This window comes from Hemitrygon akajei, chromosome 3, assembly GCF_048418815.1.
Source record: "Hemitrygon akajei chromosome 3, sHemAka1.3, whole genome shotgun sequence".
Taxonomy (NCBI): domain Eukaryota; kingdom Metazoa; phylum Chordata; class Chondrichthyes; order Myliobatiformes; family Dasyatidae; genus Hemitrygon; species Hemitrygon akajei.
In genome coordinates, this window is record NC_133126.1 from 172,189,929 (window position 1) to 172,262,017 (window position 72,089).

At 42.7% G+C, this 72,089-nt stretch overlaps 2 protein-coding genes across 3 annotated transcripts in view; both read right to left on the bottom strand.

The window, feature by feature from the left end:
• Positions 1-16,061: 16,061 nt before the first annotated feature.
• mul2 (mitochondrial E3 ubiquitin protein ligase 2) lies at positions 16,062-59,891 on the bottom strand. 2 transcript variants are annotated; one of them, XM_073041340.1, is made up of 5 exons: positions 59,738-59,891; positions 53,913-54,064; positions 41,501-41,588; positions 23,564-23,684; positions 16,062-17,814 (listed from the first exon to the last, which is right to left on the bottom strand). In XM_073041340.1, exons 2-5 carry the CDS (start codon positions 54,027-54,029, stop codon positions 17,079-17,081), a joined length of 1,062 nt encoding a protein of 353 aa, XP_072897441.1. In that variant the 5' UTR covers positions 54,030-54,064; positions 59,738-59,891; the 3' UTR covers positions 16,062-17,078. The 2 variants fall into 2 exon arrangements, with proteins under 2 accessions (XP_072897441.1, XP_072897442.1); XM_073041341.1 differs by lacking the exon at positions 59,738-59,891 and adding an exon at positions 59,581-59,700.
• Positions 59,892-70,596: 10,705 nt separating this feature from the next.
• LOC140724366 (receptor-transporting protein 3-like) overlaps positions 70,597-72,089 on the bottom strand; it is an 8,986-nt gene continuing 7,493 nt past the window's right edge. The window contains exon 3 of the mRNA XM_073038814.1: positions 70,597-72,089. This exon is cut by the window's right edge and continues 213 nt beyond it. Within this exon, the coding sequence (XP_072894915.1) occupies positions 71,978-72,089 (112 nt within the window). The 3' untranslated portion in view covers positions 70,597-71,977.

Below are 72,089 nucleotides of genomic sequence, written 5' to 3' on the forward strand. Positions count from 1 at the left end.
TCATAAGTGGACAGAGTGAGCAGTTTTAACTTCCTGGGTGTCAAGATCTCTGAGAACCTAACCTGGTCCCAACATATTGATGCAGCTACAAAGAAGGCAAGACAGCGATTATACTTCATTAGGAGTTTGAAGAGATTTGGTATGTCAACAAATACACTCAAAAACTTCTATAGTTGTACCATGGAGAGCATTCTGACAGGCTGCATCACTGCCTGGTATGGAGGTGCTACTGTACAGGACCAAAAGAAGCTGCAGAGGGTCGTGAATTGAGTCGGCTCCAACTTGGGTAAGTACCTACAAAGTACCCATGACATCTTCAAGGAGCAGTGTCTCAGAAAGTCAGCATCCATTACTAAGGACCCTCAGCACCCAGGACATGCCCTTTTCTGTTACCATCAGGTAGGAGGTACAGAAGCCTGAAGGCACACATTCAGCGATTCAGGAACAGGTTCTTCCCCTCTGCCATCTGATTCCTAAATGGACATTGAACCCATGACCACCAGCTCACTTTTTAAATATATATTATTTCTGTTTTTGCATAATTTTTAATTTATTCAATACTGTAATTGATTTACTTATTTATTTTTACCTTTTTCTATATTATGTATTGCATTCAACTGCTGCTGCTAAGTTAACAAATTTCGTGACACATGCCGGCGATAGTAGACCTGATTCTGGTTCTGGCAATGAACAGGTAAGGAATGGTGGGATATAAACCATGCAAATACAGACAGAATAAGTTTGAATTGGTATCATGGTCAGCACCAACATCATATATAGCCCAAAGGGTTTGTTTCAGTGTTGGACTATGTTATATTAAAGTCTTTGTAACCATATATGACCTAAATAAAAGGAAAAGAAGAACGGGCAGAGAAAGCACTACAGGCTAAAACTGTTTAGTTCAGCTATCTCCTTTAGACAGTGTGCCTAATATATGATATCACATGTGATTCAACTGTTAGAGCAAACTCAAACAGCATCGTAAGGCTTTTCAGCCTTTCTGTTTGGCACCGGTGCCACTAATAGATTCACTGCCACATTTGCGAAGTAAACAAAGCAATATTCTTGGTGTTGGAAGTGTGCAGTAATGAGATAGGTGGTTTGCAACAGCACATTGGTTGGATTAGTGTGTCAGGGACCAGTCGCTGCTGATGGAGGAACATAAAGCCAGGCACCATGACTGTCAGCATGTTGATTGGTTGAACGAATTCAATACCAATACAGATCACCATGCAGCTTATCTTCAGTGCCTGGGATACTTGAATAGTGTTTGTAATATAACATCAATTTAAAATACAATATAAATGTGAATAGCAGTCACTATATTCATATATCACTAGCTATTTTTGTGTTGACTCAACAATGATATACAGTATACATATTTTGAGGATTTTCTTACCCTTGAATTTGTTAAAAACAATTTGTGTGTAAACAGCTGCAGGCAGATATATTGAAGTCCAAAAAGCCCCAATCTAATGCAAAATTGTTTTAACAATAAGAGTGCACATTCCATTTCAGCTCTGAATGTCAGTTATTGAACATTAAATATATATTGAATTCCTGAAATTGTGATTCTGTGTTTCTAGATGGGGCTCTGTGTTGAGCAATTGTAACACAGGCATCCTGTCTAATTCATTTGGTCTTGTGCTTTCAGAGGTATTTCCTCTACAGCTTTAGGAAAAAAAAGTAGTTATTTCTGTTAGCTAATGGTACATGGTCTATGGGTACAGTTTTATGATTTTGAGCAAGACTTTGGGGAAAATGCAGACCTTTTTAATGCAGCAATGTGGGAATGAATCGCAACTTGCTGCCTATGTTGTGGGAGAAAATCTATGATTTTAAAGGGAAGGAATTTGATGGGAGAGCTATGGTTTTAGAAGGAAGAAATAGTGGTGACTGGATCGCTCTACAGTGATCTAGTATAGACTTGATGTAATGAATGACCTCTTTCTGTTCTGTTATGCCCACTATGAGTCAGTAGTCTTTCATGAAGCCATAATATTGACTTTGCTAGCTCTGTTTAAATTCACAGTCAATGATGACCTCATGCCACTGACCAAGATATTAGGAGTAAAGGAATTCAGGAAGATCATGGATGCCAAGGGAAAGTGAATGAACATCCTTTTGCTGGAGGTAACTATTGCCTGTTCTCACACCAATCTTTGGACTCAGTTCTCTGCCAAGACTAAAGCATTTGTGATCTTATTATCTTGGTGTGGGTTCAGTGTGGGTCCACAATAAGTGGAGATACAAAATACTGTAGATGTTGAAATCTGGAGCAACAATCTGCTGGAAGTACTCAGTGGGTTGAGAAGCAGTTTGTTTGTTTCCGCAGTGTAAGGGCTGTGGAATTGTCACAAGATTGTGATCTTCTCTACAAAGAATACCATGTCAGAGCACAAAGAAACCATTGGGTTCAGCACTTCCATATATGTGCAAACATTCAAAGCTTGGCAGAACTTACATGGAGTAATGACTGCATTTCTATGCTCATATAAGTGCTTGTACTCAATTTCCTTTAAGAAGCTAAAGTTTTATGTGCAGAAGTACTCATTCCTGAAAATGAAGCAATTTTCTTCATGCATAAATTATTTTGATGCCCTGGAGGGCAAGCAGACAATCTATTATATCTGCATGAATTTTAAATATTAAATTACACCATTTAAAGAAGAGTATAGAGTTATCCCTGTTGTCCTGGTTAGCGTTTTCCCTTAGACTAAAACAGATTCTTTAATTATTCATGCCAGATGCTGTTTATTTGGCCTTGTTGTGTACAAAGTGCCTGCTGCATTCTAATACATAGAAGTGACTAATCTTCAAAGTAATTTATTATACATGAATTACTTTGAAGTCTCATATAAATAACATTTGTTGTCTCTTCTTTGAGAAAATATACAATCTTGATGATCAACCTTCGAACATTTGAGTTTGACATGGAGTTAGAGTTGTTTTCTGAACAGCTTGTTAAGATGAATAATTCCTGAAGGTTACAGAATTCTGAGGAAAGGAGACAGAAAAAAATGTATTGCTTTATAAGACCTTAAGATTTAGGAGTAGAATTGGACCATTTGACCCATTGAGTCTGTTCCGCCAGCCCATCATGTTTGATTTATTACCACTCTCAACCCTATTCTCCCACCTTTCCTCTTTGATGTTCTTACCTGTCAAGAACCTATCAAACTCTACCTTAAATATACCTATTGACTTGGCCACAACAGCCATCTGTAGCAATGAATTCCATAAAAAGTTATGTAAGGTTCAGAAAGTTATGTCACTGGCAAATTACAATAATAAATACATGTTATTGCATGAACAGAGAAGTTACAATTAAATATACACTTTTAGATGTTATGACACTATTCGTGTTATAAGGCATATAGTCTTCATTAAGGAGAGTGAGCACAGAAACTAGCCCTTCGATAGACTGGGGGCTCTTCTCTCTGCCTTGTTAAGGCTGTAAGACTGCCCTCAGCTGTTGTATTTTGTGTCTGCAAACTTTGCAGTGATTTGCTTCACTAATATGATCAACTGAAAACCGAGGCTTGGGGCCTACTCTGGGGATTCGGATCTAAGGACTCAATTTGGCTTGGAATGCAGCTGTTGTTGCTCTGTTCTATTGTTCGCATGATTTGTTCTGTTTCTCTCTTTCTCTGTGCGCATGGGAGTTGGTCTTTTTTTAAAAATTAGGTTCTTTTAGATTCCTTGCTTTGCCACTGCCAATAAGAAAACAAATCTCAAGGTTGTATAATTTATACATTCTTTGATAATAAATGTTCTTTGAATATTTCACCCTGACTGCTAGGCCAACATCATGTCTTCTTTTAGCCATCCTAATTTCTTTCTTAAGTGTTCTTTTTCATTTCTCATATTCCATAAGTACCTCAATTGGTCCTACCTGCCTATACCTGCTATACACCCTTTTGTTTCTTAACCAGGTCTTCAATATCTCATGAAAACCAATGTTCCCTAAACCAGTTATCTTTACCTTTTATTCTTAAAGGCACATACTGGCTTTGTACTCTCAAAATTTCACCTTTTGAAGGCCTCCCATTTACCAAGTACACCTTTGTCAGAAAAGAGCCTGTCCCCATCCACACTTGCCAGATCATTTTTGATACTATCAAAATGGCCTTCCTCAAATTTAGAATCTCAATCTATGGACCAGTCCCATCTTCTTCTATGTTTACTTTGAAACTAATGGCATTACAATCACTAGATGCAAAGTGCTCCCCTACACAAACTTCTTTCACTTGCCCTGTCTCACTCCTTAAAAGCAGATCAAGTATCGCACACTCTCTCATTGGGACTTCAACATACTGATTAAGGAAACTTTCCTGAACACATTTGACTAACTCTTTTCCATCTAGTCCTTTTACTGTATGGGAATCCTAGTCAATATGTGGAATGTTAAAATTACCTACCATAACAACCTTATGTTATTTGCAACTGTCTGTGATCTCTGTGATCTCAACAAATTTTCATGCAAACATTTCCGAAACTTGATTGGACCAGTTTAGGAATAAAGATGACCTTTTTGCTTGTTATTCAGAATCCTACATGAATGGAATTGAGGTAATGCTATCCAACCTGCCAATGGACAAGCAGTTTGAATATACAGCCAGCACAAATTGAAAATGTTTACATGATGAAGAAAAGGGCTGCCTCATTTGAGGGTGGTAATGTATGCTCCTGTGGGGCTGAGTCACACTACCTGGTGTAGGAAGCACTAGACCAAACATTGGCCTGTGGAATGGAATCACCTGAAGACATCGAAACTGGAAGGAAAATGGAAACAGTTCCATTCCCTAATAATATTACTTTGTTGTTGTATGCAAAACTGTTGCAGGAAGTAGTACATCTTCCTTCTTTACGGTAGTTAAGATAGGTTAATAAGAGCATATTACTAGAATTTGTGATTTAAAATCAGAAATACAAGAGTGTCAGGGGGTAGAAGTGAGTGTCGTTACTATTATTAAGGAGAAAGTGCTCGGGAAGCTGAAAAATCTGAAGGTAGGTATGTCACCTGGACCAGATGGACTACACCTCATGGTTCTGAAAGAGGTAGCTGAAGAGATCGTGGAGACAATAATAATGATCTTTCAATAATCACTAAATTCTGGAATGGTTCCTAAGGATTAGAAAATTGCAAATGTCACAGTACTCATTATGAAGAAAGGAAATTATTGGCTGGTTAGCTTGACTCCAGTGGTTGGAAAATTGTTGGAGTCTAATATTAAGGGTGAGGTTTTGGGGTATTTGGAGGCACATGATAAATTAGGCCAAAGTTAGCATGGTTTTCTCAAGGGGAAATATAGCCAGACAAATCTGTTGTCAGGAAACAACAGGCGGGAAAGACAAAAAAGAGTCAGTGGATGCTGATTATTTGGATTTTCAGAAGGCCTATGACAAGGTGCCGCACATGAGGCTGGTTAAAAAATAAGAGCACATAGTACTATGGGTAAGTTACTAGAATGGATTGGATGACTGGCAGGAGGCAAAAGGTGGGAATAAAGGGGACTTTTTGTGGTTGGCTGCCAGTGATTAGTTGTGTGCTGCAGGGGTTGGTGTTGGGGCCTCTTCTTTTCATGTTGTATGTCCATAATTTGGATGCAAGAACTGATGGCTTTGTGGCCAAGTTTGCAGACGGTACAAAGATAGGTGAAAGGGCAGGTACTATTAAGGAAGCAGGGAGACTGCAGAAGGATTTAGACAGATTTAAATTATTTAATAAATGGGGAGAAAATTCAAACATCGAAGGTGCAGAGGGACTTAGGAGTCCTTGCACAGAACTCCGTAATGTGGAAAGGTAGGCATATGCAAAGTTAGCATTCATTTTCAGAGATCTAGAATACAAAAACAAGAACGTGATGCTGAGGCTTTATAAGGCACTGGCAAGGCCTCACCTTGAGTATTGTGTAGAGTTTTGGGCACCTCATTTTAGAAGAGATATGCTGGCATTGGAGAGGGTCCAGGTGACATTCACAAGGATGATTGCAGGAATGAAAGGGTTATCATTCGAGGAACGTTTGCTGGCTCTGGGTCTGTACTCACTGGTATTTAGAAGGATGAGAGGGATCTCATTGAAACCTTTCAAATGTTGAAAGGCCTAGACAGAGTAGATGCAGAAAGTATGTTTCCCATGGTGGGAGAGTCTAGAACAAGAGGGCACAGCCTCAGGAAAGAGGGCCATCCATTCAAAACTGAGATATGGAGACATTTCTTTAGCCAGATGATGAATTTGTGGAATTTGTTGCCACGTGCAGCTGTGGAGCAGGTCACTGGGTGTATTTAAAGCAGAGATTGATAGGTTCTTGATTGGACATGGCATCAAAGGTTATGGGAAGAAGGCCGAGAATTGGGCTTGAGGAGGAGAAAAAAAGAATCAGCCATGATTGAATGGCAGAGCAGACTCAATGGGTCAAATGGCCTAATTCTGCTCCTATGTTTTATGGTCTTATATTTACAATGTTTCCTCTGAAACACCCACCACCTTCACACCTTTACTACAGACATCCAAATACACACAAATAACAAATTTAAATAAGTACTGTCTGGTCTTCCATTTAACTGTGATGTCTTGCAATTAATTCAGTTCATAGTTCTTAGGACCCCATTGTTTAGAGCTGCATTTTAGATTTAATCTACAGTTCAAATTTGCATCTGAGGCCTCAGAATTGAGGGATATCCATTTAGAACAGTGATGAGGAAAATTTTCCTTAGACAGAGGTAGGTGAATCTATAGAATCCTTTGCCACAGATCGCTGTGCAGGCCAATTCATTGATTATATCTAATACAGTGCTTGATAGGCTCTTGATTAATCAGGGCATCAAAGGTTATGGGGAGAAGGCAGGAGAATGGAGATGAGAGGATAATGAATGAGACCTGATGGAATGGAGGAGCAGACATGATGGGCCAAATGGCCTAATTCTGCTCCTAGGTCTCATGGTCTAACTTACAGCCAGTAAACAAAAAAAATCCAGTCATTTTTATGTGCATGTCTCTTCCTGCCAATCATACAATCACAAATAAATAGGAAAAACTGAATTGTTATGCATATTTTAAGAACACATTACAAAATCGCAGGGACTTTTTTTTTAAACAGGGAAGCAATTTAATTCAGAAGCAAATTCTTGTATTTAAATTGTAAAGAATCATTCTTATATCTATCAATTTTAACTTCGCCGGTTCATCAATTATTGAAAGGTTATTGTTCATATTCATTGATCACTTTAAAACAATTATAGGAAGATTTTGCCAAACAATCAGTGTCAAATTATCACAATGAATGGAAATTCGTTTTCCCTTAAGTGTTCTTAATGTGTAGACATGGAAAGAACTATATACACAGAATTTTAATGAAATTAAATTTTGGATGTTATTTGGGTATATTCAGCCCACTTTGAATTCCAATTTAACATAAGACCATAAGATATAGGAGCAGAAGTAGGCCATTCAGCCCATTGAGTCTTCTCCACCATTCACTCATGGCTCATCCAACTCATCCAGTCATCGCCACTTCCCTGCCTTCTCCCCATACCCTTTGATGCCCTGGCTAATCAAGAACCTATCTATCTCTGCCTTAAATGCACCCAATGACTTGGCCTTCACAGGTACTCGTGGCAACAAATTCCACAGATTTGCCACCCTCTGACTAAAAAGCGATTTCCCCACATCTCTGTTCAAAATGGACGTCCTTCAATCCTGAAGTCATGCTGAATTGTCCTAGACTCCCCTACCATGGGAAATCACTTTGCCATATCTAATCTATTCAGGACTTTTAACATTCAGAATGTTTCTATGAGATTCCCTCCTCATTCTCCTGAACTCCAGGGAATACAGCCCAAGAGCTGTCAGACATTCCTCATACAGGAACCCTTTCATTCCTGGAATTATTCTCGTGAATCTTCTCTTAATCCTCATCAATGTCAGTATATCCTTTCTAAAATAAGGAGCCCAAAACTGCACACAATACTCCGTGTGGTCTCATGAGTACCTTATAGAGCCTCAAAATCACATCACTGCTCTTATATTCTATACCTCTAGAAATGAATGTCAACATTGCATTCGCCTTCTTCACCACCAACTCAACCTGGAAGTCAACCTTTAGGGTATCCTGCTCAAGGACTCCCAAGTCCCTTAGCATCTCTGCGTTTTGAATTCTCTCTCCATCTAAATACTTCTTCCACCAATGTAAATTTACTTTTCACCAAGTTGCATGACCATACACTTTCCAATATTGTATTTCATTTGCCACTTCTTTGCCCATTCCCCTAAAACTATCTGTCTCTGTTTCCTCAACACTACCCACTCCTCCACCTACCTTTGTATCATCAGCAAATTTAGCCACAAATCCATTAATCCCATAGTCCAAATCATTGACATACATCGTAAAAAGCAGCGGTCCCAGCACCAACCCCTGTGGAACTCCACTGGTAACCGGGAGCCAGCTAGAATAGGAACATTTATATATAGTTTTTTAGCTTGAAGGTCTGTGACAGAGAACTAAAATCTGGTGATAAACTGGAATAAACTGGAACTGAACAGGTTGAACATATATCCTTTTGATTCTTTGACTTTTTGTTTTGAATCCACTTTCTTCAATGGCTCTACAGTGCTTTTGATTGCAAATTCCCAGCATACAGGTCCATTCTTTGTCCCTTCTACATGCTCCATAAAATATCCAAAATGTTGACTACAGTTCTAGTAAGAGGGAAAACATTTAATGCACTTTTAGAGTTAAGAGCATAAGACACGGGAGCAGAATCAGGCTATTCAGCCCGTTGAGTCTGCTCCACCATTTCATCATGGCTGATCCATTTCCCTCTCAACCCCATACTCCTGCCAGTTCCCCATACCTTTCACACCCTGACTAAGTGCCACTCTATTTCAAATTACTTTGTAAAAGAAAACTTGAAATAAAGTCTCAATGCCTCAGGGTATTTTGACATTATTTTTACTCTTGGAACAAGGTGGAAATCACTTCTGTTTGATTATCTCTGTCTCTGCTCCCGGCTTCTTAATTTCTTTCCCTGTATGTACTTTCTGCTTCCCACCTATCTCCATCTGCTTCCACACTATCTATCTAATAACATTCTTCTGCTTCTGGCTACCGGAAATAGTGCACTAATGTTTACAACAGTTACCTCCATCTGTCTATTAATGAGACAAAGGAGACCATATTTACAAATTTAAGGTAACAAAATAGCATAATCTAAGAGGATGACATGAATATGGAATAATTTGCAGAACAAAAATATATAGAGTTTCAAGAAAGAATATGCCGTTTTTCACCAACAAAATAAATTTACCACGGGATGGGGAGACGGTGGATTACTGGAATTGATAACAAATGTGTTGCATTGCTATGCAGTAATTGGAAATGCGTAGAACATTTACACTCAGTGGCCACTTTATTAGGTACACCTGCTTGTTAATGCAGGTAATCATTGCAGTAACTCAATGCATGCAGATGTGGTCAAAACATTCAGTTGTTGTTCAAACCAATCATCAGAAGGGGGAAGAAATGTGATCTAAGTGACTTTGGAATGACTTTTTGTGCCAGACAGGATGGTTTGAGTATCTCAGAAACTGCTGATCATCTTGGATTTTCACACTTCACAGTCTCTTGAGTTTAAAGAGAACGGTGCAACATATAAAAAAAAGGGTGGTTTCAATGTGAAAAATTAGTAGCAAACAGTGCCAGGAGATGTTAAAACTTAAATTCATATATGCACATGAAAATATATAATGTGCAAGAGATAGAAACAGCTGGATTTAGCCATGAGATAGGCAAATCCTATTTTAACTTTGGTTCAAATTTGGTTGTTGTGTTAGTACTAGGGCAGTTTTGACATTGATAACACATATTCTTCAAACTCTCAATCTAGCTCAAGGCAAACATATGCGGTTCCAACTTTATCTATTTAATTACATCTAGAGAATTAGTCATCATGCTTGCTATTTGCATGCTCAAACCATTTTGGCAAGTCCCTCTGTCCACTTTTAACCCACTCTTATTTATTTCTCTGAGCTTCTATGAAAAGAAACAGTGAGAAGATGGGAATGGGATGATGTGTCAAGAGTCATACATTCCTTTTTAAAACATTTAATCAAATAGTGGTGAGGGAGAACGCACGTTTAATCACAAACAACAGGAAGTAATTGGTGGAACAGGTTGAAAACCTGCTTGAAAGGATTCAGTTGTTGGCTGACACAAACATAGTGCCAAATCAACATGTAGGAGGGAAATTGAAAATCTGATTGAATGGCTTTCCAAACCAGAAGTCCTGAATGAACCACGAGATCCACAATCTGCTGAGGGCCAGATCAGAGGCATTCAAGTCAGGTGACCAAGAATGTTAGAAGAGGTCCAGGTACAATCTCTGGAAAGACATCCACAAGCGAAGTGGCAATTCAGGACTAAAACTGAATCAATAAAGGATGTTTGACAGTTGTAGCAGGGCTTGGATACTATCATTTCTTATAAAGTTATATCAAGAGTCAAGGGTGACAACAGAGCTTCACTTCCAGAGGAGCACAATGACTTCTATGCTCACTTTGACCATCAGAACATGGAGGAATCATCATGAACTCCCTCGTGTGGTTTCAACCTCTAAGGCCGATGTGCAAGTAGCATTCAGGAGGGCGAACCCACAAAAAGCATACAGCCCAGAGTACATGGCCAAGTACTAAAAAATTGTGCTGATCAACTGATTGGAGTGCTCACTGAGATAGATAACCTCTCACTTTGGCAGTTTGAGGTACCCACCTGTTTTAAGCAGACTTCAATTACATCAGTGCCTAAGAAGAACATGGTAATCTGCCTCAATGACTATCGTCCAGAAACACTTACATCCACAGTGATGAAATGTTTTGAAAGGTTGGTGATGAAATATATCAACTCCTGCCTGAGAAGTGACTTGGATCTGCTCTAATTTACTTACTGGGCCAAAAGGTCTACAGCAGATGCCATCTCACTGGCTCTTCACTCAACCCTGGAATATCTGGACAGCAAAGATGCATACATTAGGATGTTTTTTATTGACTACAACTCAGCATTCAATACCATCATCCACTCAAGACTAATCAATAAGTTTCAAGACCTCAGCCTCAATACCTCTGTGTGCAATTGGAATCCTCAATTTCCTCACGTTCACACCCCAGTCAGTTCAGATTGGCAACATCACCACCACGATGTCTATAAGCACAGGTGCACCACAAGGCTGTGTGGCTAAGCACATGCCAATGCCTTATTGAAGATTGCTGATGACACCACTGTCATAGGTTAAGTCAAAGGTGGTGACAAATCAGCATATAGGAGGGAGATTGAAAATCTGGCTAAGTGGAGCCATAAAAATGTCAATGTCAGCAAGACCAAGGACCTGATTATTGGCTTCAGGAGAAAGAAACCAGAGGTCCATGAGCCAGTCTTCAACAAAGGATCAGAGGTGGAGATGGTCAGTAACTTGAAATTTCTCGGTGTTATTATTTTGTAGGACCTGTGCTCGGCTCAGCACATAAGTGCAATTATGAAGAAAGCATGGTAGCATTTTTACTTCCTTGGCATGACATCTAAAATGTTGACAAAATGATGTAGAGTTTATTGACTAGCTGCATCACAGCCTGGTATGGAAACGCTGATGCCCTTGGACAGAAACTTCTACAAATAGTGGATATAGCCTAGTCCAGGTAAAGCCCTCCCCACCATTAAGCAAGTCTACAAGGAGTACTGCCACAAGAAAGCAGCATCCATCATTAAGGACTCCCACACCACCAGGTTCGAAAACAGTTATTACCCTTCAACCAACACACACAAAATGCTGGTGGAACACAGCAGTCCAGGGACCATCTAAAGGGAGAAGAACTGTCGACCTTTCTTGCTGTCTTTCCTTTCAGTTAGTCCTGACGAAGGGTCTCGGCCCGAAACGTCAACAGTGCTTCTCCATATAGATGCTGCCTGGCCTGCTGTGTTCCACCAGCATTTTGTGTGTGTTGGTTGAATTTCCAGCATCTGCAGATTTCCTCGTGATTACCCTTCAACTATCATGCTCCTGAACCACTGTGGATCACTTCATTCACCTCAACATTGAATTGATTCCACAACCTATGGACTCACTTCCAAGGACTCTATAACTCTGTTTCTCAATATTATTTATTTTCATTACTAGTTCTTCTGCAGATTGGTTTGTGTGTAGTTTTATTTTCCATTGATTCCATTATATCCAGTGTGAATGTCCACAAGAAACTGAATCTCACTGTACTGTATGGTGACATATGTACTTCGAAAATAAATTTACTTTGAAATTTGGAAGTAGTTCATGATTTTCTTACATTGTTTGAAGTGAAGAAGGAAGTACCGGGCTTTGAGATCATGGTTTGCAGGAGTTACTGTTGCAAAGCTGGAATCAGTTTTTTTTTACTGAACTACTATGTAGTAAATATAGAAAAAATCCGTGTTCTTTTTTTTTAAGAGATACAGTGCAGAACAGACACTTCTGGTTCAATGAGTTGCAAAGCCCATATTTAGCACTAGCGTAATCACAGAATACACCTGCCCGCACACTTTTTCCCTCACCACCATCCCAGGCCCCAGACAGTCCTTTCAGGTGAGGCACCACTTCACCTGCGAGTCAACTGGGGTGATATACTGTATCCGGTGCTCCCGATGTGGCCATTTATACATTGGGGAGACCTGCCGCAGACTGGGAGACCGTTTCACCGAACACCGGCGCTCAGTCCTACAGCAGTGGCGGGATCTCCCTGTGGCCACACACTTCAATTCCACAGACCACTCCCACTCCGACATGTCTGTCCATGGCCTCCTCTACTGTCAAGATGAGGCCTTATGCAGGTTGATGGAGCAATACCTTATCTCCCTCCTGGGTAGCCTCCTTCCTGCTGGCATGAACATTCAACTCACAGACCTCCGTTGATACCCCTGCCCCCCCTTACCCCATCCCTATCTATTATTTTAGTCTGGTTCTCTTTCTCTCTCTTTTTCCCCCCCTCACTATAATCTCCCCCCAGCCCTACCTTTCTTTCTCTTTTATTTCCCATAATTCTCCACCTTCCCCCTAGCCCATGTCCCTTCAGCCTATCACTTCCCAGCTCTCTACTTCATCCCTCCCCCCACTTCTTTTCCCACCTCGACCATCCCATGTTACTTCACTCCTGATGAAGGGTTTCGGCCCGAAACGTCGTCACTACCTCCTCCCATAGATGCTGTCTGGCCTGCTGAGTACTGCCAGCATTTTGTGTTTTTATTTCACAATGACCTTTTAATCTTTGGAATGTGAAGAAAACCAGAATGCCTGGAGAAGACCCATGCATTCTTGGGAAAGACACACAAGCTTCATTCAGGTGGCACAGAAATTGAACTACTAACTCCGATGCACTGAGATATAATAGTGTCACACTGCTACGCTACAGTTGTGCCTGCTATTACCATTTGTAAAAGTTGTCAAAGTAATGCACATACAAGTACGATAGATTAAAATTAAAATCTAATTATTTCCAGTTTTAGCCATTACCTTAAATTAAATCTTAACTAATTTAGATCCCCCATCCTGTTTTTTTAAATTTAGAAATAACTAGGTTTTATATGGTTATATTAAAGTAGATATATGGACAGGAAAGGAATGGAAGGTTATGGGCTGAGTGTGGGTCAGTGGGATTAGGTGAGAGTAAGCGTTCAGCACGGACTAGAAGGGCCGAGATGGCCTGTTTCCGTGCTGTAATTGTTATATGGTTAAATCTGTCACACACACAAGTTATGGCTGGTCATGCTATCATGTATAAATATAATCAGTATCTGAAAAACATCCTAAAATTCATTAACTGTAAAGTTCATTGGGATGATGTAGTGCCTTGCACAAGTATTCAGCCCCAACCCTTTGTTTACATAAATGAGTATTACAATCAGAGTTGATCAATTCAACTGACAATTTTTATTCGTGAATCACAATCTCCTTTTTGCACAGTAGAACCAAACCACCACACCCAAAAATGGGGAAAATTATAAAGCATGAAAAACTAAAAATTCAAAAACTGAAATGTCAACAGTTCAAAAGTATTCAAACCCCTTTGCTCATTATTTAGTTGAACCAGTTCTCACAGCTATTACAGCCAGTAGTCTTTTTGGATAAGTCTCTAATAGCTTTGCACAATGTGATGGAGCAAGTTTGCCCATTCTTCCTTGCTATATTTCTCAAGCTGTATCAGGTTAGCTGGGGAGTGACAGTGGACAGCAATCTTGAGGTCTTGCTAGAGATGTTCGATCATCTTAAAATCAGGGCTCTGACTGGGAGATTCAAGGACATCAATTTTGTTCATTTGAAGCCACTCCATGGTTGCTCTGGCAGTGTGCTTTGGGCCATTATCCTGCTGAAAGATGAACTTCCTCCCCAGTTTAAGCTATCTGGCAGAGTCTAGCAGGTTTTTATCCAGGAACTCTGTATTTTGCAGCATTCATTTTCCCATCAATCCTGACCAGATTTCCAGTCCCTGCTACTGAAAAGCATTCCCATAGCACTATCAACACAGAATGCTGTAGACTGCATCTATGGAAAAAGTAGTCAATGTTTTGGGCTGAGACCCTGCTGAGTTTCTCCAGCATTTTGTGTTGCTTGGATTTCCAGCATCTGCAGATTTTCTCTCATTTCCCATAGCACGATGCTACCTCCACCATACCTTACAGTAGGGATAGTGTTATCTGGCTGATGTGCAGTGTTAGATTTATGCCACGCATACCACTTAGCACTGATGCCAAAAAGTTCCACTTTAGTTTCATCTGACTATAAGACTTTCTACCACATCTTTACAGTATCTCCTAAGTGACTCTTTGCAAAATCTTTACGGGCAAGAATATGTTTTTTTTCAGCCAGGGCTTCTTCCTTGCTACTTCCATAAATACCCTTTTTTGTGCAAGGCCTTAGAGATTGTGGAACCATGAACGTCATCTTCATGTACAGCCACTGACATCTGCAGCTCCCTCAGAACAACTGTTGGTGTCACAGTCCCTTTTACAAGAGCCATTCTTCTCTGTGACTAAGCTTAGAGGGACAGCTTCACCTAGGCAGTATGGCAGTGGTTTCATATATTTTCCACATTTTCACAATGGACTGCACTGAGCTCCGAGGTACTTTCAGAGACGATAAGATGGTCTTGTATCCCTTCTCAGATTCGCTATTATCATTTCTTGCCTTGAATACACTTTTGTCTTCATTTTGGTTTGATCTGCTAAATGTCTACCATACTGTTGGACCTTACAGAGAAAGGGGTTATTTATTCTTATGAATTCATTGAAAACAGGTGATCCTCCACCTTTCTATATCAACAGATTGGGTGAGTTGGTAAGGTAATATGCAGTATTGCACCTGAGGAAAGTTAGCATAATAATTACAAAGGAGATGAATAATTTTTCAGCCTCACAGATTTGGTTTTTAAAGTTTTAGAAACTGTTGACAGGTTTTAGGATTTTTTTTTTGTTTTGACATGATGCCCAAGGTTTTGTAGATTACTTTTAATATATTTTAGGTTTAGAAAATGAGACCTTAAAAAGTGAAAATAGTTTTGAGGGCTGAATACTTTATCAAGGCACTGTAAATGTAGGCACAGAAATGTCAATTTTTCATCATGTTCTCCACAAACAACACAGCATTTTTGAAAAAGTGGACCATCATAAGATGCTGAAACTCTAGTAATAAATCAATGTAGAAGCTTTTAAGTTTTATATATCAATCTATATAATCTTGACAAATTTACATAACAAAATGCTTGCTGCCTATAACAAATAAGAGTCAACCACAAACCTTTTAGAATCAGGTTCAATCATCAGATTTCATTTAGAAGCACTGATTGGCTCCTGTTAATTTTCATTTATAAACAAACTACAGAGGTGAAATAAACTAATGCAAACAAGCCAATGCAATTGCAGGAACTTTTTTTTTGGTGTGAATACTAAACTGCATGTACAAGATGCTTGAGTGACCAAGCTGTATAAAATATATTTAAAAGTGCGAAGATAAAATTACTTAAAGAGCTTTATTTTAAAAAGTAATCACCTTTCTGAATAATCTTCACCACTTTTTTTTAGTCCTTTCCATATTATGCTCTTCAACTCCACTTCTTTTCTCCCTACTATGCTTCTCCCTTGGCATCGGAGAGTGCTTTGTCACAGTACTAACTCAGCAGTCCTACTACTACTCTTCATGAATGTTTTAAGCTCGTGTAGTGGTAGAGAGCAATCACAGAAACAGATCGTCAAATTCATTGCAAAGAAAAACAAATGTTAGTTTTTATTTCACTTACCACAGATCATAAAGGTGCTGGTGTCCTGCTCTGATGGTATGGATTATCACGTTACTGGGTTTTCCGCCTATCCAAACATTACAATTCCTATCTTATGGATAAGTGAAAGATTGAGATGAGCGAAGGAAATTAAAAACTAAGTTTATTCATTCACATGTTTCTAGTCTCACTTGCCTAGTTCTGTTCAGTGTCTATTATTAATGAAAGTATTTTTATGAAAGAACTTGTATATTTAAAGGTTTCAATTCAGAACATTAACTATAATTTAGCTAGTAGGGAAATACAGCCATTCTACACCCTGAGTAAAAGTCATTCCAGAATTCCGGAATTTGCTTTTAAAAATAAGCATTAAGTACGGCAGCACCATTAAATATGATTAAGTACCAGTTGGTTACGTTCATTGCTTCCAATTTATTCCACAATGGCTTTATGACAAATACGAAAGGTTGCCTTGTCAAAAATTCCAACTGGCATCATTACCATTCCCGATCAAATAACTTGATTAGGTCTTTCCTGTGATGTTTTGTGAAGTGTACCTAAATCAAGAATAATCAGCAAAGATCTATAGCCAGAAAATAGAGAATAACAAACAGGTAAGATGGTATATTCAGAAACCCATGTGTCAGGGTGGTCACAGTGACTAATGTGGAGGAATTTCAGACATTAATACACTATTTTAACCACTGTATAAATAAAGCAGCCTGATACCGATTGCAGAATTGCAATTAAAAGGCACTTGATCATGTTGGTTGGATTGTGCAAAATATTCTCACGCTTGGTAAAGGGGAACAATTCTGACTATGGTACTTCGACAAATTGGGCAAGTTGGTGTGGGGAGTGCCCGATGACAATCATAACAGCAGCAAACATGCCCACAAGTTAGGAAGACACATTCCCGTGGTTTAGATAGACAAATCACACAAGCATTTGCTGGAATTTCATCTTCATCACCAACTGCTCTTGCCCCAGCAGATTCTCTCCTTTCTTTGAACAGTTCATAACTCCTCCTTAATTTCTCCTGCTCCTGCTTTTCAATAAACTCCCGGTACATCCTACGCAGGACAACCATAATTAAAGCAATGCCAGTCAGTGTGCAGATGGCTGTAAGCACCTTCCAAAGTTTGATAGTTGATTCCTGCTGTTTTAGTATACTTGAGAAATCCATGGTACTTAGGAAATATTCTAGACCATCTTTAGGGGGTTGCAGTTTGATGCCCTTATCAGAGTCCAAAACAAGCTCTCCAATCCCTGTCAAAGTGGCCCCAACACGGACTATCTCTTCAGTTTCCAGGAAGCCTTTGGGCTTCTCTCCACTCAGGTAGTGCCCAATGATATCCGTGAAGCCTTGCGTAGCCTGGTGAAAGCGTTCATATACTGTTTCAAACTGCTGCCCTGATGCCTCCAGTGGGTTGATTACACGAACTGCATATTTTCCTCCTTCGGGAGAAATCAGGTCAAAGGGTACGATATTCACTCTTTCATGTACAACTCGTTCACTATCACTCCTGTTAAAAATAAAAGTTTTCATTAAATAGATGTCAAAATACTTTTAGTGTACATATGATTCATAGAATAAATATATGATGCATTCTGCCAAATCTGTATCTCTGTACAAGGGTGCCTTGAAATTCATTCTATGTCTTGCACACACTGCCAAGGTAAAGAAGAGCATCCATCTCATTAGCACAATAACTATTGGCTAAATTGTTCAAATACTTCTCCTTGAAGCAACAAACATGGTTACATTTTCCTGAAAGCTATTCCAGACTCCAATAATTTTCATATGTAAGGGGGCTTCTTCTTTGTAAGGGGGTTTCTTCTTTTTCTTTGTTACTGTGTATGTTAATCAAAATGGCTTCTTTGTTTTGTTAAGAGTAGGAATGCTTCTTTGTTATAAGTATTTTCTCTCGCAGTTTGTTTGGGTTTAGAATTACTGATAACGAGAATTGTATTCATTTATTAATCAATTCGAATGGATGTTATTCTCTCTCCTGGGTCTGTAAGCTAGTGTTGGCAGACATTTGGGGAGTCAGCGCGAGGGGGTGAGAGAGAGAGGACGCGATGCTGTAAGCTGGGAGACAGAACGGACCCCGAGTGGGGGTCCGAGGCCAGGATTTACCACGAGGAGAAGAGATGACGACATACGTGCCGGGGGTGCTTGGTTGATCACTTTGGGTGGTCCTGAGCTACGAGACGAGGAGGTCTGAGAGGATCGAATGGTGGCCAGAAAATTTCATTAATTGAGCTCCAACGATTGTGCACAAAGTGGTTTGGACTTCGATAAGTTTTGGTGCCTTTTCTTTATTTTCTTTTCCTTCATATATACTGTATCGTTATTAATCAATTAGTTTTAGTAATATCTATAAAGTGTAATCATTTAATTGCACATGGTGTACTGCCTGTTAATTGGCGGGGTGGGGACATCACACAGCATCCACACAAGCTGATTATCCAGTTTGGCAGGGCCAAAGGCTACTCCCCCTAGATGGAAGTGAGCTGAGCGAGCCTGAGGCGTGCCAGGGGGCTACATTGTGGGGTGCTCTGTCTGGGATTGCAATTCTGTGTGATGGCCCTCTTTAAATTATGCATGCTGCGGGGATGGAATGCTGGCATGCCTCTGCTGGTGTGCGATCGCTGGTTTATCACTGCATGCATGTTGGGTGGAGTGGCTGTTGGTACCCCGGAGGTTGTTGTTCGAATTCAGACTAGTGCTGATGAAATGGTGGTGGGACCATGGGCTCTCCATACTGTTAGGAGAGCAAGGAACGACAGGTTGGGATGTTTCAGCTGTGGTAGGCTCTGCCCCGTTGTTGGAATAATGTCCGGCCCTAAAGGGGTGGAGGCGTGGGTGGAGCGGACCTCTCAGTTGTTGGGTGAGTGGCAGTGCTTGGCTGAGGAAAAGCGACAGGGATTGGTTGAAAGTTTGAGTAGGCGGGCTGGTGACATTGTTAGAACTGTCTGGTACAATTAACTCAAAGTGACAGCTGCAAGTTATGGGAAAGTGTGGGAAAATGCGTTTGGTTCTACTGGCAGTCAAATGCCACAGCTGGGGGGCTTACCATTTCTCATATCTGTGGCAGGAGATTGGTGGAAAGTTTTCAGGGTATCTTCCTTGGCTGGGGGGTGGGGGGGGGGGCAGATAAATTGCTTGCGGTACCAGGGGATAAGCTCCTCCCTCAGTTGTTCAGTTGATCTAAGAGGTGTCGGGAAACTTAGAGGAGGCCCAGTGGGGGAACGACTTGGGGTCTCTGGGGGAGCACGTTCCCGACAATGTACCAAGGAACTCCCGAAAGGAACAAACCCTCTTCCTGAAGGCTTAGAGGGACCGCACACTCAGGTGTCATTACGGATGGATGGAAGCCACGCTAAAGCCATCCTTGACATCGGGGCGCAGGCCAAGTTGCTGTACAGTTCGTTTTACAACCGGTATTTGAAGCATTTACCCTTGGCGACATTGAGGGCACTGGAGATTTGGGGTACCAGTGCCGGTGATTATCCAGACGATGGTTATTGGTCAGCGAAAATGGAGTTCTTAGAGGCCCATGTGGGGATGCCTGAGGTTCGTGAATCGTTAATGCTGATGTGTCCGGATACTGTTGAGACGGGCAGCATTTCGATTCTGGAGGGGTCCAACACCCTGCTGGTGCGGCAGCGGTGAGAACTGTTTGGAGGCATTGCCGATGCACCCAGAGTTTCGGGCTGCTTGTGCGGACGTGTGTAGCAGCATTGGGCTGGTACTGAATTCAAGAGAGAGCCGATGGTGGTACAGCCTGGGGGAAGTATCAGTGGGTGGGATGCTCTGAAATACCTCGAGGGAGGGGAGTTGACCGCTGAAGATACCTTGGTGAGAGAGAGGTCGCGGTGACTGGCCCCTGCAGCCGTGGGAGACGTAGGCAGCGTGTGTGTGGATTATATTGCGCTGAAGAGGCGCACTGTCAGTGACCAGAATATGGCCCCGAGGGCCGAAGAGGCGATGGCCTGTCTGAGTGGTGCGAAGTGGTTTGAGGTGCTGGATCTGAGGAGTGGATGTTGCCAGATCCTGATGAGTGAGGCCGACAAAGAGAAGACGGCCGTTATAGGTTCCCCAGGATTCTTCCAGTCCGAAAAGATGCCACAGAGCATATCCGGAGCCCTTGCAACCTTCCCGCGGGGCATGTGGAAGACCCTGGGGGATGTGGAGGTGTTTGGAGTTTTGGCATATGTGGATGATCTCCTGGTATTCGGATCTGCCTCGGAAGAATCTGAAGTGAGACTGTTGCAGGAGCAGCTGGGAACTAAAGAGCTAAAGCTTTCTCTGGACACGTGCCAGGTCTGGCGAAGGTTGCAGCTCATGAGTGACTGTCTCTATGGAATCAAGTTTGAAGTGACGACGGAGAGATCGAATTCCCCGCAGAGACTGGAGAAAGTGATCCGGAACCAGTTGGAAGACTTACAAGTTGGGGAAGACAAAGAAAGTTGTCTGGCTAAGAGTAACAGCAAACCGAGAGCCTGGAGAGGGGAGTTTGCAGAGGTGAAGCAATTGCAGACAAATCTCAGAAGAGGGAACGGGAAGCTTAAAGGGAACCTGAAGATGACCATCGACAGTCCAAATGAAGTGGAAAACCTGAAAGTTGACCTGGAAGAAGTCATTAGGAAGAAAAGGCTGGAGATAAGTTCAGTGAATGCTGAACTGGAGGCTGACTATCTTTAACTGGAATTTGCTTTAAAGGTCAGGGTGCAAGAAGCTGGTGGAGTAGCTGTGTCCCAAATAGAGATGAACATGAAGCGTGAGTCAGAACTGCTGACAATGTGATGAGGGTTGGAGGAGCCAGAGGAGAAGCTGACATCTCGATTGCAGGAGGCTGAAGAGGCTGCAGGAGCAGTCCAGGCCAAGCCAAGGGTTTCAGTTTGGAGAAAATCAAACAGCAGCTACCGATTGCGGAAATGAGAAAGAATACGGATTCGAAGGATGATGTGCTGGATGGGTGGTATAAGCTGCCTTTTGCTAACTTCCCCTTGATTGAGGAAGAGACCTTTGGGTCTTCTCCCACTGAGTCAGGTGTAGTGGGGAGGGCTAGCTGTGGACAGCCTGGGAAAAGAAGCGGGGCCCTGGACACGGGACAGGGGGTTCTGAGTTGCAGTGGGGGCATGAGTGAGAGATTGAGAGAGGAGATGGCAAGCAGACCCAAGGTATCCCTGGTTGTGTCCGAGCCTGAAGGGTTTAGTTGAGGGGGTACGGAGGTCTCGGAGGGTTAGGAAACTCCCAGATAAGTTGACCTATGTAGTGCCTGAGGAACAGGGCGTGAGGTCTACTGTTTGGGGAGCAATGTCACTGTTTGTGCCTGGGTTAGGGTGTGTGTTGGCAGGAAGGGTTGGCGAGTTATTTAGCAGTCATGAGGACATGATTAAATTTGGTGGGAGGAGAGTGTAATGAGGTTTCTTCTTTGTATTGGGGTTTCTTCTTTTTCTTTGTTACTGCGTATGTTAATCAAAATGGCTTCTTTGTTTTGTTAAAAGTAGGAAAGCTTCTTTGTTATGATAAGTGCTTTCTCTCGCAGTTTGGGTTTAGAATTACTGATAACGAGAATTGTATTCATTTATTAACCAATTGGGATGGATGTTATTCTCTCTTCTGGGTCTGTAAGCTAGTGTTGGCGGGCATTTGGGGAGTTGGCGCGAGGGGGTGAGAGAGAGAGGACGCGATGCTGTAAGCTGGGAGATGGAACGGACCCCGAGTGGGGGTCCGAGACCAGGGTTTGCCACGAGAAGAGATGACGACAGAGAGGGTGCTTGGTTGATCACTTTGGGTGGTCCTGAGCTACGAGACGAGGAGGTCTGAGAGGATCGAATGGTGGCCAGAAAATTTCATTAATTGAGCTCCAACGATTGTGCACAAAGTGGTTTGGACTTCGATAAGTTTTGGTGCCTTTTCTTTATTTTCTTTTCCTTCATATATACTGTATCGTTACTAATCACTTAGTTCTAGTAATATCTATAAAGTGTAATCATTTAATCGCACATGGTGTACTGTCTGTTAATTGGTGGGGTGGGGACATCACACAGCATCCACACAAGCTGATTACCCAGTTTGGCGGGGCCAAAGGCTACTCCCCCTAGACGGAAGCGAGCTGAGCGAGCCTGAGGCGTGCCAGGGGGCTAAACATACTTTATATAAAATCAGATGTCCACATAATATTCAAGTACAGAATGTTATGAAAATCAATCTCAAGATTATACCTGACAGTGATCACTATGTCTTATTGCAGCAAGTAACTATTACTTCAGAAGTTTAGAAATGTAAACACCCTAGACAACAGGTCACCTAAAACTGATGGTACTGTTTGTTTGAACTCTCACACAACGAATATGAGTTCAGCGTATGACTACATTGTAATAAGCAGCTGCATTCCGAACTTTCAAATCAGGTACAGGTGATTGATGGATAGCAGTACCACAATACTACTACTACAGCTGAATATAGAATGTAAAAAGACTGCATTCTCAACTTACTTCACAGCTATCACAGGGAGAGAATTTTCACCTTCTTCAGAAAGCAATTCCATTTAAACTGGTACTAGAAATAACCTTCAAATGAAATAAAATTTCAAGGGGACTAGAATGTAAAATGTAATGCTGAGGCTTTATAAGGCATTGGTCAGACCAGGACTGGAGCATTGAGAGTAGTTTTGGGCCCCTTATCTAAGAAAGGAAGTGCTGGCACTGGACAGTGTTCAGAGGAGGTTCATGAGAATGATCCCAGGAATGGAGGGTTAATATATGAGAAGTGTTTAATGGCTTTGGGCCTGTACTCACTGGAGTTTAAAAGAATGAGGGGTGATCTCATTGAAACCTATCGAATATTGAATGGCTTAGATAGAGTGGATGTTTCCTAAAGCAGGGAGGTCTTGGACCAGAGGACACAACCTCAGAAGAGAAGGATGTCCCTTTAAAACAAAGGTGAGGAAACATTTCTTTAGCCAGAGGGTGGGTGAATCTGTGAGATTCATTGCCATAGAAAGCTGTGGAGGGCAAGACATTGGGTACATTTAAAGCAGAGTTTGATAGGTTCTTCATTAGTAAGGGATTTGAAGATTATAGGGAAAAGGCAGGGGAATGGATTTGAGAGGGATGATAAATCAGCATAATGAAATGATGGAGCATGCTTAATAGGCTGAATTCTGATTCTATGTCTTATAGTCTAAAAATATCCAAATATTAGCAATGAAATTTAATCAAGGAAAATTTAATGAACACAAGGTTATTGTAGACACATACCAACTTCTGGCCAAGCTATTCCAGATCAGTTTGTGCTCTTTCAAAATAAGCCTTTGCATTACGCCAGTGCAGTCATCTTGATAATGGCTACGCAATCTCTCTCCAACTGGTTGAGTAATTCCTGTTCGGGAGTGGGTTTTAAAATAGATTTCAGTATTTATCCTTTCAGCAAATGGGTTAAAAGAAACAGTACACATTCATTATTATCCAAACTACTGAGAAAAGGACTTCAGCACTATTAGATAAGGAAAGTGTAATTTGTTGGATGGTACAGTGTTAAGAGACCAGCTTCTTCCACCAAAAAAAAAGGATATGATCTTCAAATTTCAAGTTGGTTTTACTGATACGACAAAGTGCTAAGCGGATGCTTTGCATTTTTATGGGGGGGGGGGAGAGGGAAACATGACACTGATTAGAAGGGCGCAATGCTCAGCTTTTAAACAGCATTAAGTTATAGTTCAGGAATAGGTAAACTGGTAAAATGGGTACACATGCAGCAGATGCAATTTACCAGGGGCTATGAATCCTTGTATTATGGTAGCAACAATGATAAAAATCAGTATTCAATGCACCGGGGACATAATTTATTGAAGGTAGCAAGGTAGGCTGAAAAACTTGAAGGAGCAAGTTTCTTGGGATTATTAGTAAAGATGTAGAATACAAACGGAAGTCTAATTACTAGGCCCAAACTTGAGCACCAAACACATTTCTGAGCATCACACTTTCAGAACTATGTGTTAAAACAGGTCCCCAGATTTAAATGACTTCAAGGTCTTGGTTATATGTATAGACTGTGCTAGAGTGTTTTTTTGTGGTTAGCACATAAAACAAATCTTTGGATGCAAATTTGAACTGTGGATTAAATCTAAAATGCAGCTCTAAACAATGGGGTCCTAAGAACCATGAACTGAATTAATTGCAAGACATCACAGTTAAATGGATGACCAGACAGTACTTAGTTAAATTTGTTATCTGTGTGTATTTGGATGTCTGTAGTAAGGGTGTGAAGGTGGTGGGTGTTTCAGAGGAAACACTGAGTCTGCTTTGCCATTTGATCATGGCTGATCCATTTTTTCTCCTCCTCAACTCCATTTCCTCGCCTTCTTCCTGTAACCTTTGATGCCATATCCAATCAAGAACCTATCAATCTCTGCCTTAAATAAACCCTACAACCTGGCTTCCACAGCTGCATGTGGCAACAAATTCCACAAATTCACCACCCTCTGGCTAAAGAAATGTCTCCACATCTCTGTTTTGAATGGACACCCTTCTATACTTAGACTGTGCCCTCTTGTCCAAGACTCTCCCACCATGGGAAGCAGCCTTTCCACATATACTCTGTCTAGGCCTTTCAACGTTCGAAAGGTAATGCCCCCCCCCCCCATCCTTCTAAATTCCAGCGAGTACTGACCCAGAGCCATCAAATGTTTCTCACATGATAACCTTTTCATTCCTGGAATTATCTTTGTGAATCTCCTCTGGACCCTCATCAATGCCAGCACATCTTTTCGAAGATGAGGGGCTCAAAACGGTTCACAATACTCAAGGTGAGGCCTCACCAGTGCCTTAAAAAGCCTCAGCATCACATCCTTGCTCTTGTATTCCAGACCTCTTGACATGAATGCTAGCACTGCATTTGCCTTCCTCACCACTGACTCAACCTGCAAGTTAACCTTTACAGTGTTCTGCACAAGGACACTCAAGTCTCTTTGTATCTCAGATTTTTGGATTTTCTCCCATTTAGAAAATTATCTGCACATTTATTTCTACTATCAAAGTGCACAACCATGCATTTTCCAATATTATATTTCATTTCCTACTTTCTTGCCCATTCTCCTAATCTGGCTAAGTCCTTCTGTTTCCTCAATACTACCAACCCTTCCACTAATCTTTGTATCACCTGCAAACTAGGCAACAAAGACATTTATTTCATCATCTAAATAATTTATATACAGCATAAAAAGAAACGATCCCAACAGTGACTGCTGCGGAACACCACTAGTCACTTGCAGCCAACCAGAAAATGATCCTTTTATTCCCACTCGCTGCCTTCTTCCAATCAGCCAATGCTCCTACCATGTTAATAACTTTCCTGTAATACCACTGGCTCTTAACTTGGTAAACAGCCTCATGTGTGACACCTTGTCAAATGCCGTCTGATAGTCCAAATATATAAGATCCACTGCATCACCTTTATCTATCGTACTTGTAATCTCGTCAAAGAATTCCAACAGGTTTGTTAGACAGGATTTTCTCTGAAGGAAACCAAGCTGACTTTGTCCTGTTTTGTCCTGAGTCACCAAGTACTCCATCATCTTGTCCTTAACAATTGACTATAACATCTTCCCAACCACTGAGGTCAAGCTAACTGGTCTATAATTTCCTTTCTGCTATCTTCCTCCTTTCTTAAAGAGTGGAGTGACATTTGCAATTTTCCAGTTCTCTGCACCATGCCAGTGTCCAATGATTTTTGAAAGATCATTGCTAATGCCGTCACAATCTTTAACGTTACCTCTTTCAGAACCCTTGGGTGCAGTTCATCTGGTCCAGGTGACTTATGTACCTTTAGGTCTTTTAGCACCTCCTCCCTTGTAATAGTAACTGCACCCACTTCTCTTTCTTCACACACTACAACATCTGGCACTCTGCTCATGATTTCCATAGTGATGACTGATGCAAAATACTCATTTGGTTCATCTGCCATTTCCTTTTCCCGTCATTATTTCTCCTGCCTCATTTTCTAGTGGTCTTATATCCACTCTAATCTCTCTTTTATTTTTAACTTGAAAAAAAACTTTTACTATCTACTTTATTATTTGCTAGCTTGCTTTTATATTTCATCTTTTCCCTTCTAATGATTCTTTTAGTTGCTCTCTGTAGGCTTTTAAAAACTTCTCAATCCTCTACCTTCCCACTAATTTTTGCTTTGTTGTATGCCCTTTTGTTTTGCTTTTACATTAGCTTTGACTTCCCTTGTCAGCCACAGTTGTACTATTTAGCCACTTGAGTATTTCTTCACTTTTGAAATACACTTGTCCTGCACCTTCCTCATTTTTCCCAGAAACGCACACCCTTGCTGCTCTGCTGACATCCCTGCCAGCAGCTTCTTCCAATTTACTTTGGCCAACTCCTCTCTCACACCACTGTAATTTCCTTTACTCCACTGAAATTCTGCTACGTCAGACTTTACTTTCTCCCTGTCAAATTTCAAGTTGAACACAATCATATTGTGATCACTGGTTCCTAAGGGTTCTTTTACCTTAAGCTCCCGAATCGCCTCCAGTTCATTACATAGCACCCAATCCAGTATAGCTGATCCCCTAGTAGTCTCAATGACAAACTGCTCTCTTAGGCCATATCTTAGACAATCAACAAACTCAATCTCTTGAGATCCATTACCAACCTGATTTTCCCAATCGACCTGCATGTTAAAATCTCCCATGACTACCATAACATTGCCCTTTTGATTCACCTTTTCTATTTCCTGTTGTAATCTGTGGTCCACCTCCCAGCCACTGTTGGGAGGCCTGTATATAACTGTCATCAAGGTTGTTTTACCCTTGCAGTTTCTTAACTCAACCCACAAGGATTCAACATCTTCCAATCCTATGTCACATCTTTCTACTGATTTGATGCCATCCTTTACCAGTAGAGCCACGCCACCCCCCTGCCTACCTTCCAATCCCTCCGATACAACGTGTAACCTTGGACATCCAGCTCCCAACTACAACTGTCCTTTAGCCACCGTTCAGTGATGGCCACAACATCATACCTGGCAATCTGTAATAGTGCAACAGGATCATCCACCTCTTCTCTGATACTACACACATTAAGATACAATACTTTGAGTACCGTATTTGCTAACCTTTTTGTTTCTGCATCCCTAGGTACTCATCCTGTTGGCTGCAACTATGTCCCATCACCTGCCTGTTCTTCCTGATAGTCTGACTGCATGCTATCTTTACATTTTTAACATCTGTCCTACCCTGAGTCCCATTACTCCTGTTCCCATTCCCCTGCCAAATTTGTTTAAACACTCCCCAACAGCTCTAAGAAACCTGCCCACAAGAATATTGGGTTCAGGTGTTACCCGTTACTTTTGTACGGGCCATACCTCCCTCAGAAGGGATCCCAATGATCCAAGAACCTGAAGCCCTGCTCCCTGCACCAACTTCTCAGCCATGCATTTATCTGCCAAATCGTCCTGTTTCTACCCTCACTGGTGCATGGCACAGGCAGCAATCCAGAAATTACTACCCTGTAGGTCCTGCTTCTCAGCTTTCTACCTAGCTCTTTAAAATCCCTTTTCAGGACCTCTTTGCTTTTCTTTCCTATGTCATTAGTACCAATTTGTACCAAGACATCTGGCTGCTCCCGCTTCTTCTCCAAAATGTTGTGGCCGCGATCTGAGACGCTCCTGACCCTGGCACCTGGGAGGCAACATACCACCTGGAAGTCCCGTTCATGTCCACAGAATCTCCTGTCTGTTCCCCTCACTATTGTGTCTCCTATCACTACCACTCCCTTCTCTCTCTTTCCCTTCTGCACCACGGACCCATGCTCAGTGCCTGTAGCCCAGTCGCTGTGGCACTTCCCTGGGAGGTCATCCTTCACTAAAGAATCCAAAGCAGCATACTTATTTTTGAGGGGAATGGCCACAGGGGTGCTCTGCTCTAACTGCCTACTTACATTTCCATTTCTCCTGACAGTCACCCAGCTACTCGCCTCCTGCAACTTATGGGTGACTACTTCCCTGGAACCCTGATCAATTATCTCTTTACTCTCCCGTACAAGTCAAAGGTCATCCAGCTGCTGTTCCAGATCCTTAACACGGTCCTCAAGGAGCTACAGCCAGATGCGCTTCACGCAGATGTAGGTCCGTGGGAGAAACTGGGTCTTCCGGGACTCCAACATCTGGCATGTAGAACACACGACCACCATTTACTACACCAGGTCCAGTAAGAGAAAAACAAAATGAAAACCGTAACAGAAGCTTACCCACAGCCAACGCCTCCTCCGAGCCAAAGCGTGACGCTTCTACTCTCGCCTCTGACCTACTGCCAAAAGTGGCCGCCCCAACAATGGCTTGTCCCTCCTGATTTTTAGCATATAGAATGCCGTGTAGTGTTTGGTCAGGCAGACCTCTCGCCTCTCTCTTTCTGTTCCCTCACTGACTTTCTCTCTCATTGGTGACTCCAAAAGGCTGTCAGCTTATTTGTAAGTACTTGCCTCAAATAAAAAGACTATTTTTCATATCTACCCTCTGCGTCACTTCAGTGACTTTGCTTACGTGACAACAGACTGGAGAGGCCGAATAGTTCATGGAGCAGGAAATTTCAGGAAAGGTGTTAAAATTACACTGAAATAAGGAGAAATGATTTCTTTGGTAGTAGGATCAAGATTAAGAGATTCAATTTACTAGTAATTGGCAAAATAAAACCTAGTTGGAAAATGGAAAGTCATGTTAAAACAAGCAGATAGATTACGTTAAAAGGATGGCATTCAAAGATTCAATTGCACATTAATAGAAAATCAGTTTATTAGGTGAAGGAAAAGCTTTTTGCATTGATATGAGGAAAGGGAGTCAAATAAGGCAAAAAAAATATCATTTTTAGAAAAATCCTATCTTTCAGCACCGTAGGACATTTCTAAATAGAGGTGATAGGAACTTGTAAAATTCACTGTACACATTTTCTCCGGCATTACTACATCCATGGTAGCCTAACTGATTTTAACTGCAGAAAAAGTGTACAATAAAACACAAAATACACTTCGCATAGGATTCTTCACATGATATCTCTCAGCTATGTTAAGCAGTAGACATATGCTTTCTAGTGGTGGAGAACTAGAATTACAACTGGCCAAAAATCTAATAAATGCTGCAACTGTTAATTCTAATAAAGTTAACCAATTCACAAATTTTCTTTTTTTTGTAATTTTTTATTGAAGTTCATCATCGAACAAACATTTCCATAAGAAGTATTTCAGATAATGTGCATGTATGTGTGTGTGTGTGTATATATATATATATATATATATATATATATAGAGAGAGAGAGAGAGAGAGAGAGAGAGAGAGAGAGAGAGAGAGAGAGAGACACACACACACACCATATAGTCATATATGCCACAAATCTCCACATAATATTTATCTGAGGTATACAAGTCAAGTCAAGTCACTTTTTATTGTCATTTCAACCGTAACTGCTGGTACAGTACACAGTAAAAATGAGAAAGTTTTTCAGGACCATGGTGCTACATGAAACAATACAAAAACTACACTGAAACTACGTAAAATAACACAAAAACTACACTAGACTACAGACCTACACAGGACTGCACAAAATGCACAAAACAGTGCAGGCAGTACAATAAATAATAGGCAGTACAATAAAGACAACAGAGACACTTATAGAAAAGAGAGGAAAGAAAGAACAAGTGAAAGGAGAAAACTATGTACATGTAGGGAGTGATCTTTTTTTTTACAACATATTCATTGAGTTGTGAGGATAAAATCAGGCCTATGAGGTGCTATGTAATATTCACAAATTTTCTACACTTTCAGCAGAGAAAAAAATCCACAAGAAACCTTGTTTTAAAACACAGATCAGGCCCTTTGGACCATCACGTTCCGCCAATATGTATAATCCTACTTCACTATTAACCTAACTCTTCCCTCCTACACAGCCCAGAACCCTCCATTTTTCTTATTAATGTCCCTATCTTATCAGACTTTTCCACCACCCCAACAGCATGTTCCAGGGTGAAAAAGGTGCTGGCTGTCAACTGTATCTCTGCTTCCCATAATATATTACACCTCTAATAAATTACATCTCATTGTTTCATAAGAACTTGTCATGAGACAAATCAAGCAGTTACTTTATTTCAGGCAAAATCTTTGAATCAGGCCAAGACTTAGGACTTTAAAACTGTCGATCTCTATTCACCTATGCATCACAAGTTTGTTGTAATCCCATAGCACAGAAGTTGCCAACTTTGAGCTGGTTGACAATAAACAATGCAAGTGTTGTGAAGATGGTTAAGAAGACATGCGGTGTGTTAGCCTTTATTAGTCAGGAGATTCTGTTCAAGAGCTCTGAGGTAATGATGCAGATCTATAAAACACTGGACAGATCACACACACCATCGAGGACAGCACTGTCATTAAATCCATCACCATTCAGGCCAATCAGAAGCCATGGTTGACAGCAGAGTTTTGGACATTGCTGAAAGAATGTGATGTTGCCTTCAGCTCAGGGATAAGTCAGCAAGACAGCACATTTCCATGCCATGAGGAAGGTGAAACAAGACCACACACAAAAAATCTATAGGCATTTCTGTGATACCAAGGACACACAATGAATGTGGCAGGGCATTCATGACCACTGCAGACCATAAGAACACACTGCACACTCATGCCATGACACCTCCCTTCTGGATGGGTTTTATGTCTCTGTACATGGGTTGATGTAATGGTCGACATGCTGGTGAGGAAGGCTTCCCTGCCATCAAGGAGCGGGCATTTTGGCCACAGCAGATGTAAAGAAGACCCCAGGCACGGTCAATCCATGTGAAGTTGCGGGGCCTGACAATATACCCGGTTGTATGCTGAAAGACAGTGTGGTCCAACTAGTAGATATTCTCACGGACATCTTTAACACCACTGAGACAACCCACTGTCTCTGTAGGCTTCAGGCTGCCACCATCACTCCAGTGTTCAAGAGGCCAACGAGAAACTGTCTTAACGACTACCGTCCTGTGACACTGATCTCAATAATAATGAAGGTCATGAACTGCTTTAAATTCTGCCTTCCCACTACATTGGACCCCTACCAGTTTGCATATCACCTGAATCAGTGCACAGGTGATACAGTAGCCTCTGCCCTCCACTCAATCCTGTCCCACCTGAAGAACGGTGTCTCCTATGTCAGAATGCTGTTTATCAACTGCAGTTTGGCATTCAATACAATCATTTCTCAGAGGCAGGTGGGTAAACCCTCCTCTGTCCTCTCATCACCTCCCTCTGTAACTGGATCTTGGACTTTTTGACAGAGAAACCTCAGACAGAACGTGTTAGCAGCAACATCTCGAGCCCCATCACGCTGAGCACTGCCCACAGTTGCACGCTCGGCCCGCTGCTGACACATGGCTGTATTGCAAGATCCAGCTCTAACCACATCATTAAGTTCGCTGATGACACAACAGTGGTTGGCCTTATTAGCAAAAATGATGAATTGGCATTAAGAGAGGACGTAGTGTGGCTTCTGAACTGGTGCAAACACACAGCTTGAGTGTCAATGTAGACAAAACTAAAGAGATGATCGTAGATTTCTGGAAGTTGCAGCTGACCACTCCCTACTGTGCATCAACTCTACTCCGTGGAGAAAGTCAGGAGCACCAAGCTTCCTGGTGTGCACATCCTTCAACACCAGCTCCTTAGTCAAGAAAGTTCAGCAGTGCACTCTACTTTCTAAGGAGACTGAGCGAGTGAGGCTCCCTCATTCTCACTTTAAGAACATTTACAAGAGCACTATCGAGTCTCCAGACCAGCTGGTTCACCGTCTGGTATAGGAATTGCAAGGCATCTGACAACAAGACCCTGCAATGGATTGTGAGGACTGCTGAGAAAATCATCAGGGTCTCTCTCCCTCCCATGTAGGACATATACAAGAAGTGCTGCATCTGCAGGGCCCTCAGCTTTGTCAAGCACCCCTCTCATCTGCTCGCTGCACAATCTCTTGGACCTCCTACCTTCAGGCAGAAGGTACCACAGTACAAGAACAAGGACTGTTAGGCTGGGTAACCGCTTCTTTCTGCTGGCTGAGAGGCTTCTGAACACCCTGCAACCACTTATTTATGACTGCACCAGTAGTATACTGTTGTATATTTAACTGTAAGTCGTACATACAACTTGTATACAGAATACTTTTGTTTCTGTTAATATTATTGTTTTGTACCTTGGTCTCTATTGCTTCATTTATCTGTATACATGCGCACGGTTGAATAATAATAAACTTCAACTTGAACACTTGGAGTATTGTGTTCAGTTCTGGTCACTTCATCATACGATGAAAGTAGAACCTTCAGAGAGGGGGCAAAGGAGGTTTACCAGGATGCTGGCTGGATTAGAGAGCATATCTAATGAGGAAAAGTTGACTGAGCCAGGGTTTTTCCTCTTTGGAGAGAAGGAGAATGAGAAGTGACTTGACAGAGGTATAGAAGATGATAAGAGGCATAAGGTGGACAGCTAGAGTCTTTTTCACAGTGCAGAAATAGCTAATAAAAAGGAACATAACTTTAAGGTGATGGGAGGAAAGTTTATGGGGAGATTGTCAGTCATAGTTCTTGTTTATTAAACATAGAGTGGTTGGTGCATGGAATGCACTGTCAGTGGTGGTGGTAGAGGCAGATACATTAAGGACAGTTAAGAGATTCTTAGATATCCACATGGATGATAGAAAAATGGAGGACAATGTAAGGGGGAAACATTAGATTGGTTTTAAAATGATGGCACATCGGGGGCTGAAGAGCCTATACTATTCTATGTGTAATGCCCTGGGAAAGGGTTCATTGCTACTGTAACGGTTTCTCTGTAGGTGCAGTGTTTGGGTTATGACTAGAGATAATGAGGGCTTTGGAACGTGTGCTGGCCAGTGAGGGGAGGTGCTTTTCTTTCTTGTGTGCCCGAGAGAAAGGATTCACAGTCTTTTATCGGGGAGAGCTGAAGAGAGAAGACGTGAATGGAAGGAGTTGATAGAGCACAGGACGGAATGGACTTGGAGTGAGGGTCCGGGAGTCGACGCCGTTCAGAGATCAATGGGGAACGAATGGATGGAAAACCATGAGCTCCAACGTGCACATTAGACTGTTTCATTAAAATGGGCCCTTTTTCTTTTCTTTACTAATCCTATAGTAAAATTAAGAATTATAAAGCTCAATCATTTAATTGCATATGGTGTACTGTCTGATATTTTATGGTATGAATTTGTAACCGAGCAACACATCACACAGCATCCACACAAACAAGATATCTCAAGTTTGGCTGGGTTGGAGGCTGTTTTCCCCTAGACTAAGCCCGCGGGCCCAACCTGAGGGTTACAATTCTGGGGGTATCGTTCCAGGATTGATTTCATTGGATGCTCTGTGATTGTTCTGAGCATTGAACCAGTGGGTTGTGTGTTTACGTCTGTGCTGGTATGGATGCTGCCAGGGTCGAGCAGTGGTGTGCATCCACGGGGTTACCAGTAACTAATGCGTGTGTGTTGAGTGGGGTAGATATTCATACTCCGGATGAATTGTTAATTCGCCTGTTAAGTACCGTTAAAGTTGTTGGCTAAGTTACAATTGCGGGGAGGTCTGATAAAATGGCGGGCAGAGACCTCGTTTTACTGCAGACTAGTGCTGACGTAAAGGCAGTGGAACTGCCTGGTACTATCAGGGGCCCAGGTGATGGGGAGCCGTGGGCTGTCCATACTTTCAGGGAGGAGGAGAGTGTAGCGGAGCGGGCCAAATCACAAGCTGAGTTTCCCGTAGCTGGGATCAGAGATTTCAAAGATAGGGTTCTATTGTTTCTGAGGAATGAGGGGAAGGAGTGGTCAGATTTGGAATGTCTAATTAGTTTCTGTCCCACAGGGAAGAGCGAGAGTTCTGAGTTGGCATGTGCCCTCACGCCTCTAGTGAAAAATGGCCCAGTGCACAGGCAGAGGGTCCTAACCAGAAACTAAGAATATTCTCTGGAGTAATGCCCACCCCCTGACAGGGAAGAGGAGTTGGGCAGAGCAGATCTCTCAGTTGTTAGATGAGTGGCAGTGCTTTGAGGACGTAAAGCAACAAAGATTGGTTGAGAATTTGAGGGGGCGGGCTGCTGACGTTGTGAGAGCTATGAAGCCCAGTACTCCCTAGCAAATACGGCCGATTACACGGGAGCACTGGAAAATGCATACGGCACGACAGGAAACCCAATGCAGCTCATGACGGGGTTTCAGAACATGTGTTAGAAGAGGGAGAAGTTTTCTGCCTACATCTTTCAGTTAGAGAGGGAGCTAAATTGTGTGTGCCACCGAGGACTCATTCAGGTGGCTGAGGCGGATCAGTTAAGAATGGACCAAATAGCAAGAGGTGCCCAGTCCCAGGACCTGATCGCTTGGGGTCTCCGACTGTCCCATAAGACGCACCCCCTTCCCTCGTTTGTTGAGCTGATCAGAGAAGTATGGGAGGAGGAGAATGCGTCGGAGGCGCAGGAGGGCTCCGTCAGCAGGGTACAGTCCCCCGGCAGTAGCCCCTTGTAGTGAAGTGACCACGGCTAGCCCAACTTGGGGAGTAGTAAAGGAGATTGTGGCAGAGTTGAGAACTGAGATGTCCTGGTTGTTATCAGCAGGTGTGACCCCCTCCCCCCCCCCAGCCGTATGATGGGACGGATAGAGAGGTGGATCCCATAAGGGGACGGACCGTGCAGAGGGCTGTTGATTGCCAGGAATCTGCGAGAAGGGTGCAGGCAGTATTATCTGTTACAACTGTGGCGAAGAGGGGCACTTCAGGCAGGAGTGTGAGCGATGGAAACCCCTCGGAGATTGAGCCCCCGGATATCTAAGCAGAGAAAGATGTCAGAAACCTTTGAGGAGACCCAGTGAGGGAACGGCCTGGTATCTTTGGGTGAATACATTCCCAGCAATATACCAAGGAACCTTCATCACTACTGACAGAGGGTATTTTTGCTGGAGCCATACTTGACACCGGGTCGCAGGTCATGTTGCTGTACCGTTTGTTTTATAACCGGTATCTGATGCATTTACCATTTACGCCATTCAGTGTACTGGAGATCTGGGGTCTTAGTGCAGGTGATTATCCATACAACGGTTATTTGTCAGTGAAACTGGAGCTTTCTAAAGCTGATGTGGGAGCGGCTGAGGTCCTTGATACATTGGTGCTGGTTTGTCTGGACCCCATTGAGAAGGGTAGTGGTTCAATCCTGGTGGGGACCAACACCCCTCTGGTGAGGAGGCTCATGGGGGCTGCAAGGAGAAGGCTGGGGAGAGCTTTCTGGGAACATTGTCCGTATAATCGGGTGTTTCGAGCTGCTTTTGAGGAAGTGCGTGGCTGCATTGGGCCAGATACTGAGTTTTGACGAGGGACTGTGTGGTTCACCCAGTCAAAGCCAATTGTGTTACGGCCCGGGGAAGTAGTAAGAGTGATGGGAACCGCCAATTTCCTGGAATGCCTGAGGGCAAGGCCGTCTTAGTGGACGCTCCAGAAGACCACAAGGGGGAGTCAGGATTTCCTGCTGGGGTACTGGTGAGGGTCAAAATGCAGAAGCCCTCAGTTGTAGAGGCAAGCAGGATGGCAGTGATTGTCAGGAACACTATGAAGAGGGAGGTCACCTTCAAGCAGGGGATGCCCCTGGAGTATCTGTTCCTGGAGACGGTAATGTCTAGTGTCCCTGTGAGATAAGCCGGGGAGAAACTATTGGAAAAAGGGGGAAAGTTGACCACTGAGTCATTCAACTTCGGGGACTCCCCGGTTCCTGCGGGTTGGAAGAGGAGGCTGGTAGAGAAGATGTTAAAACTGGAAGGTGTCTTTTCCACTGACGAGTTTGATGTGGGTTGTTCCAAGAGCACTCGTCACACTATGCGGGTGACTAAGGACACCCCATTCAGAGAGAGATCATGGCAACTGGCCTCTGCAGAGGTGGAAGACGTTCAGCAGCATTTGTGTAAGTTGAAAAAAGATGGGATCATCACCAAGTCCCGAAGCCCCTATGCGTCTCCAATAGTCCAAAGAATACCCCAGGGCATATTGGGAGCCCCTGCAACCTTCCAGCAGGGTCACAGAGAAGACGGTGGGGGGGATATGAACTGGTTTGAGGTATTGGTGTATCTGGACGACTTCACAGTGTTTGGGTCCACCTTGGAAGAACTTGAAGCAAGACTACTGAAGGTGCTGGGCCACCTGAAAGATGAAGGGTTAAAGCTTTCTCTGGACAAGTGCCAGTTCTGCAAGATGTCTGTAGCTATGTTGGGCACATAGTCTCATAATATGGAGTAGCTACAAATCCTGCTAAGATAGAGGCAGTGACCACCTGCTGAAACCCCAGATTGTGAGTGCTCGGCACTCGTTCCTTGGGTTCTGTGGTTATTACCGGAGGTTTGTGAAGGGCCACCTGAAAGTGAATCACCCACTGAATCAGCTTCTGTGTGGTTACCCTGCCTTGGGGAAGAAAGGGAAGGGGAAAATAGGAGAGGAGGGTAGAGAGTATCTTAGTCCTTTGAAGCCCTATGGACCCAGGTGGGATGCGAAATGTGAAGAGGCCTTTCAGTCGCTGAAGGAGCTGCTGACCCAGGTGCCTGAGCTGTCTTTTATGGACCCGATTGTCATATGTAATGCATACGTATGCCAGCCAAGAGGGCTCACGGGGTATCCTGTATCAGGATCAGGGCACTGGGTTGAGACCCGTTGCGTTTGTCAGCTGGAGTCTGTTGTCCTCCGAGAGAAATTATCCCATGCACAAGTTAGAGTTTCTGGGATTGAAATGGGCTGTGATGGATAAACTGAGTGACTACATCTATGGTGCCAAGTTAGAGGTGAGAACGAACAACAATCCCCTAATATCCTGTCCTCAGCGAAATTCGATGCCACAGGCCATCGGTGGTTGGCGGCGTTGTCTGCCTATGATTTCAGCCTGAAGTACCGGCTGGGAAGCAGGAACATTGATGCTGATGCTTTGTTCCGACGGGCGCATGAGGGGCTGGACAGGGACCAAGAGTGGGAGAGCATTCTTGCCCCAGGGGTGAAGGTCATGTGTCAGTTTGTCATCACCGTGAAGGCCGAGGGAAAGGAGGGACAGGATTGAGCGGTGGATCAATTGGGGGCTTCTGATGACACCATTCCCCAAGTTTACTGTAACCTGACAGCTCCGAAGACAAATCGGCTGCCGGAATTGAGTTCTGGGGAAGTGGCAGCTGCTCAGCGAGATGACCCAGGCATTGGTACCATTTGGTCTGCATTCGGAAAGGGAGACATGGCTCAGGCAGAGAAGACGAAACACGTGGCAGTGCCTCCATTACTGAGAGAATGGCCTCGGTTGGAGTTGTGGAACCAGATCCTATACCAGATCATGTCGCCTCCAGACCAACCTTGGCGTTCCCAGCTAGTTGTGCCAGAGAAGTATCGGAGGATTGTGTTGAAGTCACTTCATGATGATTCTGGACATTTGGAGGTTGAAAAGACCTATGGATTGCTCAGAGATCGGTTCTACTGGCCCCAAATGAAGCCGGAGTTCAAAGAATACTGCAAGTTGTGCACTCGATGCATAAGATGGAAGACACTGCCTATGTGGGCAGATCCCTTGTCCCACTTTCAGAGTGTGGAGCCCCTGGACCTGGCGTGCGTGGATTTTCTGTCAATAGAACCTGATGCCAGCGAATGTCTTAGTCATCACGGATCACTACACCAGATATGCACAGGCTTTCCCTACCAAGGATCAGAGGGTGTCCACGGTGGCCAAAGTGTTATGGGAGAAGCATTTTATTTGTTATGACCTCCCCAGGTGGATACATAGTGATCAGGGACGGGATTTCGAGAGTAGGCTCATTCATGAGTTACTGGGCATGCTCAGAGTCGAGAAGCTGAGGACTACTCCCCATCATCCACAGGGTGATCCTCAGCTCGAGAGATTTAATCAGACCCTGCCAGACATGCTCGGGACCTTGGAGATCAGCAAAAAGAGCAGGTGAAGTCAAAATATTGGACATCAGGCCCACAGTTACAACTGTACCCAAAATGAAGGTACAAGGTACTTGCCATACTATCTAATGTTTCGGCGTGAGGCGAGGTTGCCCACTGACCTTTGTTTTGGTACTGACGAGGGCGACATACCACTGAAGACATCTGAAGTATATGTCTGATATGAGAAGGGAGCTGAAAAGGACTTAGCTGGGGTCGTGACTGCAGTCAGAATCAAGGAAATAAGAGGAGGTATGATCAAAAGGTGGGGCTCTCCCAACTCCTGCCGGGAGACTGAGTACTCATAAGGAATTTGGGGCTACCTGGAAAGCATAAGTTGGCTGACCATGGGTGGCTATGCCCTATGTGGTGGAGAATCAGATGCCAAATCTACCAGTTTTCCGGGTGAAACCAAAGGATGGGAATGGGCCTGTCAAGATTCTCCATCACAACCACCTTCTGCCTCTGGGACAAGAGGTACTGGCTGACCCAGAGTCCGACCTAGAGCCTACACCCAGTAAGAGGACTCTGCGGTGATGCGGGGTGACTGCAGGACCAGCAGCAGGAGGTCAGGCTGGCCCTCGCCCGAGAGGGATAATGATTCAGAGGATGAGGAACTGGGGGTGTCGTATATGCTGCCTTTTGTTAACTTCCCACTGATCGAGGAAGAGACTCACAACCCTTCTCCCGCTGTGTCAAGTGAAATCAGAAGGGCTATCTGTGGACAGCCTGGGGTGCGGCGGGACCCTGCAAGGGATGTAGCAGGGCTTAGCCAAGGGACAGAGGGGTCCGAGCTGCAGGTGGGCATGAGTGATAGGCTGGGGGAGGCCTCGCTAGGTAGACCAGTAGTGTCGGAACCTAAAGAAATAGATGAATGGGAACAGAGGGCTCAGAGAATTAGGAGACCACTGGATAAGCTGGCCTATGTAGCACCGGGGGAATAGAGTGTGGCCCCTACTGTTTTGGGGAGCTACGTCACCGCCTTTTACTCTTGGGTTGGACTTTTGCTTTGCAGGAAGGGTTGGCAACTGATCTCAAAGTCATGAGGGCATGAGTAAATTTGGTAGAGGGAGAGTGTAACACCCTAGGAAAGGGTTCACTCTAATGTAATGGTTTCTCTGTAGGTGCAGTGTTTGGGTTATGACAAGAGATAATGGGGGCTTGGAATGTGCACTGGCCACTGAGGGGAGGTGTTTTTCTTTCTTGTGTGCCCGAGAAAAGGGATTCACAGTCTTTTGTCGGGGAGAGGTAAAGAGAGAACACGTAAGTGGAGAGACTTGGAGTGAGGGTCCGGGAGTCGACAACATTCGGAGGAGATCGATGGGGAACAAATGGGCAAAAAACCATGAGCTCCAATGTGCACATTAGACTGTTTCATTAAAATGAGCCCTTTTACTTTTCTTTACTAACCCTATAGTCAAATTAAGAATTATAAAGCTCAATTATTTAATTGCATATGGTGTACTGTCTGATAATTTATGGTACGGATTTGTAACAGGGCAACACATGACGCAGCATCCACACAAACAAAATTTTTTAAGTTTGGCTGGGCTGGAGGCTGTCTTCCCCTAGACTAAGGCTGCTGGCCGAACCTGAGGGTTACATATGTTTTATCAGTCGTAAACACTTCCATATTGTCAATGTAAAATATACTATGGTGTATTATAGCATTTTTTTTTGTCTGATTTTAAAGTAATGCTGAGAGAAAACAGAGTGAATTCCAACTACCATCAAGGCATTCCCTAACTTCCCTGGGAATTCTTAAAGCTAACTCTGACCAAATTAGAACAAACTCATTTCCAAGTCATCATGAGAAACAAAACTAAACAATAAAATAAGGATTTTTAGAGACACATACAGTTCTTTTATCCCAAATACCCAAGAACAGAAGTATTGTGGAGCCAACTAAGGATGCTAATATTAACATATTCTGCAGATGCTGGAAATCCAGAGCAACACACACAAAATGCTGGAGGAACTCAACAGGTCAGGCAGTATCTATGAAAATGATTGAACAGTTGATGTTTTGGGACCAGAATGGAAGGGGGAAGATGCAAGAATGAAAAAGTGAGGGAAGAAAAAGGAGTACTAGCTAGAAGGTGATATGTGAAGCCAGGTGGGTGAGGAAAGTAAAGGGTTGAAGCTGATAGGAGTGTCAGAAATGGACCAAGTGAATTTAAGGGCAGGGTGGAAATTATAGGCAAAGTTGATGAAATTGATGAGCTCAGCATTGGTACATGAAGTAACACCAACGCAGTCATCAATGTAGTGCAAGAAAAATTGGGGACCCTTACCAGGGAAGGTGTGGACGATGGACTGTTTTGCATAGCCAATGAAAAGGCAGGCATTGCATTGGTTTATCTATTGTATCCGGTGTTTCCGATGCAGCCTCCTCTACATTGGAGAGACCTGAAATAAATTGGGGGACCACTTTGTTGAGCACCACCATTCCATTTGCCAAAAGTGGAATTTTTCGGTGGCCAACCATTTTAATTCCTATCCCCATTCCCATTCTGACATATTGGTCCATTGCCTCCCCTTTTGCTACTCTCAGGGTGGAGGTGCAAAACTTCATACTCTACCTAGGTAGCCTCCAACCAGATGGCATGAACATCAATTTCTTCTTCCAGTCATTATTTTTCCCTACCCCTTCTCTCTTCTATTCCCACCCACCTGGCTTCACCTATCACCTTCTAGCTAGTCCTCACATCTTTTTATTCTGGTGTCTTCTCCCTTCCAATTCTGAAGCAGACTTAACCCAAAACATTGACTCATTTCCATAGCTGCTGCCTGAGCTACTGAGTTCCTCCAGCATTTTGTGTGTGTTACCAATATTAACTATTATCTTCTAACATGTCCTATATTTTTACCAAAATAAATCTACTTAGAAATATTAATGTTGACCTCAAAATCTAAATTTCTACTGTCCTAGTGATTTTTTTTTGACAAAAATCAATCACAGCCTGACTTTGCCACAATGATTCATGGCCTATTTCTCCTTTATGTTAAAGAAGTGGAGGCTTTGGTTCTTAAACAGGTCACAGTAAGTAAAAAGACACCCGGATGGATTTTCATCTTGTTGCCACCAGGGTGTAGAAGTAACATTAAAGAAACTGCTTGCCATTCAGTTGATTAATACCTCAAGTCTCACATCAAGCAGCAAGAGGAAACAAATAAATAAAACCTCAACATTACAAACCAAAATAAAATTCCACTTACCTTCTATGACAGCATACTGCACACATTTTCCTGGAGTGGCATTAAGAAACTCCATTAACTCCTTGTTGATTTGAAATTGTGGGGCTTCCTAATATTAAACAAAGAAATAAATGATGTAGTGGGAAACCACTGGAACCAGAATGTGCTATTCAGCACATTGAGTTACATTTTGCTGCACTCTCACTTTAAGTCTAATGATACCAGATCTGTACACAATAGTACACGTGTGGTCTCAGTAAGAGTTACACTCTAAACAGCTACAGATATGAAAGTTAAAAAAAAAAATTATGCAGAACTAGAGATTGTTCAGAGATGTGAGGTCAGTGTTTCCCAATATTTTTAGCCTAATGCCCCTCAAAGCACTTTCATACTTGCCAACGACCCTCTTAGGCACAATATACCTTTCTGGCGCCCCCATAAAAACATGTCTACCATATGCCAACATGAGAAAAATGATCCTGCTTTAAATTTGTATTTGTCTTTAAACCTAGCTTACTCAGTACCCGTGTGCTGTACAGCAGCTTCAATATCATTGTGGTCCTTGAGGTTGATGGTTTTTAGCAAGAGTTGAAATATCTAGTTCAAGTTGTGACAGCAAAAGCCTTAAGTCCCCACTCATAACAATGTTCAAGCAGTTGTTTTTTTTTGTATGTGAGTATGTAGTTCTCTTTCAACAAGGTAAGAGGATGGAAATGCAATGAAGAGGAGTTTGGATCTTCTCCAAAGACCAAGAAACTTTGTATCACAGTGTAGCCACATATCACAAAAAGTCAACATTTCTGAAAAGCATTTTCCTTCTGAATTCTGAATGTTCCATTCTGAATTTTGACAATTTCTTTTTGCAAGCTTTCTTCCTGTTCTTCCACCTTGCAAAGAAATGGGTTAATTACCCAGTCTAGATTTTCCAGATTGTTCAAATCCTTGAATAGATTCTGAAAATCCTTCTTCAGTGACTGCAGGTGTAAGCAGTACTCTTGCAAATCACTGTCGGTGAAAGAGAGTGCCATACTTCTCATGCAGGGAAAGTGTATGAACATTTTCACCCAATGTTTTGCTTATCTATTTCCAATTTTCTGATAAAAGTGGACACTGCACTTTTTGCTTGGATTAAATTGAAATTCTCATCCTGCAGTTTCATATTTTGAACGATCATTTTGCCATGTCTTCACGTAGAAGTTCAAGCTTTTGTCGACTTTGAGCAAAATTTCAACCACAGGGTCAAAAAGAGTAAAGAAACATTTTAAGCAGCAGCCTTTAGACAGCCAATGCATTTCAAGCATTCATCATTATCTTGGCATAACTGGCAAAATATTCTGCTATTTAATGGATGAGCTTTAATTTTGTTGATAACAGATATTACAAGAGTCATGCTGGATAAAAGTCACTGGCTGAGGTTTTTGTCTGTGAGATGTCGACGATGCAAACAGACTTGGAATTACTTTTTTCATAAATGCCACTAAACCAGCATGGTGATCTGTCATATATGGTGCTCCATCTGTTGCACAAGAAATCATGTTCCTAATCGGAATACTTTTGTTCTCAATACATTTGAGCTCATCGTAGATTGATTCACAGTTGACTTTTTATCAAGAGAATTTCTTCATAAACTTATCCATTTTTGATAAATCGTATTTTTGTGCCATTAGCAATGCCTCGTTGTCTTACACATTTGAGACACAGTTGTATCTCAAATTCTGTTTTTTGTAGCTCTGTGCGTAGTTGATATTCAATGTTTTCACTCATTTCATCAATACAAGCTACAGGTTATTACTCACAGGAAATGATTTTAAAATACCAGTATCCATTTTGAGAACTCTTCTGAGCACTTCTGAAACAGTAGGCATTATTAATCTTCCACCAATTGTACGAAATTTTTCACATTTTGCTATCATTTTTGAAATGTTATAAGAAGCAATAAGACCACTATCAAAGTCATTTTTAGCTTTCATGGCCAATGACTCAAGTATACAACATTTTACAAATGCTCCTTTCATCTTCCAGAACTGAGCAATACCATAACTAGTCTTTTCAGGGTATCTTTTACAGAAGTGTTCTTGTAATCTTAATGGTTTCATGGCTTCATTAGACAGTACAGTATTACAAATAAGATGCATGGGGCATTGCTGATCTAATGGAATGGAATAAAACCATACTCCAGGTATGTAACATCGTATTGACGTACTTTCTGTAGTTTCTCTTTCTTAGCAGGATTAGAATTCAAGTCCTTCAGACTCATATTTATGAGTTGTACATATTTATATGTGCCGTACATATTTATCCTTCATTAATGGAGATAAATTAACACAGACTGGGAATGCAATATCAGATGTTGACAACAGTAGCCAGTTGACAAGGTCGGTCAGGTCTCACACATCAAGTTAGGATGGCACTTACCCCCTGAAGAATCTTGAATGCCCCCCCGATGACTTCCATTTCCCCAATGCGCCCTTCAGACACGTAACTGTCCCCGTTGGGTATCACTGCTTTAGGCCAATGGTTATTAAATGTGTTATTAATGAAACGCAATTAATGAAACGGGAGTTAGGAAAGAAGCTGAGAAGCAGGACCTCAAAGGTAGTAATTTTGGGATTACTTACTCTGCCATGCAACAGTGAGTATAGGAATAGAGTGAAGTGGAGAATTAATGTATGGCTGAGGGATTAGAGCAGAGGGCAGGGATTCAGATTTCTGGATCATTGGGACCTCTTCTGGGGCAGGTGTGACCTGTACAAAAAGGACGGGTTGCACTTGAAACCCAGGGAGACCAATATCCTGGCAGGGAGGTTTGCTAAGACTATTGAGTTTAAACTAGAATTGCTGGAGGGTGGGAAATGAACTGAAAAGATGGAGGAAAAGGCGGTTAGCTCACAAATAGAGAAAGCTTGGAGACAGTGTGAGAGGGAGGATAGGCAGGTGATAGAGAACCTGCTCAGACCAATGGTTTGAGATGTGTCTATTTTAATGCAAGGAGTATTTTGAACAAAACAGATGAGCTTAAATCGTGGATCAGCACCTGGAGCAATGATGTTGTGGCCATCACAGAGACTTAGATGGGTTAGGGACAGGATTGGTTACTTCGAGTCCAGGTTTCAGATGTTTCAGAAAGGACAGTAAGGGAGGCAAAAGAGGTAGGGGCGTGGCACTGTTGATCAGAGATAGCGTCACGGCTGCAGAAAAGGAGGAAGTCATGGAGGGATTGTCTACGGAGTCTCTGTGGGTGGAAGTTAGAAACAGGAAGGGATCAATAAATGTACTGGGTGTTTTTTATAGACCTCTTAATAGGAACAGGGACATCAAGGAGCAGATAGGGAGACAGATTCTGGAAAGGTGTAATAATAACAGGGTTGTAATAGCGGGAGATTTTAACTTCCCAAATATTGATTGGCACCTCCCTAGAGCAAGGGGTTTAGATGGGGTGGAGTTTGTTAGATGTGTTCAGGAAGGTTTCTTGACACAATATGTAGATAAGCCTACAAGAAGAGAGGCTGTACTTGATCTGGTACTGGGAAGTGAACCTGGTCAGGTGTCAGATCTCTCAGTGCATTTTGGAGATAGTGATCAGAATTCTATCTTCTATACCATTGCAATGGACAGGGATAGGAACAGTCAAGTTAGGAAAGTGTTTAATTGGAGTAAGGGGAAATTTAAGGCTATCAGGCAGGAACTTGGAAGCATAAATTGGGAACAGATGTCCTCAGGGAAATGTACAGAAGAAATGTGGCAAATGTTCAGGGGATATTTGTGTGGAGTTCTGCATATGTATGTTTCAATGAAACAGGGAAAGGATGATAGGGTAAAGGAACCATGGTGTACAAAGGCTGTTGTAAATCTAGTCAAGAAGAAAAGCTTAAGAAAGGTTCAAAAAACAAGGTAATGATAGCAATTTAGAAGCTTATAAAGCGAGCAGGAGAGAGCTTAAGAATAAAATTAGGAGAGCCTGAAGGGGCCATGAGAAGGCCTTGGCGGACAGGATTAAGGAAAACCCCAAGGCATTCTACAAGTATCTGACTAGCAAGAGGATAAGACGTGAGAGAATAGGACAAGTTAAGTGTGACAGTGGAAAAGTGTGTATGGAACCAGAGGAGATAGCAGAGGTACTTAATGAGTCCCTTGCCTCAGTATTTACTATGGAAAAGGATCTTAGCAATTGTAGGGATGACTTACAGCAGACTGAAAAGCTTGAGCATATAGACATTAAGAAAGAGGATGTGCTGGAGCTTTTGGAAAGCATCAAGTTGGACAAGTCACTGGGACCGAACGAGATGTACCCCTGGCTACTATGGGAGACGAAGGAGGAAATAGCTGAGCCTCTGGCAATGATCTTTGCAATGATTACAATGATTCTCATCAATGGAGAATGGGAGAGGTTCTGGAGGGATGCGGATGTTGTTCCTTTATTCAAGAAAGGGAGTAGAGATAGCCCAGGAAATTATAGACCAGTGAGTCTTACTTCAGTGGTTGGTAAGTTGATGGAGAAGATCCTGAGAGGCAGGATTTATGAACATTTGGAGAGGCATAATATGATTAGGAAAAGTCAGCATGGCTTTTTAAAAGGCAGGTTGTGCCTTATGAGCCTGATTGAATTTTTTGTGGATGTGACTAAACATATTGATGAAGGTAGAGCCATAGGTGTAGTGTATATGGATTTCAGCAAGGCATTTGATAAGGTACCCCATGCAAGGCTTATTGAAAAGCAAGGAGGCATGGGATTCAAGGGGATATTGCTTTGTGGATCCAGAATTGGCTTGCCCACAGAAGGCAAAGAGTGGTTGTAGATGGATCATATTCTGCATACTGGTCGGTGACCTGTAGTGTGCCTCAGGGATCTGTTCTGGGACCCCTACTCTTTGTGATTTTTATAAATGACTCGGATGAGAACGTGGAGGGATGGGTTAGTAAATTTGCTGATGACACAAAGGTTGGGGGTGTTATGGATAGTGTGGAGGGCTGTCAGAGGTCACAGCGGGACACTAATAAGATGCAAAACTGGGCTGAGAAGTGGCAGATGCAGTTCAACCCAGATAAGTGTGAGGTGATTCATTCTGGTAGGTCAAATATGATGGCAAAATATAGTAGTAATGATAAGACTCTCGGCAGTGTGGAGGATCAGAGGGATCTTGGGGCCAAAGTCCATAGGACACTCAAAGCTGCTGCGCAGGTTGACTCTGTGATTAAGAAGGCATACGGTGCATTGGCCTTCATCAATCGTGGGATTGAGTTTAGGAGCCGAGAGCTAATGTTGCAGCTATATAGGACCCTGGTCAGACCCCACTTGGAGTACTGTGCTCAGTTCTGGGCACCTCACTACAGTACGGATGTGGAAACCATAGAAAGAGTGTGGACGAGATTACAAGGATGTCACCTGGATTGGGGGCATGCCTTATGAAAATAGGTTTCTGTGAACATGGTCTTTTCTCCTTGGAGTGATGGAGGATGAGAACTGACCTGACAGAGGTGTATAAGATGATGAGAGGCATTGATCGTGTGGATTGTCAGAGGCTTTTTCCCATTGCTGAAATGGCTAGCACTAAACGGCACAGTTTTAAGGTGTTTGAAAGTAGGTACAGAGATGTCAGGGGTAAGTTTTTTTATGCAGAGAGTGGTGAGTGCGTGGAATGAGCTGCCGGTGACGGTGGTGGAGGCGGATGCGATAGGGTCTTTTAAGAGACTCCTGGATAGGCACATGGAGCTTAGAAAAATAGAGAGCTATGGGTAACCCTAGGTAATTTCTAAGGTAAGGACATTTTCGGCTTAGCTTTGTGGGCCGAAGGGCCTGTATTGTGCTGTCGGTTTTCTATGTTACTTCTCGTCTGTAGAACTGCATTGAAATTGAGTGATTCAGTTCACTTTACACATAGCACGTAACTTATACTCCTTACATAAACATAAAAATGAACTGCAATCATTATAACTGTTTTTCTCTTTGTTTTACCATCATGTCCTTATTAACTCCGGGGATCTCCCATCCATTGCCAGTAACCTCATAGTTCCCTTACACTGCACCTCCCGTTTCTACCTCCTACCCAGCATCAACAAATCTGCCTGTTCAAGTTGACCCATAGTTTCTGCTTGTTCCTACCCCAATGACTTGTATCTGCATACCTTGACTCTGTTTTATTCTCCTTGGTTCCGTCCCTTCCTACCTACATCTGTGACACTTCACATGCTCTGGATCCTTTCAATGACTTCAGTTCCTTGCTCCCGATCGTCTCGTTTTCACTATGGCCACCCAGTCGCTATACACTTCTATCCCTCATCAGTTGGGCTATAAAGCTCTATGCTTCTTTCTAGATAAGAGACCCAACCTGTACTCCTCCACAACCATTCTTCTCCATCTGTCGTAACTGATCTTCACTCTCAATAATTTCTCCTTCAGCTCCTCCCACTTCCTCCAAACCTAAGCTGCAGCCATGGGCACTTGCATAGCTCCCAGATATGCCGGCCTTTTTGTTGGCTATATGGACTAGTACATCTTCCAAGCCTACACTGGTATCACTCCCTAACTTTTCCTAAACTACATCAATGACTGCATTGGTGCTGCTTCCTGCATCCACACTGATCTTGTTGACTTCATCACCTTTACCTCCAACTTCCACCCTGCCCTCAAATTTAGCTGGTCCATTTCCAACACCTCCCCCCACTCCCCCCATTTCTCGATCTCCCTGTCCCTATCTCTGAAGGCAATTTATCTACTGACACCTTTTACAGATCCACTGCTTCTCACAGCTACCTGGACGAGACTTCTTCCCACTGTCATTTGTAAAAATGACAACCCCTTCTTCGCAGCATCTGCTCTCAGGATGAGGCTTTTCACTCCAGAACTAATGATATGTCCTCCTTCTTTAAAGAAATGGGTTTCCTTCCTCCACTATCAACACTGCCCTCACCCACATCTCTTGCATTTTGCACATGTCTGCCTTCACATCCTCCCGCCACCCTACCAGGGATAGGGTTCCTCATCCTCACCTACCACCCCAGCAGCCTCTGCGTCCAGCACATAAATTCTCCACAACTTCTGCCATCTCCAATGGGATCTCGCCACCAAGCACATCTTTCCCTTCCCCTCACTTTCCGGTTTTCCCAGGGATCGCTCCCTACGCGACTCCCTTGTCCATTCATTCCTCCACACTCATCTCTCTCCTGGCACTTATCCTTGCAAGTGGAACAAGTGCTCTAGTTGCCCCTACACCTCTTCCCTCACTATCATTCAGGACCCCAGACAGTCCTACCAGGTGAGGTGACACTTCACCTGTGCGTCTGTTGGGGTCATCTACTGCATCCGATGCTCTCAATGAGGTCTCCTGTATATCAGAGACTTGACATAGATTGGGAGACGAATCTATCCAGAAAAAGCAGCATCTCCCTGTGACCACCCACTTCAATTCTACTTCCCATTCCGCTAAGTCAGACCACGACCTCCTCTACTGCCATGATGAGGCCACACTCAGATTGGAGGAACAACACGTTATATTCTGACCTGATGGCATGCACATCGGTTTCTTGAACTTCTAGTAATTGCCCCACCCCCCCTTCAGCATTCCCATTCACATTTTCCTCTCTCTCCTCATCTCCTTCCCTGCCCATTACCTCCTTCTGGTGCTCCTCCCCCTTCCCTTTCCTCCATGGCTTTCTACCCTCTATCAGATTCCACCTTCTGCAGCACTATCTCTTTCAGCTATCAGCTTCCCAGCTCTTTATTTCACCCCTCCTTCTCTCCCAGGTTCACCTATCACCTACCACCTTGTACTTATTCCTCCCCTCCCAACTTCTTGCTCTAACTTCTCATCTTTTTTTCCAGTTCTGATGAAGGGTCTCAGCCTGAAAAGCAGATTGTTTACTCTTTTCCATAGATGCTGCCTGGCCTGCTGAGTTCCTCCAGCATTTTATGTGTGTTGCTTTCTCTTTTTTTACTGGTCTCTCACTCTCTTTGTATAAAAAAAATTGCTAACATTGTAAATGCTTTTCTCTCTGCCTTTAGAAGTCCCTCTTTGTTTTCCTTTGTTTCACCAATTCTTTTTTTTTTAAAGAACAGTCTTATTTTGTAAAATGTTTACAACATTAAAACTCCTTTTTAGAAAAACACTAAATCTAATGGAGGTTGGGGTAGACTACCTAAACACTCCAGCAAAGTGAGTGGATTATTCTGCCTCTTTAGTCACTTACCCTAAGCTATTAGGCTATGGAGTTTATCTCTGTGCTGGGACAGGTAAACAACCTGATCTGGTGTAGGTTCCTGGAAATGTCGGAGGGGATGGAGATTCTTAAACAGGTGCATCCACCTCAGGTAAGTGGTCCTCATCATAAGGATCAGGCCACTCTATTTCTATCGTTACCTTTCCTAGACTTTGAAGGCACACAAGCACATACCTGTTCCACCTAATGGATGTTCTGGTCACTAAGGATTGTGGTGTATGCTGTTGGACTATTGTTCCTTTGGTCAAATGATCTGAAATCCAAACAGCTTCACCACTCCTGAGCAGCGACAAAGAATTTGTTCTGTGTCTGAGATCACACTGTGTTGTCTCAAAATTTCTCACTTTGTCTAAGTCCGCTAAGTGAGGTTGGAGAAGGGAAAGAAGAACGGGCAGGTTTGTTCTCAGTCTCTGCCCATTGACAGCTCTGGACTGTAACCATTCACAAGAGGAGCGGAGTGATAAGCTAACAGTGTTTTGTAGTGGTCTTTTGCCTTCAGTAGGGCAAACTGAACAGTTTGCACTGCTCTTTCAGCTTCTCCATTTCCTGTGGGGACTGTGGAGCGCTTGTCTGGTGTTTCAACTCACAGTCCCCAGCAAAGGCTTTGTATTCTGAGCAGCTGAATTGTGGGCCATTGTCTGACACAAGCGTCTCTGGTGTTCCATGGTGAGTGAATAACTGCTGTATAACTGCTGCTGAGGATGTAGAGGACAGCTTGGACACCTCAACGTTCCATGAGTAGTAATCCACAGTGAGGAGATATTTGTCTCTTTCCAGCTGGAAAATGTCTGTGCCTGCAATTTGCCACGGAAGGTCTGGGAATTCTGTGGGACAGACGGGTTCAGCATGATTTTTGTGTAGTTTTCTGCTTGCTTCACATTGCTTTATAGAATCTCCCAGCTGTGTGCACAGACCAGGCCATCACATGGACTGCCTTGCTTTTAGGTAACATTTTCTGATGACTGGATGTCCTTGGTGGACTTGGCTGGTGATTTTGACATGCATAGAAGCAGTAACGATGAGTCTGGAACCCAAACTATTAAGAATGGTGAATGTGGCTCTTTCAAGTCAGTAAGGTCTGAGTTCCTGAGCTCCTTTTGGAACAGCTGGTCATCCATGTTCACAGTACTGCATAACCTTGCTGCAGATTTGGTTGGTTTTCAACTCAGCACGAATTTTGTCCAGTTTACTCTCTGATGCAGGAAAGCTTTCATGTATCTGAGTTAAGTAGATGTTAGTATCTTCCATGAGGGCAGAGTCAACTTCCATCCACTCACTTTTGCATGGCATCCTTGACAGAGTGTCCGGGGTTGTGAAAGATTTGCCTGGGACATGTTTAATGTCACAACAGTATCGCATTAGCCTCATTCTGAATCTCTGCAGACGTGGAGGTAACTCATTCAAGTGTTTTGAACTGAGGAGGCTGACAAGGGGCTTGTGGTCTGTTTCAAGTCAGAATTTAGTGCATATCAAGTAGCAGTGGAGGCCTTCACAAGCCCACATGAGAGCCAGCATCTCCTTTTCGATTTGGGCATAATATTGTTTAATAGGGGTCAGTGCTCTTGGTGCATATGCCACCGGTTTCCATACACCACTGTGTCTTTCATGAGTACTCCCAGCGAGGCCAAAGGAAGACACATCTGCTGAGACCTTGGTTGCTTTGTTTGTATCAAAGAATGCCAGTGATGGCCGAGAGATAAGCTCTGCTTTAAGTGATAAGAATGACTTCTCCTGTGGTGTGTCCCAGGTCAAATAGTTCTCTGAGAGAGGAGTGGCTTTGCCTTCTCTGCCTAATCTGAAATTAACTTTCCCAGCTGGTTTACCATGCCAAGGAAACTGCAAATCTCTGACACATTCATAGGTTGTGCCATGTTCTGAACTCCTGCCAGTGTAAACTTTTTACCTGCTCTTTGTTTAACTCGTCTGTTTTGTTTGAGCTGAGCCCTACTGTCCCTTCTTTCTGTAGTCTTTCTGACTGCATCTTGTTTCCTCCCATATATCTGTTTGCTTTCCTGTGAATTGGTCTTTGAATTTGTCCTGCACTGTTTTGTACTCCTAGTGGCAATATTTAAATTAACATTAAACCAAATCAATACTTTACACAGACAACGCAGAACATAGAACACAGTACTGGTCCTTCAGCCCTCAATGTTATGCTGATAAATATAAACCTACTTCATGATCAATCTAACATTTTCCTCCTACACAGCCCATAATCCTCCATTTTTCTTATGTGTATGTACTTATATAAGAGTCTTTTAAGTACATTTGTCAATCCTAATCTACCCATTATTTCATCTGCTTTGTCCTCCATGTAGTATATCAGTGTACTTATTTGACGTTCTTCTGAAGCCTGAGTGAGATTGCTTGCAACCTTAAATCTCTCAAGTGTCTGAGTCATCTCTTAAACACCCCTGATTTAGAGAAATCGAGTGTGTCTGAGGTCTTTATTAGGTACATAGATGCAGGTATAGCAGGTATTTGCTCCATTTTCCTGTTGGTTTGTTTATTGATTATTTTATTTCTTTGAACTACAAAAGTCTTCTCTTCTCTCCCCGAGAGTTTGACTGACTTCCCCGTTGTGTCTGTGTCACTGTGGACTTCCCAAGGCTAGATGCCCACAGATTATGACAACGTATCCACTTTTGGGTTTAGGTCAAAGGTGTTGCCTAGCAACAATGGCCAGCTCTCGGCTCATGCTCATGGTGCATACATTTAGCAACTAGCATAAGCAGCATAATTGATAAGTCTCTGGATATTCTGATTTACGTGAACAAGAACCATCTCACTGTAATTTTGTCTTGTTGGGGACCTCACTTGGTCTATAGCACCAAGTCATCCACTTCTGATACCACGTTGTGTTTGATATTGAAGGACAGTGCAGAGCACATGAATACGCCAGCCTTGCAGAATATTCAACTAAACTTTATTGATAATCCAGCTTGTGAGCTCCTCCCATGTGGGAGTGGCTAACTGAGTGACATAGGAAGAACACTACACTACTAACCCATAGCCGAGCTGTAATAGTGTCGTGCTAACCATTGGAGTTCGCAGTACAATCCTGTCATCCTGTCAGGAATTCCAAAGTCCTCCCCATGAAATACACGCTCTTCCTCTGGGTGCTCCGGTTTCCTCCCACAGTCCAAAGGCACACTGGTTAGTAGGTTAGTTGGTTATTGTAAATTGTCCAGTGATTAGGTTAGGGTTACATTGGGAATTGCTGGCGGCGCAGTACTAAAGGCCAGAAGGGCCTATTCTGCGTTGTATCTCTAAATAAAAATAAATAAACCATAGCATGTTGTCTTCTCCATTTACCCAATATACCAAAGCTTAATATAATTTAAAAAGTTGTATCAATCTTTGTTAGTATTTAAGATGCAATATTCAGTTACTTAGAGTAAATTAAAATACCTTGCAAAGGAACCCTCAAGAAATTAAGGTTCAAAATTAGGTATCACTTTCATAAGCACTGCCTTTCCACAAGAACACTGTACCCATGACAGCTCATTGGTCACCATCTCAGTTTCTAAGACTCAATTATTTTCAGCATTTAACAGGCCACGCAAGGTTCCAAGTAAATTTATTATCAAAGTGCATATATGTCATCATATACAGTCCTGAGATTCATTTCCTTCTGAACATTAACAGTAATTACAAAGTAACACAGTAAAATTAATTAACACTACACACAAGATGGACAAACAACCAATGAGCAAAAAGACAGCAAACTGTGCAAATACAAAAAAAGTAATAATAACAATAAATAAGTAATAAGTATCAAAATCATGAGATGAAGAGTCCTTGAAAGTTGAAAGCCCATAGGTTGTGGGAACATTTCAGTGTGGGGTGAGTGAAGTTACACCCTCTTGTTGAAAAGCCTCATGGTTGAAGGGTAATAAGTGTTCCTGAACCTGGTTGCGTCGACCTTGAGGTTCCTGTTCCTCCTTCCTGATGGCAGCAGCAAGAAGAGGGCATGGCCTGGATGGTGGGGCCCTTGATGATGGATCCTGCTTTCCTGCGACAGTACTTCATGTTGATGTGCTCAAAGTGCAAAAAGGGACTGCGGCTCAAGTGGTATGCTTAAGAGTTATTCAGGAAAATGTTTTTAGTCACATTTGTATTACAACCAGTTCTGACTTCTTGAAAGCAAATCACTTAAGAGTTTGTTGTAATGAGAATGGAGATGCTGAGGAAATAATGGGAATAAAATGCATCTTACCTTCAGCACTTTCACTGTTGTTCTTTTCCTTCTGTACAAGTAGTAAAACAACCCAGAAAATGCAAAGCTTGACCCCAAGCAGATTAGCTCGATGGAGGACACTGGAATCCTGTCCATGTTGTAGCTTGCAGGTATGGTGAGGCAATGTCCAACTTCAAAAACACAGAAAAGAGAAGGCTTAAGCAAGCTGAAAAGCAGTTTTTGTTTTGTTCTTCTGATGGCAGGGCTGCACGTGTTGATCAGCTCTGGTTACCCAGGATATATGACACTCGCTGTTATCATTGAGCTGCTGTTGCCATAATGGTGAGGGGGAACAAACCCTACATTAATTAAACAAAAATAATAATTAAAAAGCGACTATGTCCTAATCTGGATGCGCTCACAGCATCCTAGGGGTCAGGAGATGTAGCAAGAGGAGCTGTAATATGCCCCATAGCTTGCACATATACTATATTCAGTGGTGATCCCTGAAGGACACCGTTTAATATAGCAACTAATTCTAAAATATTAACAGGATTAAATTTCAAAGACATTTTAAACACTGAAGCAAAGGTTAAAGATTGTACTAAATGAAGAGAGGATTTATATAAGCAACTTGCTTAGGGTTTAGGTGAAAGTATTCAAAAATCAGATCTACAAACCAAAATTGGACAGGTTACTAAGATATAGCAGATGTTACCAAGAAGGATGAAGGACCATAATGGAATTTGAAAACAATTTTAAAGATATGCCAGTAGCAGAATTGGGAGATAATTTAGATTAGTGGAAACAGGGCTGGTCACACATTCAGTTTCACCACTCCTGTTCTATTTCCTCTCTTTTGCTCTAGTTTTCCTTCCTTGCATCACCTCTAACTTTGCTATAGCAGTTAGCTTAATTGCTTTACAGAACTAGTGGTCACCAATCAAGATTCAATTTTCACCACTGTCTGTAAGCAGTTTGTACGTTCTCCCTGACACTGTGCGGATTTCCACACGGTGCTCTGGCTTCCTTTCAAAGACATATGGCTTGGGGGGGCCTGATAGAGGTATTTAAAATCATGAGGGGGATAGATAGAGTTGATGTGGATAGGCTTTTTCCATTGAGTAGGGGAGATTCAAACAAGAGGACATGAGTTGAGAGTTAGGGGGCAAAAGTTTAGGGGTAACACGAGGGGGAATTTCTTTACTCAGAGAGTGGTAGCTGTGTGGAACGAGCTTCCAGTAGAAGTGGTAGAGGCAGGTACGGTATTGTCATTTAAAGTAAAATTGGATAGGTATATGGACAGGAAAGGAATGGAGGGTTATGGGCTGAGTGCGGGTCAGTGGGACTAGGTGAGAGTAAGCGTTCGGCATGGACTAGAAGGGCCGACATGACCTGTGTCCATGCTGTAATTGTTATATGGTTAGGGTTAGTAGATTGTGGGCATACTATGTCAGCACGACGACTCTTGCGGACTGCCCAGCACAATCCTCGCTGAGTTGACACAAAACTATATACTTCACTGTATGTTTTGATGTGCTTGTGACAAATAAAACTAATCTTTACCTTTAAGTACTTCCAGCATTTAGTTTTATTTCAAAATTTCGAAACCTTACTTTGAGTAATGAAAGGATGGTGGAAATTAGTACACAGACCGAGCTTTGGAAAGAACTCAAATTTACAGTGAGGACACTTGCATAGTTAAATCTAGAGATGGTAAAGACTTTGATCACAGTTTCATCAGAAGAGCAGGAGTGGGAAATAAGATGATACAAAGGTATCAAATATGACACTGTGAACGTGGAAAGATGCAAATTACAAAAATTATATGGTTTGGAAAATTTTCCACAGGGTCTTATAGATGAGCTGGATGCAAACTATATTGCTTTATCTTAAACAAAAGCTAAAATAAAGGAAGAGGTGGCTGGCAATGGAGTTTATAGCATCTAGTAAGTTCCTTACACAGAGAGATGTGGGTGGTGTTAGAGGCAGATACACTAGGAGCATTTAAGACAGGCACATGGATGAAAGAAAAATGGAGGGTTATATAGGAGAAAAGGGTTAGAATGATCTTAGATAGGTTAAAAGGTTGGCACAATATCGTGGCTGAAGAGCCTGCACTGTGCTATAATGTTCAATTTTCTGTGGATCAGCAAGCAGTTGATAATGAGAACGTCAATAACAAATGCTTGGAATTCTATGATAATGATGCAGGAATGGACAGAAGCTACTGACATCAATTCTCTAGCTAAAGTTTGGAAGGAATAGAAGCATAGAAATACAATGCCCACCAGATCAGTAACATCTAACTTTTCCCTGTTCTGAAGAACGGTTATTGACCTGAAACGGTGATGTAGCCTCGGTTTCTTAATAGTCCTTGTGCTTTCCAATTATACTCAGAATTCTGTGGCAAGTTTAATAAACAATTGGAAAAGTCTGCAAGTAACTTACACCAACGTGAAGGCCACAATAATGTCTTTTTAGCTCAACAGATTTTTAGCTTTTTCATAAAGTATCTGTTGCTCATCTGAAATTACTGCATCAACTACCCATAACAGCAAGAGTCACTTCCCTATGACTTTGAAAATAAATTTCCACCAAGTACTGTGGGCTGTGAACACAATAGGAAGTAAAATTCATGCTGCATCACAAGTCTCACCAGAGGCTTGCAGCCTGTACTGCAGAGCAGGTTGATGATGAGCCTGTAACAATTCCTTTATCACATAGCTCACCCTTTCAAAATCAAAAAATAACAAAATATACCGTAATTAAGAAAGAGGTATTTTTTCAATTATGTGTGGAGAAATTGGGGCTGTACTCCTGGGAGCAGAGACAGTAAAGTGAAGACTTGACAGAGGCTGAAATAGTTACAAACCATTGGGATCTCTCCTGGGGAAGGTACGACCTGTACAAAAGGCATGGGCTATGCTTGAACCCGAGGGGGGCCAATATCCTTGCATGGAGCGTTGTTTGGAAGGTTTTAAACTAATTTGGCAGGGGCATGGGAACCAACTTGATGAGGCTGATGATGGGGCAGTTGGTATACAAACGGAGGCAGTGTGCAGTGAAACTGATAGCAAGGAAAAGCTGATGAAAGTCCAAAATTGCAAACAATGGGATGAGTTGCAATGTAAAGGAGGGACAAAATCCAAAAGGGTAATAAACACAGGACTTAAGGTGTTAGATTTGAATGCATGCAGTATAAGGAATAAGGTAGATGAACTTGCAGTACGGTTACAGACTGGCACGTATGATGTCATGGGCATCACTGAATCATGGCTGAAAAAAGATTAAAGCTTATCACATTGTATCAAAAGGCCAAAGAAGTAGTATTCTAAAGGCAGGATGACACAACTGTGGCTGACAAGTCAAAGCCAACATAAAAGCCAGAGAGGGGACATAATGGAGCGAACATTAGTGGGGAGCTGGAGCATTGGGAAGCTTTTAAAAACGGAAGGCAACTAAAAAAGTCACAAAGAAGGAAAAGATGGAATATGAAGGTAAGCTAGCCAATAACATTAAAGAGGATAACAAAAGTTTCTTCAGATATATAAAGTGTAAAAGAGGTGAGAGCAGATATTGGACCACTGGGAAATGAAGCTGGAAAGGCAGGAAATGGAAGGATGAACTGAATAAGTATTTTGCATCAGTCTTCACTGTTGAAGACAATGGCAGTACGCCAGAAGTTCGGATGTGCCTGGGGGCAGAAGTGAGTGAAGTTGCCATTTCTAGGGAGAAAATGCTTGGGTAACTTGAAGGCCTGAAGTTAGATAAATCATCTAGACCAGATGGTCTATATTCCAGGGCTCTGAAAGAGTTGGAGGCATTAGTTATGATCTTTCAAGAATCAATAGATTCTGGAATGGTTCTGGAGGACTGGAAAATTGCACATGTCACTCCACTCTTCAAGAAGGGAGACAGGCAGGAGAAAGGAAACTATAGGCCAGTTATTCTGACCTCAATGGTTGGAAAGATGTTGGGAGTTGATTGTTAAGAATATGATTTTGGGGTACATGGAGGCATATAATAAAATAGGCCAAAGTCAGCATTGTTTACTTCAGGAAAATACTTGCTCGGGAGAGCACGTGCAGAGTCACCAGTTACCAGCGCCATCTTAAAATACCTGACAAATCTGTTGGAATTCTTTGAAGAAATAACAAGCAGGACAAAGGAAAATTGGTGGATGTTTTCAGAAGGCCTTTGACAAGGTGCTATGCAAAGCTGCTTAGCAAGTTAAGAGTCCATGGTGTTACAGGAAAGATAATAACAAGGACAAAGTATTGGCTAATTGGCAGGAGGCAAAGATTGAGAATAAAGGGAGCCTTTTCTGTTTGGCTGCCAGTGACTAGTGGTGTACAAACAGGGGTCTGTGTAGAGACTACTTTTTACAGTATATGTCTAAGATCTGGATGACAGAATTGATGGCTTTGTGGCCAAGTTTGTGGCTGATTCAAAGATAGGTGGAGGGGCAAGTAGTGTTAAGGAAGGAGAGAGACTACAGAAGGACTTACACAGAAATGGAGAATTGGCAAAGAACATGCAGATGGAACATAGTGCTGGTTAGTTTATGTTCTTGCACTTTGGTAGGAGAAATAGAAGCATAGTATATTTCCTAAATGGAGAGAAGATTCAAAAATCTGAGGTGCAAAGGGACTTCGGAATCCTTGTGCAGGATTCCCCAAAAGTTAATTTGCAGGATGAGACAGTGGTGAGGAAGACAAATGCAATGATTGCATTTGTTTTGTGAAGACTAGAATATAAAAGCAAGGATGGAATGGTGAGGCTTTATAAGTCTTCACCTAGAGTATTGAGAGCAGATTAGGGCCCCTTATCTAAGAACGGATGTGCTGACATTGAAGAGGGATCAGGAAAATGATTCCGGGATTGAAAGGCTTATCATATGGGGAGCTTTTGATGCCTCTGGGTCTCTACTCACTGGAATTTGTAAGAATGAGGGGGAAATTTCAATGATACCTATCAAATATTGAAAGGCCTTGAGAAAACAGATTTGGAAAGTACCTCTTCTATGATGGGGAAGTGTAGGACCAGTGGACACAGTCCAAGAATGGAGAGAACTCCGTTTAGAACGGAGATAAGGAGGAATCTCTATAGCCAAAGAATGGTGAATCTGTGAAATTCTTTGCCACAGGCGACTGTGGAGGCCAAGTCATGTGATACATTTAAGGCAGAGGCTAATAGATTGTCGATTAATCAGGGCATGAAGGGATACGGGGAGAAGGCAGGTGATTGAGGTTGAGAAGAAAATGGATCATCCATGACGAAATGACAGAGCAGACTCGATGGGCCGAATGGCCTAATTCTGCTCCTATTTCATATGGTTTGATCAAATCTGAAATGAGCAACAAAAGCAAAAGAAACATTTCTGCTTACACAGGATTATTATGACAGCCAAAAATGTAGTGGGTGTACAGTTCACGCCAAGCTTAAAAAAAAGAGAACTATAGTAAAATAAAAATGAAACACTTCTACGACACCGTTAGTGATGTAGATAATTGAAACAACATTCTCCTTAGTAAATTATGGAATGGAGCATCAAAAAGTATATCAGCTTTCTATCAGTACGCCCTCACATACTGCAAACCATCCCTCTATAGAACTTAGCTATTCGCAGTCAGCCCTTTTTCCTCCTGCAACCGCTACGCAACCGTCCACTCCGCGAGTTCCAAGCAGGAATATCACAGTTTACCCTTTGCAGCCTCTATAACGCCTTGTACCACGAACCTCGGCCCTTGAACAAGGACAAAACCCCGAGGCCCTTCACGCAAACATCCCTTCCTGACCCCAAGCTGGCCTCGAGCTCTTCCTGTACCCAAAGGTCAGGTTGCCCAGGTAACGCCGCAAACCTCAATTCAATTCTTTGTCTGTGGGAAGGCTGATCATTCTTTCTCCTCCAGCTCTTTCTTCTCTCTGATGAGCGAACAGCGAACCCCAGCACCAGGACATGCAACCAGTTTGTACGCACAAAGTTTATCCATCACAATTGCAGCAATCCGCCGCTGAGACAGCGACCATGCTGCGGAAGTCTGGGACTTGTAGTTCTTTGACAACCCACGTTGCCTCTCGTTACAACGCATGTGGCATTCTGGGATTTGAAGTCCGAAGTGAAACTGTGGCCCTATAACACTGCCATACTCCTCCTTGCGCATGCGGCTTTGAAGTTTTGTAGTACTCTGTTATACTTATGACTGTGTGGCTTAGTACAGCTCCAATGCCTTATTTAAGTTTGTGATGTTCCCGCTATCGTTGGCCGAATCAAAGGTGGTGACGAATCAGCATATGGGAGGGAGATTGAAAATTTGGCTGGGTGGTACCGTAACAACATCTACTTATTGCTCGTTTCCCATTCCCTTTCTCACCTTATCCGCCCATTGCCTCCCTCTGATGCTCCTCCCCCCTTTTCTTTCTGCCATGGCCTTCTGTCTCTTTTACCAATTTACTGTCCTACTCCTTGGCTTTTTATCTCCAGTCCTGGGTTGATGGTTGTAGGATAATAACTGTTCTTGAATCTAGTGGTGTGGGACCTAAAGCTTCTGTACCTCTTTCCTGTTGCAGCAGCAAGAAGAGCGAAGAGGCCTGGATGGTGGGGGTCCTTGATGATGGATGCTGCTTTCTTGTGGCAGTGTTTCATGTAAATGTGCTTATTGGTGGGAAGGGCTTTGCCTGTGATGGACTTGGCCATGTCCACCACTTTCTATGGCCTTTTCCATTCTTGAGCATTGGTGTTTGCATAACAAGCTGTGGTTCAGTCAGTTAGGATACTCTCCAATACGGATCTGTAGGAGTTTCTCAAAAGTTTTTGGTGGCATGCCAAATCTTTGCAAACTTCTGAGGAAGTAAAAGGTGCTGTTGTGCCTCCTTTGTGATAGCATTTGGGTGCTGGTCCCAGGACAGATCCTCTGATGTGCTGACACTGAGGAATTTAAAGCTACTGAACCTCTCCACTTCATGGATCTACAGCTTCTTTTTCCTGTTGTCAATAGTCAGCTCTTTGGGTCCACCAATGTTGAGTTAGTGGTTGTTGTTGTGGCACCATTCAACCATATTTTTGTTCTTCCTATATGTCAATTCATCACTACTTTTAATTTAGGCAATGAGTCATTTTGTCAGCAAAGTTTAATATGGAGTTGTACTTAGCCACACAGCTATGAAGTGAGTACAGCAGAGGACTAAGCACACAGCCCTATGGTGCACCTGTGCTGATGGTGAGAGTGGAGGAGATGTTGTTGCCATTCCAAACTGGCTGGTGTCCACCAGTGAGGAAATCAGGAATCCAGTTGACCCAGGTCTTGGAATTTAGTGGTGAGTTTTGAGGGGATGATAGTGTTGAATGCTGAACTGAAGAACGTTGTGAGACATGCATCTTTGTTGTCCTGGTGTACCAGAGCTGAATGAAGGCCCCTGCTGTGAAGCTAGGCAAATTGGAATGAATCCAGATCACCCGTCGGGCAGGAGTTGATATACTTCATGACCAATCTTTTGAAGCCATTAAAGGATGTAAGTGCTGTTTCTCAATCACTGATGCAGTGTACTATGTTCTTGTGGTATGAATGATACCTGCATGAAGCAGGTGGGCAGATTGCTGAAGCAAGAGGTTGAAGATGTCTGTGAATGCGCCAGCCAGTTGATTAGCACAGGTCTTCAGTACGCGGCCAGATGTTTTCTGTGGATTTGCCCTCCTGAAGGATGCTCACACTTTGGCCTGGGAGATTGAGATCACAAGGTCTTCAGCTGTTAGTTGGGGTTCGTGATGTGCCTCAATTTTTCTGTTCAAAGCAAGCATAAAAACCATTGAGCTCATCTGGGAGTGAAAACCCGTTGGCATTTATGTTGCTCGGTTTTGCTCTGTAGGGGGTGATGGTATTCAAGTCCTGCCACAGTTGTTGAGCATTCCGCTGTAATTCAAGTTTAGTCTGGAATTGCCCTTTTGTATCGAAGATAGCCTTTTGGAGGTCATACCTGTTGTAGTCTCCCAGATCACGAGTCCTAAGCACCGCCAATCTAGCTCTCAATTGCGAATCACTTGGTTTATCATGGTTGAGGAACACTGAATGATCTTTGACGACACACTCATCCACGCATGTCTTTATCTGAAACCACAAACAGTCTGCCTGACCAAGAGGAGGAAATCTTCATCAGAGTCAGCATCATTTGAAGAGACTTTGCAGTGGACTCATAAAATAGATACGCAAGAGACTGTAGAGTCAGGATTCCAGAGCAGGGTTTTGACCCAAAATTGTCAATGATTCCTTTCCCCCCAGTAGATGCTACTCAATCCTGTGAGTTCCTCCGGCAAATGTTTTTTTGCTGGAAATACTCAGTGTGTCAGGCAGCATCAGTGGAGAAATTAACTAAATTGATGTTTCACGTTGACAAGTTTCTTTCTCGTTTACAGAACGTTCTATAGTTATTTTGGGTCCAAATGTATGGGGCCTATCAGTGGTGTCAACAGAGATCTTCAAAGAGGAGGTGTTTCTCGCAGGTTGGTGGCAGATAATTAAAAAGAGCTTCGCAAGCGTTTGTACGGGGCCTATCGGCGGCATCAGCAGAGCTCAATGAAGAAGAGGTGCTTCTCACAGGTCGGCAGCAATAATTTAAAAGAGAGCTTCGGAGGCATTTGCCCATTGCACGGGACCTATCAGCGGCATCAACAGAGCTCTACCGACTAAATAAAAGTACAGATGGTTTAAGTGGAGCAGCCAGTGGTGAGAGTAGAAGTGACAGGCTTTGGTTCAAAGGACTCTGTGTAAAGCATCTGTTAAGGTTTCCTTTTTATATTTTTTCCGTCTTACTATACTATTAAACAGCTGTGATGTGTTCTTTGCGCCAGATGTTGGAGAACTGGGAGACCCAGAATCTCCCGGGGAACTACATCAGCGTGAAGTGCATCCGGCTGTAGCTCCTTGAAGACCATGTTAGGGATCTGGAGCAGCAACTGGATGACCTTCGGCTTGCATGGGAGAGTAAAGAGATAATTGATCAAAGTTACAGGGAAGTAGTTATCCCCAAGTTGCAGGAGGCGAGTAGCTGGGTGACTGTCAGCAGAAATAGGCAGTTAGAGCAGAGCATCCCTGTGGCCATTCTCCTCAAAAACAAGTGTACTGCTTTCAAAATTTTTGTGGGGGATGACTTGCCAGGAGAATGCCACAGCAACCAGGTTACAGGCACTGAGCATGGGTCCATGGTGCAGAAGGGAGAGAGAGAGAGAAGGGAGTGGTAGTGATAGGAGATTCAATAATGAGGGGAACATAAAGGAGATTCTGTGGATGTGAATGGGACACACAGAGATGGTATGTTGCCTCCCGGGTGCCAGGGTCAAGGATGACTCACATTGCCTCCACAATGTTTTGGAGAGGGAGGGTGAGCAGCCAGATGTCTTGGTATATATTGGTACCAAAACCATAGGAAGGAAAAGTAATGAAATCCTGAAAAGAGTATTTTTAGAGCTAGGTAGAAAGCTGAGAAGCAGGGCCTCCAGGGTAGTAATTTCTGGATTTCTGCCTGTGCCAGGCATCAGTGAGGGTAGAAACAGGATGATTTGGCAGATAAAGGCCTGGCTGAGAAGCTGATGCAGGGGGCAGGGCTTTAGGTTCTTGGATCATTGGGATCTCTTCTGGGGGAGGTATGACCTGTTCAAAAGTGACAGTTTTGCACTTGAACCTGAGGGGAACCAATATTTTCACAGGTAGGTTTGTTAGAGCTGATGGAGAGGGTTTAAACTAATTTGGCAGGGGGGTGGAACCGGAGTGAAGAATCTCAGGACAAGACAGATGGTAAAAAAGAAAAGATAGCATGCAGCTAGACTGTCAGGAAGGGCAGGCAGGTGATAAGACTTAGTTGCAGCCAATAGGCTGAATATCAAAACATTAGGGATGCAGAATCAGAAAGGATAGCAAATACAGTACTCAAGGTGTATCTAAATACACGTGGTATAAGAAATAAGGTGGGTGATCTTGTTGCACTATTACAGATTGCCAGGTATGATGTTGTGGCCATCACTGTGAATCGTAGCTAAAAGATGATTGTAGATAGGAGCTGAATATCCGAGGTTATATGTTACATCGGAGGGATAGGAAGGTAGGCAGAGGGTGTGGTGTGGCTGTACTGGTAAAGATTGGCATCAAATCAGTAGAAAGATGTGACATAGGATTGGAAGATGTTGAATCCTTGTGGGTTGAGTTAAGAAACAACAAGGGTAAAATGACCTTGATGACAGTTATACACATACAAGCCTCCCAACAGTGGCTGGGTGGTGGACCTCAGCTTACAACAGGAAATAGAAAAGGCAAGTCAAAAGGGCAAGGTTATGGTAGTCATGGAAAATTTTAACATGCAGATCGATTGGGGAAAATCAGGTTGGTAATGGATCTCAAGAGAGTAAGTTTGTTGATTGCCGAAGAGATGGCATTTTAGAGCAGTTTGTCATTGAGCCTACTAGGGAAATAGCTACTATGCTGGATTGGGTGCTATATAATGAACCCTTAGGAACCAGTGATCACAATATGATAGTGTTCAAATTTAAATTTAATGGGGAGAAAGTAAAGTCTGATCAAGACGTACAAAAAAGCTGGATGAACTCAGCAGGTCGGGCAGCATCTTTTGAAAGAAGCAGTCAACGTTTTGGGTCGAGACCCTTTGTCAGGACTAAAGAAGGAGGGAGCAGGGGCCCTATAAAGAAGGTGGGGGAAGGTGGAAAACCAATCAGAGGAAAGGGTGGGGGAGGGGATAGGCAGGAAAGGTGAAGAAGGAATCTAAGGGGAAAGCACTGTGGGTAGTAGAAGAAGGCAGAGTCATGAGAGGTGATAGGCAGCTGGAAGAGGAGACAGAGTGAAGGTGGGATGGGGGTGTGGTGAACTAGATATACCTGTCTGACTGCTCCTGTGGCTCCTCCCAAGACCCTGCTGACTGCCCCTGTGGCTCCTCCCACAGACCCCTGTATAAAGGCGACTGTGGCCTGCTGCTCTCCCTCATTTCCCAGGATGTAGTGTTGTTCTTCAGTAAATAAAAGCTGATATCTCACTTCCTAAGTCTCGGCGTGAGTTATTGATGGTGCATCAATTTTATTGACTGAAGAACAACACTACATCCTGGGAAAATTGATGCACCATCAATAACTCACGCCGAGACTTAGGAAGTGAGATATCGGCTTTTATTGACTGAAGAACAACACTACATCCTGGGAAATGAGGGAGAGCAGCAGGCCACAGTCGCCTTTATACAGGGGTCTGTGGGAGGAGCCACAGGGGCAGTCAGCAGGGTCTTGGGAGGAGCCACAGGAGCAGTCAGACAGGTATATCTAGTTCACCACATTCACCCCCCCTTTGTTTAAAAAAAATTCCCAAGCATATTTACAGGTTAAGTCGATCAGGTGGTCGAATCGTTCGCTGCGATCTACGTAGCTCCGGCTGCAATTGCACAGGTGCCGGAGGTGGTGTGTGCTCCGGAGGCGGAGAGTGGGTTAATTCTGTCCCAACAGGAGGTGTCAGGGACCCCTCGCGTGTGAGCGAGGTCCCTGGAACAGACGCATACGGAGTCTGTGTGGGGCACGGTGCGCGCGGAGTCACCTCGGGTACAGGGGGCATAGTTACCGTGGAGTGCTCGGGGTAGTGGTCTGCTGCTCCGGCGGGCGCCAGGTCGCGGACAGAGACCGTGTCTTCCCGCCCATCAGGCAAGACCACGTAGGCATACTGGGGATTAGCATGCAGGAGGTGAACCTTCTCGACCAGTGGTGAGTACTTATTACTCCTCGCATGTTTACGCAGCAGCACTGGCCCCGGGGACGTCAGCCAAACTGGCAGGGTGGTCCCAGTGACAGACTTCCTGGGAAAAGAGAATAAGCGTTCGTGAGGGGTGGCATTAGTGGACGTACACAACAGGCCCACAGACCCCTGTATAAAGACGACTGTGGCCTGCTGCTCTCCCTCATTTCCCAGGATGTAGTGTTGTTCTTCAGTCAATAAAAGCCGATATCTCACTTCCTAAGTCTCGGCGTGAGTTATTGATGGTGCATCAATTTTATTGACTGAAAGTTACAACATGGAAACCGCTTTACGCCCAGAATGCCTAGACTTGGACCTTGTCAGGACTAAAGAAGGAGGGAGCAGGGGCCCTATAAAGAAGGTGGGGGAAGGTGGAAAACCAATCAGAGGAAAGGGTGGGGGAGGGGATAGGCAGGAAAGGTGAAGAAGGAATCTAAGGGGAAAGCACTGTGGGTAGTAGAAGAAGGCAGAGTCATGAGAGGTGATAGGCAGCTGGAAGAGGAGACAGAGTGAAGGTGGGATGGGGGAAGGGAGAAGGAGGGAATTACAGGAAGTTGGAGACTTCAAGTAAAGTCTGATGTAGAAGTATTTCAGTGGAGTGAGGGAAATTACAGTGGTTTGAGAGAGGAGTTAGCCAAAGTAAATTGGAAGGAGTTGCTGGCAGGGATGACAGCAGAGCAACGATAGCATGCATTTCTGGGAAAAATGAGGAAAATAGAGGATGTATGTATTCCAAAAATGAAGAAATGCTCAAATGGTAAATAGTACAATTGTGGCTGACAAGGGAAGTCAAAGCTAATGTAAAAACAAAAGAAAGGGCATACAACAAAGCAAAAATTGGGAAGATAGAGAATTGAGAAGTTTTTGAAAACCTACAGAGAGCATCTAAAAAAATTATTAGTAGAGAAAAGATGAAATATGAAAGGAAGCTAGTAAATACAATCAAAGTGGATAGTAAAAGTTTTTTCAAGTATGTTGAAAATAAAAGAGAAATGAGAGTGGACATAGGATTGCTAGAAAATGAGGCTGGAGAAATAATAATGGGGGACAAGGAGATGGCTGATGAACTAAATGAGTATTTTGCATCAATCTTCACTGTGGAAGACACGAGCAGTATGCCTGATATTGTAGTCTGAAGTAAGAGATGTGGGTGCAGTTACTATTACAAGAGAGAACGTGCTCAAAAAGCTGAAAAACCTAAAGGTACATAAGTCACCCAGACCAGAGACACTGCACCTTAGGGTTGTGAAAGAGGTAGCATTAGAGATTGTGATGGCATTAGAAACGATCTTTCAAAAATCATTGGGCTCTAACATGGTGCCAGAGGACAGGAAAATTGCAAATGTCACTCCACTCTTTAAGAAAGGAGGAAGGCAGCAGAAAGGAAATGAAAGACCAATTAGCCTGACCTCAGTGGCTGAGAAGATGTTAAGAGTCAGTTGTTAAGGATGAGGTTATGGAGTACATGGTGACACAGGACTATATATGAACTTACAGGTAGGATAGATAAAGGGGATGCAGTGGATGTTGTATATTTGGACTTTCAGAATGCCTTTGACACATGAGGCTTATTACCAAGTTAAGAGGCCATGGTATGGCAGGAATGTTACTAACATGGTTAGAACATTGGCAGATTGGTAGGAGGCAGCAAGTAGAAATAAAAGGATCCTTTTTCGGTTGGCTGCCAGTGACTAGTGGTGTCCTGCAGGGGTTGGTGTTGGGACCACTTTTTATGCTGTATGTAAATAATTTAGATGATGGAATAGATGGCTTTGTTGCCAAGTTTTGCAGATGATAGGAAGATTCGTGGAGGGGTAGTTAGTGTTGAGGAAGCAGGTAGGATGCAAAAGGACTTAGACAGATTTGAAGAATGGGCAAGAAAGTGGCAATTGAAATACAATGTTAGAAAATACATGGTCATACACTTTGATTGTAGAATTAAATGTGCAGACTGTTTTTGAAACGAGGAGAAAATCCAAAAATCTAAGATGCAAAGGGACTTGGGAGTCCTTATGCAGAATACTCTAAAGAGTAACTTGCAGGTTGAGTCAGTGGTGTAGAAGGCAAATGCCATGTTAGCATTCATTTCAAGAGTTCCAGAATACAAGAGCAAGGATGTGATGCTGAGGTTTTATAAAGCACTGGTGAGGTCTTACCTTGAGTATTGTGAACAGTTTTGGGCCCCTCATCTTAGAAAAGATGTGCTGGCATTGGAGGGGGTCCAGAGGAGGTTCACAAGGATGATTACAGGAATGAAAGTGTTATCATATGAGGAACGTTTGATGGCTCTGGGTCTGTACTCACTGGAATTCAGAAGGATGAGGGGGGATCTCATTGAAACCTTTTGAATTTTGAAAAGCCTAGACAAGTCTCGGACAAGAGAGCACAGCGTCAGTGTAGAAGGGTACCCTTTCAAAACAGAGATATGGAGAAATGTCTTTAGCCAAAGGGTGGTGAATTTGTGGAATTTGTTGCCACATGCAGCTGTGGATGCCGGGTCATTGGGTGTATTTAAGGCAGAAATTGATAGGTTCTTGATTGGACATGGCATCAAAGGTTACGGGGAGAAGGCCGGGAACTGGGGTTGAGGAGGAGAAAAGAAAAGAATGGTGGAGTGGACTCGATGGGCCAGATGACCTAATGCTGCTCCTATGTCTTATGGTCAAATATTTAAGAAAGGCTCTTCTGGCATTGAAAACAGTCCAGGGCAAATTTGTGAGAACATTCCCAGAAATGAAAGTATTTATATATTGCTTTGGACCTTTACTCACTGGAGCTTAGAAGAATGGTGTGGCAGAGGGTGGGGAAGGAAGTGGAGTTGGAATGTCATTGAAACCTACAGAATATTGAATGGCCTCAATCAAGTGGATGTGGAGAGGATGCTCCCAATAGTGGAAGAGTCTAGGACCAGAGGGGACAGCACCAAAATAGAAGATGTCACTTTAGAACAGAAATCAGTCTGAATTTCCTTAGCCAAAGTGTGGTAAATCTGTGGAATTTATTGCCCCAGATAGCTGAGAAGGCAAAGTCATTGGGTATATTTGAAGCAGAGAATGATAGATTGTTGACCACAGTCAATGCAGATTGGAAATAATGTCTCCTCATTGCTGACAATCAACACTGGCACACCTTAAGAAGGCATTCTTAGCCCACTACTCTCTCCACACTCGTGGCTATGATGAGGCACAGCTCAAACGCCATCAAATCCACATCCATGTTGGCCGACGGTGACAAGGCAGTATACAGGAATGAGATAGATTAGCTGGTTGACTGATGTTGTAGTTGTAACATTGGTAAGAGCAAGGAATTGATTATGGACTTCAGGAAGAGGAAGTTGGCAGAGCATGCAGCAGTTCTCATTGAGGGGTCAGCAGTGGAAAGGGTATCAACATCCCTGAGGATCTATCCTGGACCCAGGATACTGATGCATGCCAACAGCAATATTTCATAAGAATTTGAAAAGATGTCATGTGTCACTCAGAGCCAGCAAATTTTTAGGGATGTGCAGTGGAGAGAATTCTGACTTGTTGCATTACCATCTGTTACGGAGTGGCCACTGCCTTCCTACCATCAAGAATATCTTTGAAAGGCAATTCAGGACAAGCTCTTTTCTCATACTGCCTTCAGGGAGGAGATACAGGAGCTTGACAACATACACTGCATTTTAAGAACAGCTTCTTTCCCTCCACATCAGATTTCTGAACAATCCATGAACACTACCTCATGATTTTGCTTTTTCTTTGCACTACTTATTTACTTTTAAACGTTACTGTAAACGAGAAATGTTACGTATTAATCTGACTGCCACCACAAAACAATACATTTCATAATGCATGTAATGCTAATACATATAATTCTGATTCTAATTAGTAAAGGTGTAAACATTATGGAGAAAAGACAGGAGAATAGGGTTAAGAAGGCAAAGATCACTCCCTACTTTGTACATAGTTTTCTTATTTCGATTGCTTTCTCTCCTCTCCTTTCTATAAGTGTATACCTCAGATAAATATTATGTGGAGATTTGTGACAAATATGATTATATTATATATATACACACACACACACACACACACACACACACACACACACACACACACACACACACACACACACACACACACACACACACACACACACACACACACACACACACACACATATATATATAGTATCTGAAATACATCTTATGGAAATGTTTGTTTGATGATAAACTTCAATAAAAAATAAATTCCAAAAAAAAGGCAAACAGATCAGCCGTGATCAAATAGCGGAGCAGACTCAACGGGCTGAATAGCCTAATTCTGTTCCACCTGTCTTACGGTCTTATATCAGACTTCCTTAACATCTGTTTTATTTTCAAATATTTGGTTTGCTTTCCAGATGGTGTTATAAAGTTGACATTGTAAGCAGGTGTAGTGACACAGAAAGAAAGAGAAAAGGAACAAATAACCAAGAAAGGATTATTAGAAGCAAATATGAGGAATGAGTTGACAGGAGCGAGAGCACAAAGCATCAAGAAGTTGTACTGAAATGGTAAAGATACTGTGTTTTCTGATCTCTAGTAAACTACATTTCCTTTGGAGCTGTAGGGGTCTCAAACGAAGCACTGGTTTTCAGTTTAGTTTTGTTAGGCATGATATTAATGTAGCCTCAATTTATTTTGAGTATTTTGCAAGATCAAATTGTTAAATGTAGAACAAAATGCTGCAGTTGGTTAAAATAAAAATGGGATGTGTATTATTGACTGTATTCTCCAGGTTTGTATCTATAACACCTGCACCTGCATGCATTCCTTCAGCATGAGCTACCGAGTATCTTAAGCAATTTGTTTTGTTCTAATAATCTTTTGCTTAGAATGATGCCAAACTGATTTTGGCTGGGATAAGTTAGCTTTTGGAATTTTTTTTGAAATAATAGATTATAATAAATTGAGCAGCAAAAAAAAATCATTGTTTTTCAACAGTTTATTTTGAATTTTTTAAATTTCAGGACATTGTCTCCTTTTTAATCATTGATAAATCTGGCGTTGAAATTCAAAAGCTGAAACAAATTTGTGACTATTGTTTCAGCTCTGTTTTAAGCAAAGTTTTAAGCATGAGAAAATCAGCAGATGCTGGAAATCTGCGGAATTCCTCCAGCATTTTGGGTGTGTTGTTTAAGCAAAGTCTTGTTTTCAGCTACAGATGATTCTATTCTGTCCCTGATTCAGTTACAGGTAATATTAGCAGATATCACATTGAAAAGGCAATAACCGTAGATGTGATAATCTGTGCAGTGCAGTGTAGGTAGTTCAAATTTCAGAAGCACATAGAAGAGTACGGGTCACTGCTGTGTCATAGACCATGAGATTTGTGTCATGTCTGAGACCTTGATCTGCATTTGCACATTTCCCAAGTGAGCCAAAGCTTGTGCTCCTGAAATACTGAAAATGGTTCATTGTTTCTGAGGAGCAATAGGAAACTATTCAACCTATTTTGTCTCCACTCCATAGCCAAGGTTGCCCCCAACTCAGCAGTGAACTGCAGTGCACTGATGGCGTTTGCAATTGTGTCAGCTCAGAGGCAGAGCTTCAAGCCATCATCAACTTACCCATTGCAGCACACAAGACACTGCCTTCCAATCAATGTCTACAAAGCAAATGATTAATGCCAGACTGGCCTCTGACAGGTTGCACTACGTGGTCAGTTCTTAAATGCTGTCATTATGTCCTAGTAATTCTCTCCGTTCCGGAGGAGGTGAAAGGTGAGCAAGTATGCATTTTAAGTTAATTAAGTGCAAGTAATGATACATTGGATCTTGTTGGAAGTCCTATGTGCCTGCAGTACAGTGAGAATCCATTCGGACCATCCAACTGATTTACTACCCTTTACTCGCCATTGTAGCTGTTCCTGGTAAGTGTCTCGTCTATTCCTCTTGATTGACGTTGAAAAATATGTCAGCTTCTCTTTCGTACCTGTCCTCTAATGGCGCGCTAATTGCATAGCGGCTTTCTCAAACTGGTATCGCTGGCTGCCCACTCTCTAATGTAAATAAGATTTAGTTTGTTGGCTGGACCACTTTTACTGAAAGTAATTTTACTAAAATATTTTCAGATTGCTAAATGCAGAAAAAAAACTAGGAGGAAAAATAAACATAGTTTTCTTATGCTGAGAGGTGCAGTGTATTTGGAGGATCTTAGGCTGGTAATTATATAAATATTTCTTTTATTGTTACTTGAACAATATACTACCATTTAATTTTAATTATGTTTTGGTAAATTACCTGTTGGACAAAGTCAAATTTCTACCCAAGCTTCCTTGCAGAGATTATGTTACTAGCCTTATTAATTTACAAGCTGCAGATACCCAATTTACAGGCTTCACAGAGATCCTTTTCATGAGGGCTAGTCCTCCGTGGTTTCAGAAATCTATCTCTATCATCCACATCAGGAACTTTGTAG

Coding starts and splice junctions, on each gene's coding strand:
- mul2 (XM_073041340.1), bottom strand. CDS start 54,029: ATGGACAGGATTCCAGTGTCCTCCATCGAGCTAATCTGCTTGGGGTCA. Junction 41,589..53,912: donor CAACAGTGAAAGTGCTGAAG/GTAAGATGCATT, acceptor GTTTAATATTAG/GAAGCCCCACAATTTCAAAT. Junction 23,685..41,500: donor GCAGTATGCTGTCATAGAAG/GTAAGTGGAATT, acceptor ACTCCCGAACAG/GAATTACTCAACCAGTTGGA.